Source organism: Melopsittacus undulatus, chromosome 3, assembly GCF_012275295.1.
Source record: "Melopsittacus undulatus isolate bMelUnd1 chromosome 3, bMelUnd1.mat.Z, whole genome shotgun sequence".
In the NCBI taxonomy this organism is placed as follows: domain Eukaryota; kingdom Metazoa; phylum Chordata; class Aves; order Psittaciformes; family Psittaculidae; genus Melopsittacus; species Melopsittacus undulatus.
The window spans coordinates 55,628,928-55,701,016 of NC_047529.1; the positions used below are offsets into that span (position 1 = coordinate 55,628,928).

Genomic DNA, 72,089 nt, shown 5'->3' on the forward strand with positions numbered 1-72,089 from the left:
TTTCAAATACAGCTTCATAGATGAGCTCATAAATTACCTCTTTTAAGAAAGGGATGTATTCCTAGCAACTTAGAGCCAGATTTATCCACAGAACTATTGTATGCATAAGCAAATGCTACAGTGAAGTTTAACCTCACATAATCTATTTTTTTCAATAATAAATACTCTAAGGAAATGTGAACTGGAGTCACACTAGTGCTCACCATCTGAACTAAAGACCAATTTTTCAGTCTTCAGAATAACAGCTAAACCCTCAGCTACATCTCCAGCAAGCTTTACTAACATCAAATTGAAAAGGTACAGAAAAACTAAGGGCTTTCTTTTGGTTGTTGTGGTTTTGGTTTGTGTTATTTTGTTGTTTTTTAAAGGTTTTTTTGCTTCTCAGTGCCTGCAGCCAAAATATTTAACCATCAATACTAATTGTAAATAAAGAAAAAATAGGTTCACCTCCACACTGTGGAGGTGTCTAGAGTTAATCCAGCATACCTACAGAAAAGCGTGTTCATCCACCATTGTTCCTAATAGCAAAGCCTGTATTGCCTTTAGACCCTTAGGTGTTTTAAGTAAACTTGCAACTCATGGAAAGACCAGAGCCTGGATCCCTTTCTTGCCAGACAACTATAGCCACCTTAAAATAGACCTAGCTAGGTCTAATCCTGGAACTATGTGCTATAATCCTCATTATATACAGATTTGTATGCAGAAGGTCTGAAACCACAGCTTTGCTCCTTGACGGAAAGGTTAACTGACCTTTGGAACAGACAATTTGATTTTCTGGGGTGGCTGCACCTTTTCCAGAAAAACTATAAGACCTTTAATTTTTTTTCCAGATCACTCAGGATGTTTATATAAATGAACATATGGTGGTTAACATATTTAGAGACATTAATGAATAAATGCTGCATGTCCACAGATAAAAATGAGATTCAGATAAGAGTGATTAAAAGAGTTCAAAAGAGCAGAATTTCTCTGTGTAAGCTGTGGCAGTATTGTGGACCCATCAACAAAAGCTGTTTAACGCTTAGGAAATAATTCTGGGGCTCTTCAGTACAAAGAGATGCACTCATTTTTTCAAACCATGTATAAATAATCTCTATCATAGAAACACACCCATTATAGCTATTACCTCCTGTAGTTTCCATACTCACATCTTGAGATTAAAAAAAAAAAAACTACAAACAAACCCCAAACCTATTGTCACTTCACAAATCAGCTTTTAGCCCTCACACATATTAAGTAGTACCTTACTCCACAAATACTCCCATTTGAGTCAATGGGACAAAATGCTGAGTAAGGTTCTTTTTCTAATTTAACAATTGCTTTGCAAATTTATCCAAAATTACATACTCCATGTGCCTGGGGTACAGACTTGAATAAAGAAGAGAGGGAGTCTCACTTCCTTAAACAAAAAAGATACACCAAAATCATAATGCACAAAAATCATAATGCATCATTCACTGACATCTGTAAGAAGTTCTTTGAAAATGTTGTGGTCAGTCTGCATTTGGAGTAGCTACAAAATATTAGTTTGATGTGCTAATAACAAACAAGTATTATGTTAGAGAAATAATGCAACACAGCAATTTATACTGGTTTTACTCCAAAACATAACCTATATACCTTATTTAAAGTGATAATTTTTAGCTAATGTGATACATTTGAAATGTATTCGATACAAAATGCCTTGCATTTTTCAATTTCACAAAATACCTCATCTGATTTAGAAAAAGAAGAATAAAAAAAAGAAGATTATATCCTTCAAGGATACTAAATGAAAATTTGAATTAAATAAATATGTAATGGAAAAAAGTAAGCTTTATACCATATTGCAAGTACATGTAATATGAGCTGCAGTGATATTATATGCTATAATTAAGATTGTAAACTTGCCTTTCTGGAGCATGTAGCATGTGGAGTCTATGCTTACAATATTCAACACTTTCATCAATTGAAAAGAAAGTCCTGGCTACTTGAAGGAGCAGGATGGCAAATTGGCTGGCAAAAGGCATCTACCTCCAGCAGACCATACTGAAATGCTAAGGAGTGTTAGTTGCTGGAACCCCATGAGGGAAACGAGCTTTTGCTTGCAGCACATGTCTGCATGTACAGACCACTCTAGAGATATATTCCATTTATTACAGTGTATTTTGCTGCACTTGTCATTGTAGTGGACTAGAACTATTGAAAATGGGACAAATAGCTACAGTTTGGGAAGCTTTAGTTTGGCATCACAGTAAATCAAAATGGGGGATTTTTATTGCATAGCAAGCTGGCCTTTTTCCTGGGTGAAATCGTAGAGTGCAAGCGTCTTTTATTGTGCCTGTTTGTTTTATAAGTCTTCTATTTTTCAGAAGTGACTGTCAGACTGCAAATACAACAGTGCCAAAGCTGATTTCCTGACTACCTGTAGCCATTAGACCACAGCCAGGGAACTGCAGGCAGTCTGCAGGACTCTATTGCCTTGATAACAAGAGTTCTTGGTGATCCCAAGAAACTTGGTGCTGACAAAGTTCTGTTCATCCAAATGGTTTAGGAAACTCTCCTGTAATATAAAATTATTTTGATACTTAGACTTATTTTTATGTGTACTAGCAGGGATATGATACCATGTACCTCTACTCTAATTCACTTTGCAAATTGCATTTTAATACTGTACAATGAGACTCCAAATACAAGTTTATTCATATTTTTCATAGGAATATGTGAAATAAATATGTATCCAGAATTAGATTTATCAAAAATACTTTCTCATTCCTATGCTTTAGGAATATATACAATCATTGAGCTGAAAGAAGTCCATTTTGGTCCATTCCTCTGAGTTAGCAGTTGTCAATGTTTTTCTTCCCCTCAATTATTTGCCTTGTTTTTATCTTAAAACAAACAAACAAATGAAAATCTCTAGCGGCTTCTTTTTATGACCTTTGTTATTCATTTGGCAGCTAGTCAAATAAATTTCTTGCCAAATCATTTTGTTCTCATTTTGCCTTGGCTAACATTCAATGCCCTGTCTCTCATTGCTGCCGCTATTTCAAATAGTTTTAGACCATTATTTATCTCTACTCTTTGCAGAGCTTGGTGCACACTAGTGACATTCCCCCTTACTCTTTTCCCTTACAAAGATGACAGACCAAGTTTATTTAAAGTTTTTATTAGATCTTTCAGTCTCTTTATCTTTTGCTGAGCTCTGCTCCACCTTTTCTATTATGAGGTTTAGATAATAAAGACCAGACTATGTTGCTCTTCCTTGTGTTCAATGTACATTTCACCAGGAGTGATCACACTGCAGTCAACAAAGATTGCCTATGGAGTAAGGTACTACTCAATTCAAGATTCACAATCTGCCTTGGAGTGATCAGGATTATACACAATATCCCAAGTTAAGAGAGGTAATTTCCTCTGCTTTCAAGTACATCTCTACTTACGTGGCTTATAATGTTATTATTTAGCTTTTGCTTCTGATTAGTTTTATTTGAAAATAGATATTTTTAACCTGCCTGTAGCATGCTGGTTTATATTTAGTCCCACTGGTGACTCAGTCCCATATGTCAAGCTTCTTAATGTTATAAATGAAGGTAGATTTAGTGTTAATCTCATTTTAGTAACCACCTTCAGTTCGCTTACTTCCACAGTGGTATAACAGGAATAGTGGTCCTGCTCTCATTGCAGTTAACTTAGAGACTTCATATAAATGTCATACAAAGGACAGGTCTACCAATTGTTCCTTCAAATGCACTGGTTTACTTTTTTTTTTCTTTAGCATATGTTTTTTATTTATTCTTCTCCAACCAATTAGTGTTTCTTTGTTCATAAGATTATTAAAAATCGCAAAAAGTTTCTATGCCTCTTTTGATGTCTTCTGTAACTTTATGGCAGGCCCTGATAATATCAGCATTCTTAATCTGATTGAATTTCTTGGAACCTTGATTTCTCTCAGTATTTTTTTTAATGTACATATGACTGATTTTTACGTCCCTAACATGTTCTGATATTCATTAATTTTCTGCTGCAAGCAAAAAAATAATGCATATCTCTTTTTTGAAGTCATACCTATTACTTTACTGTTTGTCAGACAGAGTAGTTACAATTTTCTATACTTTCTTAATTTACGCCAAAACTTTATCAGAAGTAGGACAAACCACCAGATATTGTTATTCTTGCCTCTCATATTTTACATTTATGCAATTGCATTTGTATTTTACAGCAAAAAATCTATGATTCTATTGATTTTTTTCTGTGTTTCAAATTAATTAATTATTCAGACACTTGGAACCACTTTTCCTTGGTTTTTTACTTATAACTAAATGGCATATATAACCATAAGATTAAATGTATGCATCTTGGACCACTCCTAATTCCAGCCTATTCTCCTTGTTATCCTGACAATTTTCTTCCATTTCACTCCACTGTCCACCTTGGTGGACAATCTCCATCTCTACATCAATACAACCAAGCCCTATGCATTTCTCAAAACTACACTGAGAAAGGTGCTCTTTCTTTTAAACACAGTAGAAGTGAATATTTGTTTGTACTAATCATAAGGATACTGCTCATCTGACTCCATTCAACTGAAGCATATGTAAATAGCTATGCATGTGAGTACACAAGGAAATAACGATTCAAGGAGTTCTCTCTTCTTTCCCCCTTTTTGATTTTGCATTGGTTAACCTTGGATACTTTATACCATGGAGCAGCATAACACACTTGGCTGCTAGGGAATAAACAGATCACCAGAAGTACACATGCTGCTGTGCATTTCAAAGGAACACATTCCAACTTTCTGTGTAAAAAGAGTGCATAGCAGTTTTGTTGGCTGGGGCCTGTGAAACACAGGCAGTTCCGAAGGTCTGCATTTGGCAGCATTTCCAAACAACCACCTCTTACACAGTGTGCATGAATTGCTCTGCTAGCCTGCCCCAAGAAATCCCTGTCTAGACCTCCTCCATCCTTCTCATCTTGCATGGCACCAACTTTGAGTTTAGCTCCATTCACTCTAGCCCTGCACGCCAACACATTTTTCTTTTCCAAAAGTAATGTGTGTTAACTAACTTATCCCCCCAGACCTTAGGTTATTCTTTCTAGTGCACTGTGGTATATCAAATGCTGGTAACGACAAGGGCATGAAAACATATAATATCTTCCAATTGGATCTCAAAGGTTATTTTGTAAAACACAAAAACTTTTAGAAAAAGTGTCAGCTTCCATTGGTTATTATAACAGATGTTCCCTTGTGTCCTTGTGCTGGATCTTGCTGCATCCTTAAGTGAGAAGTCACATCAAAATGTGATCCATTACAGCCTAGTGAATAGTTTCTAATGGTTTCAGCGTCATACAGATGCTCCAGGGCATATCCAGTTAATGTGTAAGCATGCTTATCAAAGTACTGCCTATGGGAGCTGTAATAATTTGGAGAGGCTGATGGATGGTCCCCTGGAGTTTGATGAGGGGACATGTCTGAATGCAGGTAGTCTTTAGATAGTACCAAACTAGATTTTGAAATTCGGTCAGAACTGGGGCTGCTTATCCTAGACAGAGTCGTGGGGCTGTTGTCATAGTCATTTTCATGTGGGCTCATAATCTTCCCATCTCGCTGCTGGATGTGTTCACAGGGGGGAGTGTTAGCGACCGTCGGGATGCGGCAGACATCTGCTGCCAATTGCTGCTGAGGGTAGTTTGCAAAACATATAGTATGCTTCTTCCCTGTGCCATTAATGGAGACCAATGGATCAGGGGTTGTTTTCCGCAGCTGTAGTCTGTTTTCTTCCTCTTTAATCATTTGCTGGGTGGCTCTTATTAGCGTTTCAATTTTGCTGGGCTCATGTGGACTGCTCTGATATTGCTCAGTACGGTATCGGTCACCTGATTCACTGGCAGAGCCAGGATCAGGTGAGCTGACAACACTATCCTCATCCCAGTGTCCTCTCCCTAGGAAAGAGAGAAAGAAGACAAGCATTGAGGTTGAAGGAGCAGGCAATCTTGAAGAATAAGTACTATGAGCTTTCTTTTCTAGACAGAAAACCAAGACAGAGGCACATGACTCATAACAAAGTCACCAAAAATTACTATGGTGGACCCACTGCTTTCAGTGACAAACTCTAGTAATCTGTGTCACCACACAGAAGAAGTAACACAACCGAAAACATACAAAGAGATCTAAGCACCTCAACACAAACATCCAGTCCTACCTGAGTCAATTCAGTGCAACCAAGCATTTGACACCAACTCTACAGGACCTCTCTATAATCTGGAGCAGCTAGAGGCCAGGCAGGGTACCTAGGGCATGTCAACATGCCCTCAACACTAATCACAGAATCACAGAATCCCGAGGGTTGGAAGGGACCTCAAAAGATCATCTATTCCAACCCCCCTGCAAGAGCAGGGTAACCTACAGTACATCACACAAGAACTTGTCCAGGCGGGCCTTGAATATCTCCAGCGTAAGAGACTCCACAACCCCCCTGGGCAACCTGTTCCAGTGCTCTGTCACTCTTACAGTAAAGTTCTTCCTGATATTAACGTGGAACCTCCTATGCTCCAGTTTACACCCATTGCCCCTTGTCCTACCACTGGATATCACTGAAAAAAGCCTAGCTCCATCATCCTGACACCCACCCTTTACATATTTGTAAACACTGATGAGGTCACCCCTCAGTCTCCTCCAAGCTAAAGAGACCCAGCTCCCTCAGCCTCTCCTCATAAGGGAGGTGTTCCACTCCCTTAATCATCTTTGTGGCTCTGCGCTGGACTCTTTCAAGCAATTCCCTGTCCTCCTTGAACTGAGGGGCCCAGAACTGGATGCAATATTCCAGATGCGGCCTCACCAAGGCAAAGTAGAGGGGGAGGAGAACCTCTCTTGCCCTACTAACCACAGCCTTTCTAATGCACCCTAGGATGCCATTTGCCTTCTTGGCCACAAGGGCACATTGCTGGTTCATGGTCACCCTCCCATCCACCAGGACCCACAGGTCCCTTTCCCCTCGACTCCTTTCCAGCAGGTCAACCCCCAACCTGTACTGGTACATGGGGTTGTTCTTCCCCAGATGCAAGACTCTACACTTTCCCTTGTTGAATTTCATCAAGTTTCTCCCTGCCCAACTCTCCAGCCTGTCCAGGTCTCGCTGGTGTGTCAGCCTTCTGGTGTGTCAGCCACTCCTCCCAGTTTAGTGTCATCAGCGAACTTGCTGAGGGTACACTCAGTTCCCTCATCCAGGTCGTTGATGAAAATATTAAACAGCACTGGTCCCAGCACCGACCCCTGAGGGACTCCACTAGTCACAGACCTCCAGCTAGATTCTGCGCCATTGACCACAATTCTCTGCCTTCTTCCTTTCAACCAGTTCTTGATCCACCTCACTACCTGATCATCAAGCCCACACTTCCTTAGCTTATCTATAAGGATGCTGTGGGATAGAGTATCTAATGCCTTACTGAAATCAAGAAAAACCACATCTACCACTTTACCATCATCCCTCCACCTAGTTACTTCCTCATAGAAGGCTGTAAGGTTGGTCAAACATGACTTCTCCCTGGTAAAACCATGTTGGCTGTTCTTAATGACCCCCTCATCTTTGATATGTTCCTGACCCCTTGCTGCCTCTTTGCATTAATAAAGTGTGAGTGAATTCGGACCAAGGTAAACACAAGAATCTCAAGGAATTACAAATCTACATCATTCCAACATGTCTACTAAGGCCTTTCCAGAAGCTGAGACATAGAGAATTTGCAGAACAGTTTGCAGTTATGCAGTGACTTTACACAGGTTACACAATAATAAATAAACACAAGTAATGAAACAGTTCTTGTATAGAAGCACAAGAACCCACAGCTGTTAGACAGAGTTATTATAAAAATGTGATATCATGTCCCAACTCAAATATTTGCCATATAAAACTGTTCAAATGGGAAAATATAACTATATTCTTACCTCTTTTAAAAATATAAGGCCCATAGACACATTAGAGAAGGTGTTCAGCTTGCATGTAGCTGAAAGGACAGAATCAGACCTGCCAATCCTCACTAGGAAGAAGCTGAGTGACACTCAAACCTGAGCAGTCAACTAAGGCCACATTACAATAAAGGGTTTGATGAAGGATTTGCTGAGACATGTGCCTGCAGAAGACTTGCAGAGTCTTGCACAAATTACTTAACCATGCCTTTGCCTCAGCACATACAAAATCTTCTTTTGGGAGGAGGCCCTTTGGGTTGGTTGACAGGACGCCTCAGAGGAGTCCATTTTCAGACCAGCACAAGTATTTCCCCCTGCTCTGTGTTGGGTCAAGGCATACAGATCTGTTTGGGTGGCAGATCACTACTGCTGTGTTGCAGAGTTCATAACAAAAACCAGTGATGGGCTCGTATAATAAACATATCCTGCCATTTGTCAGTGGATGTATTGCACTGTGGAGTTTCTCATGAGCATAAATTTATCCTTCACATCTTCTTAAGATCTGGACCCAAAATGGCAGGGCATGGAGGTGGAAGGGAGCTCCAGCCACCAGACCACATAGTATGTCCAGTACAATGGGGAGCTGCTCAGCCACAGCTCTAAACCCAGTGATCAGTTTGTCTCACTGCACAGACCACATATGCAGTGTCCCAGATTTCCTGAGTATGACCAGAAACACATGGGCTTGTACACAGCATCCAAGGCCTGCCATACTGGTCAGCTAATTGTAAGGTGACTCTGATCCAGAACTACCATAACATACATTGAAAGACAGAAAAGGAAGAAAATATTTTCTGCCCAATGAAACTACCCTGACAGCAATGTTCATACAGTATTGTCAAAAAGTTTCATTTGTGAAAGGCCAAGGTTAGAAACCGCATAAATCTAAATGAAGATGGCACATTTACAAGGCAAGTTGAGATGGACTTCACAACCAAGACCAACTGGTCAGGTTTTACCCCCAAAGCTACATGCAAATGCTTAAGAAAATAACTGGAGCACCTGGAATTACAGCAAAAAAAATAAACAAACTAAAATCAAGTTATATTATCCATTTGCATTGATGATCCTTGATAAAGATATGGAATAAATATTTAACATTTTTGTGTTTGCACCTCGCTATGGTATTTCTATGTCACCATATTTCTATTCTCAGCAAGAATTATGTGTAAAATTTGCCAGAAAATTCATCATACTTCACTCAATTTTCTTTTTTTCAGAAGAAATATCTAGAAAAACATAAGTATGACAAAAGTACAGAACAGACACAAGGAAGGAGGTGTCTTCTCAAAGAAAAAGTGGAGGATAGCCCTCATCAGCAAAATTTAGGGCTCCTTTTCATTCCTCATTTTTCCTCTGACTGTATTTTTTTAGAACTTGCTAATTAAACATTTTTTCTGATATCAACATAATTTTCCTCATACCGGAGTAAAATAGTACTGTTCTTTTTCCTTTCCAAAGCCTTACTCTGCAAGCCGATGCTAATGGTTTGCAATAGCATAATTAGCTTTTATGAATTCTTTAGATACAAACTATATTTTTATATATTACCTTAGTAAACTTTTATGTTTTTATAAATGATGCATCTATCCTTACAACCTTGAACTCTGACTTTTGGGTCCATTGCATTCTTTGAACTCTCAGTCTACCTTTTAATCCCTAGGTCCTATAGATTTTCCAAACCCAAGATCAGCCCTTCACTGTGATATGTTTTATTAGCTTCAGCCTCTGAAGATGTGCCAATGCACTGTTTGCAATCTGCCAGACACCAAGCAAGGCATTAGGCTTAGTGTTGAAAAGATGGAAAGACTCAAACTGGATAAAAGTCATAGCTGAGATTAATGCCTAAAATCAAAAGAAAATATTAATTTAAATTGTCAATTTTAAATATAAACAAATAGCAAATCATAGTGAATCAAGTAATAACCAGTGCAGAGAGATAAGTCATTTGGATAATAATTTCTCCAAAGGCTGTAAAGATTTTTTTTAATATATCGCTTGGATTTACCTCTGATTTTTTGCTAGATAGAGATTCCAACCAAAGTAGTTTGATCTTATATCAAACAAAAAACACATTTCTATCAAGTGTATCATTTTGCTTACATTTTTAAGATCATCCTTGAAATCTCACCAGTCAGATATTTCCACCTGAATTTCACACATTAAAAAATATACCACAAAATTCTATTTTGGTGCATATAAGCCAGACTGTTAAACTCAACTTGAATTTTAAGTATTCCTCATCTCTGTATGTGCAATCTCTGAGACAGGGACATAAATCAAGATTCTCTCTTATTTTCTCTCCCACACAAACAGCTTCATGTTTATGTCACATTGCTTTGTCTGAAATGGTCCCACTCCTGAAAATCCTTGTTATCTCTTACCATGAATCCTGTGCACTGATGTTATGTGGGGCATACTGTTTTCATATGCTTCTCTGCTCTCAGGGGATGACTTAGTCAGAGGCAATGCCGAACGAGAACCCCACCAGCTCTCCCTTCCTGACTGCGGTGTGCCAAGGAAATACCGGCCAGCTTCACATCTGCCTCCTTCACAGGCCTGATTATGGAAATGTCTGTCATCAGTCAGCCGGGAGTGGTCAAGTGCAAAACCATAGCAGAGAGCACTGCGGTCTGAGTACTGTCTGTAGGCACAGGAGACATCATGGTGCTGGGAGCTCGGTCTGTCGGTGGGCTCCAGTAGCTGGGGAGAAGCTGTGTCAGTCAGGGGGCTCCCACCCCACTGGCTCTCATGGTCGGACTCAGATCTCTCAGTGTGAAATCCAGAATACTGCAAAACAGGAGAAGCAGCAGAGAAGATATGCCTGGGTGAAATCTGCAAGTAACTGCACTGAAAAGACAGAGTATGTCTGTGATAGTGTGTTTTTTGTGAGCGTACCCACATGTCTGCACCTTCTGATTGGACTCCTAGTCCTTTCCTGTACAACACTCTATAATGAGCTCACAGATTACAGGACAGACCTCATGAAAGTCTAAACCATTCCATGCCAACCCTTAATAGCCACCTCCTTTACGATGTGTAATATTAGACCCAGCAACATCAATGTTGCAATTCAATATTTTTTTAATATGTCCAGGTTTTTCTCATTGCTTTGAAAGCTAGGGCTTATTCTCAGCAATGGTTCTCCAATGGAGTTCTCCCAAGAAAGGGACTGAAGTAACATCACTCCTGGAGCACTCTCACATTCAAATTGAAACTGAATGTATTTCAAGCTCTTTTTCTAAAGGTTCCCTCTCTTTTCCTCATGTTTAGTTTGTTGTTGAATTTTTTATTATTTTTTTTTTCTTACCTGGAGTGGTATCTTTGAACTTCTTTCCTCCTATTAGTAGCAAAAAGAAAGCCTCCTGTAGACCTTGAGACTCCTACCAACACTACTATGGAGTAAAGCTCTGAAGTGACGGCACATGGGGAGGAAGCTAAAAATCACAGCTCTATTGGAATGTGGGAGCAAGGAAAATCTGAAACTATTTGCCTGAAAAAATAACTGCTAGCCAAAGCAGGCAGAGCAGGTATTTGACACATTCGCTTAAGCAGAGCCCTCCCAACACAGAAGCGGCAACTAACAAGCAGTTGGAAAATCAGACAGAATAGGAGCATGGGCATTTGTTTAAAGAGAAGGAAGGGTTAAGTTAAATGTCCCATGATTTCTAGGTATTCATAATGAATGTTTCAAACTTTCAAATACTTTGGGAAAAAAAAATAAAAGGGAATGCTTATTAAACCTCCTAGGATTTAGCTGTCTCATTTTTAAATCTTTTTGTTTATTGGAACTGCTGAACTTCATGGAACATCTTTAAATCAATTTCATCCATGATTATGGATTGGGATGAGACTAAAGCTGTACATGTTCATCACTCCAGTACAGCACACTCATGTCACAAATCAATCTCTTACAACATGAAACCTTGGAATTCTCCCATTCCATCACTCACCTTCCAGATGCCTGCCCACTCTGCCTTTTCTTCTAATAGGCATTAGGCCTCTCTCTTGAGAACATAAGCTTACCTTCCTTTTCATTAGATTGAGTTAATATGAAACTCCTCATTATCAGCCAGGATCAAGGTTTTATGCACTTACCAATCGAAAGTACTGACCAGATGTTTAACTCACAGAAATTTAAACCATCTGCACAGCATCAGCAGCAGTTTTTACATTTAATTAGGTATTTCTTCAGTATTTCAGTTTATATTTGTGAATACTGTTTGTTAATACAATAGGTTATTTAAAGGAAAGAAAGAAAGGGTCATGGCTTTGAGGAGCTCGATTAGATTTTGTTATTAGCTGCCAGAAAAATACCTGTAGGCAAAAGCCTATCAGTAGATATGGAGAAGATCAGCAAGTTAGCATAGCATATTCATTGCAAGGGTTTAGAAATGAGAGGATAAACCTGATTTTGCATGGAGTTAAGAGTTACAGAACCACAAAAGAGTTCTTTTAAATGGCAGTAATTTGGCATACTTTAACTAGGAATTTTATTCAACCATCACACTTACATGTAAACAACTGAAACATCTGACTCTTCTATTACTCTTTCAGTTCTAATGTCTTCAAAATGCTTAGTCACAAAAATACTTTTGCAACTACTGACTGACTTACTGTCAACTTTTTGTCAAAAATATATAGATGATGTTTCCAACAAAAAAAATACATTTTTTACAAGATTTTGGCTATTAAAGTAGTTAAAGTGTAAATTCACAAAATTAAAACTAATTTTGTTCCTGTTCTTAATTTTAGGATTTCTTTTAGTGCCTTTTAAATTTTACTTTTATAAACTAGCTTTTTTAACTTTTAAAGTTAAGCTTAAAAATAAGCATAAATATAAAAAAAGTTCATTTTTTTTATTAAAACCAAAATTCATAGTATGCACTTCTGTCATGAAGTACATGAAGTTCATGAACAGTACAAGGAAAATTAATTTCTAATAATATTATAATGGAATTTATTTTATTGGGCAATTAATGATGATAATAAATGTCAGAACTGGAAATTCTTAATTTCCTTTAGCTCTAATAGATATTCTTGTATCCTCTGTTTCTAAGGACCATCCAGCGCACAGCATAACTTTTCTTGCAGGGAATTTCTCTGTGTAACTGAAAATTTGCTCTTCTTTTTTTTTTTTTGTTTTTAATTTTGAGCCTAACCACAAAGGATTCAATTGCACAGCCCTTTGTGCACTTTTCTGAAAGGGACATCATTTCAAAGGGTACATGTTCAGTACGTCAGAAATGCACCATGTAATGTCATATAACCATGTAGTCAAGACCAACAATACTTCATGCATATTCTTTGTACTTGATGTAAATGATGATTATTTGAGATCTGACCCATAACAGCTGCTAGGCCACAGACTGACTTAAATCAATCCAATTAATTGCTTCTGGCCCATATTTTCTACCAAGGCCTGTTATGACTGCTTACTGTTAAGGTACAACATAATCAGACATAGGCCAAAAATACGTCTAATTCCCTTTAAAGCTATCACATCTCTATTTGGCATCATTATGCTGCCTCTACTGCTGCCTACCACTGCCTCTTCTGGGAATCTGATGTTGACAGGTGGAGACTCCAAATACGGGTATGTGTGACATGTTGATGAGTAGAGAAATTAAAGGATGATCAAAGATACTGCTTTACTGAAATGGGAGCGGAAACACTATCTCTCAAGTCAGAATTAGGCTTCCATATGTCAAGCGATGAAAGATCACAGAAAATGGAATTAGATTTAGTGGAAATTATGGCAAATTAAAATTAGTTGGTTGGGTTTTTTTCGATCCATATCTTGCCTCACCAGAAATGCTCTCCTTCCTGCTAGTTTTGGGTTCTGACTCCTCTCAGGCAGAATTTATTATTTTTGGGTTCTTGACAGCACACAGAAGTTAAATATGATAAAGAACTTCAGACAGGCAAAACGTGAAATCCCTCCAGGTGATTTCTGAATTGTCTTCTGGCATAAATAACAACAATAAATAAAGTAAATGGTCCCCCAGCTGTTTTCTGGAAATTGAATTGCCACCTCCAGATACAAGAAATGTCTTTCAGAGCACTAATCCAGCGTACCACTGCAGTGAGAACACACAAGTAGGATTAGCACTGACATAGGAAGGGGCTATAAGCCATCCCTGATGCTACTTCCACATAAAGAAAAACTTCAGGAGGGCTGAACAGACAAGCAAATAGGAAAATATAAATTCCATGTCAGAGAAAAGCTTTTTTTATGAGAGCCTATGGAAGTGTATAAGGCCAGTAGACAATATTTTGTGGGTGATTTTCTTTTCCCTGACCTTCCATTCCTACAGGTGTCTCACTGGTCTGAGCACTGATTCTGTCATACATTGCAACGTCAGCCTGCTCCACACACCGTTCCAGATGTTCGAACAATGGAAGTTATAGATTTCTAATTTTCAGGCAGCCTACTCAGGTTTTTATCATCATAAACATTAAATATATAGTGAAACCCTCTCAGAGTCCTCTTTTCCATGAAAAACTTTCACTATATCAGCATTAGCAGCTTTCCTCTTGATTTGTGTCTTAACCATGAGAAAAAACATCTCAGATGCAGGCTGCATTCTACCAAGAACATATGCATGCTTTTAAATCACTTTTATCTTACTTTTTCCTAATGTAATCCTGAAATGTAAAATATGTTCTTTTTATATTCACTGTTATAGGCAGAACAGATGGTGAAAAGCTTAGATTAAAGTAATACAGCATGTCCATTAAAATAACCCCTACTGCTGGTGACTCTTCACCAGATCAGGAGTTATGTTTACTATAAAAAGAGAGGTTTGTTTTGTTTTTTAATACACTGGAAGATGTCAAAGCTTTAGGCTAAAGGAAGAAATGAAAACAAAACAAAAGTTAAGGCTTACAAATTCAGTCTGATTTTTTCTTTAACCCACTGGTTTATATGCTCAAATAGAGGTGGTTTGCAGAATTAATCCAGATTATCTGTTTATAGGAGTTATAAAATCAATTTACCTCCAAAATCAGGTGTATTTACATACACCTACTAGAGAAAGCTTTTACTTCCAAAAGCCTCCATTCAACAGCTCTTAGGTAACGTCATTACTTGTATATGTGACTTCATTTAACATATGTATAATCTTTATCCAATAACTAAAACAAGATATGAAGCAATAAATGTGTATCCATATCTGACCATAAAGTATTTTCATTAGAGGCAGGCAACAGATAGTTTTGAATATTTTCTTTAAACAATCATCATTAATGGGAGATTAAACTCCAAAGCAGTTGTTCAGATGATCACAATTAAAATGTTTTTTCCAATCTTGCTGCTATTTCCTGTGTACAGAATAAATGAGGTCCAGGGCTAGCTTTTGGAAACACAAAAGAAATGAGGTGCAGGGCTAGATATTAGGAGCTCCTCACAATGATTACTATTATGGGGAAAGACTACAGGCATCTTTTAACCAACTCACAATTTCCTCTCTAAATCTCTATCAAGTCTTCATCTCTCCTGGTTTTTCACTTCCTCTTTCCGCTCTCCACCTCTAGTAGGACAGGGATAGAAGGTCACTGTTAATAGTGTCTGGGCAAATCCTACAGTTGTGTCATGAATTTTAGGTTGCTCTTCTCTCTGCTTGCCTTTCCCCAGTCTGAAACTGGTTTCACAGAATCCATTAGCCCACTGTACTAACGGTGTTAATCAGATGCTGATCAATGTCTCTAATTTAATGAAGTCAATTTTTTGCTTAAAGAGTCAAGGGCCATATTGCACTATGTCTGCCTCTGCATAAGACTTGAGGAAAAACAGAAACATTAACACTATCTTAGGTGACCAAACCATCCATCTTTTACCCTAGCAGTAAATATTCTGCTGAAATTTTTAATATAATTTTCAATCAGATCATATGTTAAGTTGCTCTCCTAGGGGCACACACTGGCAAAGCAGAGGATTCTAAGTTATCACCCAACTAGGCATATGACCCCCTTTTCTCTTCAAAATGAAACAAAGTAGGTGACAAGGATAAGCAGACATTGCTGAGCAAGAAAAATAAAGAAAAAAAGAAGGAAAGAAAAAAGAAAAAAAAAGAAAAAAGAAGGAATGAAAGTACGTACATTTAAAATCTCCTAGGTGCCCTTAATTTTAAGGAACATTTTGCCCATTGACATTATTTTACTAATAAGCTTCCTGCTTCCTTCCCTTACCAAAACCCAGACTGCTGGGTAAGCCAAAACCTGTGGCCTCAGTTTTCAGCTGTGGCTTTTTAGTCACATGCTCATTCTCCACAACTGACTGGCAGATTACATGGGCTGGAGACTGAGGGACACAGGCCATAGCACCTGCTGCATGTTCTTCATAAGAGCTTTTCTTACTCTTTCAACAGCTTATTCAGTGGTAGGAACAGATGAGAGGGATGCGAAGCCAAGCTGCCAGTGTTGCTTGTGGTGATATGCTACAATGAATGGTATGACTATTTTTCAAGATACTGGCAACTATCACACTGCTTCTTTTTGGATGGTGAAATCTGTGACTTTACCACCAGACAGCTAGCAATGAAAATGAAACTGGAACTAAACATCCTGAGCTTTCAGACCACAATCCCTGATAAAACAACTGTCTCAACACTGCACTGTCAGCTCAGGATTTTTTCTGGTGGCAGAGAGGACAAGGAGATACTGATGAAAGTCACACTTTCAGAAACCAGATCAATGTGGGAGGATAACAGGTCTTCAGTTGGGATTGTCCTGTTAGCAAATGACTTCTGAAAGAATTGAATAAGGAGAGATGAAGGACAATTTCAGTAAATCAAAGATAGTCATCTTAAAAATCTAATTTAGAGTTAACTGTACATATCTCTCCCAATTCTTTAAAGCAGTTTTATTACAATTGTTTAGTGTAGTACGTTCAAAAGAAAGGGTCTTCTTCAACAAACCACAGAATTGCATATAAGCAAATGAATAATCAACAACAGCCATAACAACCTCTGGGAAAATTATATACCTCAAATTAAGAATCTCAGTTTATATCTAGGAGTTCATTTAAATATACCCTGTGCCAAAGGAAGATGTCATATAACTGAAATTCTTACCCTTGGTACTTTTGAGGGTAAAAAGAGAGAAAACAAGGAAGTTAGGTAGACACACTGTACACCCTCAGGGGTCAGTTTGGAAAACATTGTACCTGCAGAGAAACTGTAGTCATCAAGGTCATTATCAGTTAAATATTGACCTAGACTCTTTATTTTTAAAAAGTACATAGCTCTTTGACGTGACATCATGAATGCATACGTTTATATTTACTGTGTGCTGGCATAAGGGCAGTAAGACTGGCATCATTAGTAAACAATGGTTATTTCAACAAACAGGCTTATTTGAGCAAAAAAGTTGTCAATGTAAGTATGCAAGCGCTGTAGCACTGTCTGCAGAAATCATTTGTGCATATGCATTAGTTTAAGCTCCAGTTTACAGATCCAATCGAGTCTGGTCCATTCTCCAAGCAGGGATGTATTCCTTACACAGAAAAGGAAATCTGAGAAATTAAAGTCTACTGACACCAGTGGCTACCTCCTAGCGTTTTCACCCTTTCAAGGCTTTGTACGTAGGAAAGCTTTCTTGTTCCAGCTCAGTAAGTTAGCATGTTACTTTCCCTTCTCAAAACTCACCCCTTCTGACAAAGATTTCTACACGCAACTGCTGTCAAACATCTGGCAGCTTTCTAGAATGGCTGGAATTATTAAAGAGTGAGTAAGTAAAAGCAAGATTTCTCAAATGGCAAAACTCAAAATCCTCGCAAAACAAGTATTTCAAAACCAGCGTTTTCACGTCCTTCTGTCCGCTCCTCATTAACTCTAAGACTTGTGCTTATTGTTTTTGATGATGATTTACTATGCATGCTGAAACATGAATGTTTCCAGCTTTTTTGAAACAGTTTAAAGAAACATATTTCTGTCTCAAGATCTTATAACCTTTGGTTCCCTACTCCCTTTGAGTAACAGGTTCTGTGTGCCATTATAATTACTGAGGTAAAATAGCAGTCAAAATCAAGATATTCAAAAAGATTCAATTTTGTTTTTCAAAGACAACTACCTGTGGGTATGGTGATGTCCTTGATTTTGACTTTGTGCTCGAGAGGCGAGATTTGCTTCCCTTTCTATTATCCGTTATGGTTGGAGTTGAATTTGCATATGAGAATGCCGGCTTGGTAGCAGTGACCTGATCCAGGGAGAGCTGTAGTCCTTTATATTCAGTATCCCTATATAAAAGGCAAAAGTGAAAAATAAATTCACTTCATATCTTAATGGGAAACATTCCTTCCTTCTTAGTGGGATGTGGAAACAAAAGATATTTTTAAGGAAAAAGAATAAAACCATCCTGAGCAAGTCAGTACATCTTCCTGATAACTTTAAGTAGTATAGCTTACTAAACAATAGCACTATTTTTGTACTGAAAATATGACTGCTCTTTGCATCCAACTGTTATCATCCTGATCTACTTTCTTCAGTAATAAAAAACATTGGAATGGAAAAGTCTGAGATTTGTATTACAGTTCTGCATTGGTCAGATAGCTAAGCAATAAATAGGATACACTTTCCTCAAAACTCTTTTAACTGGGCAACTAAAAACTTACCGTGTGTGTGCTCATGCATTTGTGGGGCGCACATAACATCCTACATAGATTACTAAATAAACCAAACAAATTGGTTTTTATTAAAACACTTTGTCTTTAAAGTTGCAATTTTTGGTGTTTACAAGATTCCAGGAAATTGGTGTAAATTTTTTAACTTTTCCTCTTCTATGAGTCTTGTGAGTGTTTATTCCTGTGTTTGAAGTTTCTTGCACCATTTTACCACCCACAGGAAACATCTAAATAAATACAAGTTTTGTGATTTCAAGTCTGTTCCCAACTCACTAAATAGTAGAGGTTTTCTATGGGGAGCTAGATATAACAGCAGTTTGTGAAGGTCAGTATTAGTTTCTTTAAATTTTATTATGAATACATGAAAGTAAGGAAAACTGGTATTACTCACAATGTCTTACTAAGCATAACGAGGGCATATGCATTGGACTGCACTCCTCTGTACACATCTGCCTGTCTGCTGATACCCAGAGGAGTAAGAAATGAGCTCTCCAGCTTTCATGTAGTCATACGGAACCTATTTTGACAATGATTTATTAAAAGAGAGCGAAGCAAAAGTTTCTTCCTGACCTACCTACCTGGAAGAAAAGATGAAGGATTCATGGTTTCTCTCTTCCTTTGTGTTAATTAGCAAAGAAATAAGAGAACAAGAGAAGAATAATGCTTCTCTTATGCAGTCAAGGAGGCAACATATTCATTCACGCATTATCCCATGCTACATCTAAGCCTTCACTTATCCTTAATGAATTATATTAATAATAAATTGTTCATCCAGCTCTAAAGACAATGTCTTGCTCTATAACCACACATATACTGACGTAAGCCATGACAGTATAACATTCTTCAGAAAGAAACTGCACCACAACCTGAGCCTATCACAGCTTAGCAGACCAAAACACTTTCAGATAAAAGTCAGGGGCAGAAGGATAAACTTGATAAATCACTGAAATAAGTGAAATAGGATGGATCTTTGAACAGCTACAGATAAACCTGCAGAACAAAAAATGAATTCATGCCAGTTCTACACTATTTTTTTTCATCTGATTTGGCAATGCATATGCATCCATGTACACATACTGTGTGAAAACAAATCACTGGCATTATAACTGTGCTGTCTACACTGTTTCCAGTCCACGGCAGACAGAGATTGGCCAAGTATAGTTGATGTTTGGTAATGCAAAATTACTTCTTAATGAGAAAATTTCTTAAAATTTTGGCTTTAATACATATAGGCTTCTGTTATAATATTTGCATTTCAAATACCCTGCCTGTGGTGAAAGAACCTGTATCTAGGGATTTGAATATAGAGATCTGTATATCATTTGCCAGTTAAGGCTCATCTGTATTTTGAAGGCATTAATCTTTTCTGTGGTTGCCTTCAGAATTTCCATCCAGACACCTTCACCTTACATGCAAAGCATCTGTCTCCATGTCGTGGTTTAAGCCCAGCCAGTAACTCAGAACCACATAGTCACTTGCTCACTCCCCGCTTTTTTCCTCCCCCTGCTCCCAGAGTGATGGGGAGGAGAATCAAAAGAATGTAACTCCCACAAGGTGAGATAAGACAGTTCAGTAACTAAGGTATAACACAAAACCACTACTGCTACCACCAATAATGATAAGGGAAATAACAAGGGAAGAGAATACAACCGCTCACCACCCGCTGACAGATACCCACCCTGACCCGAGCAGTGCTCTAGCCCTTCTGGGTTACTGCTCCCAGTTTATATATTGCACATGACGCGCTGTGGTATGGAATACCCCCTTTGGCTAATTTGAGTCAGGTGTCCTGTCTCTTTTTCCTCCCAACTTCCCCTCCTCCCTGGCAAAGCGTGAGACTGAGAAAGTCCTTGGTCACAATGAACACTGCTGAGCAACAACTAAAAACATCAGTGTTATCAGCGTTGTTCTCAGACTAAAAGTGAAAAACACAGCACTGCACCAGCTACTAAGAAGGAGAAAAATGACTGCTACTGCTGAACCCAGGACACTCCATGATTGAGTCCTACCAAATTATGTTGTACAAATCATCAGAACCAAAGGATGTCAATTAATCTTTAACTACTATCATCAGCATGAGATATTATCAATAGTCTTGAAAAAACTATCAGTATCATCCTGATAAACACAGTCCCTCTGACTATTTGATTATATGAAAAAGAAGGTTCATGTGGTCTCCATGTTAGATGCAGAAAATGTGTCTCCAGAAATGAAAATTAATCAAAACTAAGTAGATAAGCTGTTCAAAGTCTTAGGCATTTTACTGGATAACTCAGATCTGCACCCATGCCATTGCTTTTCCGCCTCTGGTGTATGACACCCTATAACAGTCTGCTGCTTTCTCGTGTCAGTGGAAGAGTTTCCAAAAATTGTACAAAACACCACTCCAGTATTCAGACCACAAACTGTCACTCTAACACTACTTGCCTGCTGCTATGATCTGTGTAAAGGCCAAGCATTCCCATCATAGAGATTACACTGTACAATGTTTCTATGTTGTGTGAATCTAAAAAAAACAGGGGAGCTAGGCTGCCCAAAACCTTGCATGCCATTGTATGTTATTCTTCTAAGTCCTTGGTATCATTAGGATGAGAAGTCACCCTTCCACACACATTAGAATAAACACCCCAAGCTTTTATTTGCAGCCAATTGCTTAGACAGTAACATCATTAAACAAAGAATAAGAAAATAACTATTTGTAATTCTTGCTACTGAATGCCAAGTTTCCCCACAGGAGAAAAAAATAAAATAAAATACAACTGCACTATCTTTAAAGATGAAACACCTGGACTCTTTTGCATCACTGAGGCATAATTCAGTACCATCTTAACCTTATCGTAGCACAGCTATGCTTCAGAAGAGCCAAGACAGACACCAGAACACCAAAAGTAACAGGCCAAGATAAATACCAGAAGCTTATTTTAAAAAAAAAGGGGGGTGGGCAAAGAAAACACTGAGGAATCACTGTGGTCTCAGTGTCAGATGCGTAAGATGTTCCACCAAGAAATTAAAACTTTTGAGTAAATCCATATGCACTGTGAAATAAAGTACTAGAGGAACCAGGGCTCCTAGTGGTACACAAACTACAGATGGAAATTCTGACAACTTCCTGGAGGAATTTATAAAACTTCCTCAAACCACAGAACTGTAATCTCCAGATTCCTGTTCTTGGACACCTGATCCTTCATTATATGGTCCCAGCAATGCAGTAGTATTGCATCTTGTGTTTTAGACATCATTCAAAAAAAGGTGGTGGGTACAAGCTTCTTCCTCCAAGGTCCTCACCTGCAGGGTACCACAGGGATCCATACAATCTACATCCATCTACATGGGACTGCTGAGAGAGAGAGTGATATGGCATGTGTTCAATTGCTAACAGTATGTTGCTGACAATCTACTATTTATCTCATTTTCTGATGCAACTATCATCACTATAAAACATCAGAATAACTACAGGAAATTAGCTCTTAAATGAAGAACAGATGGATCAAACTGAATCCAGACAAGACCAAAGTGATGCTTCTTTGCAAAGGGAAACACATTGAAGACCTCCACCTTTTCATGATAGGAAACAGCCTATCAACCCTCTACAGTTGGGTTGAAATTCTAGGTCCTCTTTGACTCTTAAAAAAACTTGGATGCATATGCTTTTGGCAGCATATGCTTCCAAAAACTTTTTATTTCTCCTCTGGCTTGTTCCTCCCCACATATGAAAATCTGACTGGTATGGTCAATGTATCAGGCACCTACAGACTGGATTACCATGCCTCATTGTAAGCAAAAAGAAATCAGAAGACAAAGCATAAAATTCTCTTGCTACAACATGCTGCTTCAAATTTTCTTCTCAGATCTAACTCCCAAAAGCATTTCCCCTCAGTGCCATATCTCTGGATCTTCTAATGCCCATTATAAAGCTTGAGCCTAATTTTGAAAGCACTTATTGGTGTACTAGAGCTAGCATAATGAAAAACAAAGGATCAATGTCTGTACCAACTGCACTTCCCTACAACAAAACACCTGAAATTTGAGTATAAGGCGTTCTTTACAAAAGGGACCTAGATATAGAAAGCAGCATAGATGGAGAAGGACAAAGCCTGAAAGAGAATAACATTTGGAAGAAGAAGCCAACCTGTTTGCACATGGTTTGGATGCCAGCTGGATCTGCAGCACTTGTGTGGAGAGTTCCCCCAATTCAGCTTTAGAAGACACTTTCTGCATACTGCCACTGAGAATATGTACAGTATGAAATCGTGACAACCACCTGTCTAATGAAAGTCTGAGGAACATATAATGACTTATTAGCAGATAGACCCAAAAGAACAGTAAGGGAGCACTGCAAAACCTGAATCCTCAGTAAACAACAGAGCTTGCACAGACGTGGCAGCTGAGTGTATGGATATAACTCACCATGCAACAGAGAAAAATTAGAGGCTGTTTATATGGCCTTTTTGAAGGAAAAAAGATGGGGAAAGGGTGAGTCAGCATTGCTATAAATAATGTTGGGAAGACTGGAAATAGTGACAGAGCCAATGACACAGGATGGCCTAACTACAGAAAAAACAGGCTTTTTTGTAGTTAAGTTTTTTAAGGTAACAGGGTGAAGTTTGGGACTACTTTGACCAAAACCTAAAAACTAAAGTGAAACTAGACATTAACATTGGAGAACTAAAGGCATAAAGATTTTTGAATACACTGTTTCCCTCCTTAAGGAAGTTGTTGCTTATGGAGCAGAAGAGAAATTAAGCCCTGAAAAAAGTTTTCAAATAGAAAAAGCAGCTAAACAGGATGCATCTAGAGGAAGGAGCATAATAATGGCATCCATTAGTAAAGACTGAATAACCAGATTAAACCAAAAGAACTTAAGGACAACCAGACTGAAGAACAAAGATCTTACGTAGCTACAGTCATAAGCAGCATAACCTTTAAAACAAGAAGAAACCCATCAAAAAAATAAGAAAAAATGCTTATCCCATGGAAAACTCTGCAAAAGCCATGAGAAAGAGCATCTTTTATGTTAATGCCACAACATGCCAGAAAGGAAGAATAAGCTATACATGCAGTGACTGAGAATACACAGATAACCAACAAAGAGACAGGTATTTGCAGTGTCTTTAATTCCGTCAAAAGACATTAAATTTAGATACCTTAAAGAAGATTCACAGAAATTCAGTTTTCATAGATGGAGTTATGGCATAGAACTAGAAATGTGTTGCTGTTCATTCTCTCCAGCAGCAGTCAAAATTATTAGTATACAACTGGAAACAGGTCTTACTCCTAGGTATCTTTCAACTGACAGTCTGAACAATATGCCTATACCACCCAAGGAGACCATTCATTGTGGTTTTTGCAACCGGATTTGTCTATCCCACATTGGCCTTTTTAGTCATTAGCGTGCTTGTAGTAAGCGTGGGTAAAACCCTTCCCAAATCTTCATTCATGAAGTCAAGCCATGAGGATGATGATTATCATAATGTCACTGGAAATCACATCAAGTGAAGACTAAAAAGACATCATATGACCACCTAAACCTGATAAACATTGTAACCCATGTCATTCCTTACACATATTTAAGTAATTAATGAAGTACAACCTGAAAGTAAAAACATTAGATGAACTTAATGTGGCAGGTTCCTACATCATGGGTACAATCATTTGTATGACTGAGGCAAAGTGGAAAGCATTGCTCATGTAAAAGAAAGCAAGGTGTAATTTTACTTGGTTGCCCTATTATTTCTATTGAACACATAATACATGTTCAACATTTCCTCTAGTTTTACATTAAAAACCTATGAATAGGCTCATATGCACTCTGCATTTCTTTTCATTAAAAATAAGAAAAATTATATTTGACAGATATTCTGCCAATCTAACAAAGCACAGGATAGAAATTGTGAAATTAAACTAAAGGTGTAATATCATTAATGTTCAGTCTTTTTGCTGAGTTGTTGGAATTCAGTTCTAATCAGTCATGAAGGTAGTAAAAGGCGGGCACTTCCTCATGCATGTCTGACCACAATACTTTAATGTATCATTCTTCTTTTAAACAATGCCTGCAACTTTCAGCATTTCCACACTCCAGCTCATGCAATGCTAACAGAATGCCATTCAGCACATGAGTGAAAAGAGAGCAGGTTCTGGCTGTTTGTCATCTTCATAGCTTTCTAAATCAACAGATGGTACAACAAAACAGGCAATTTCCTCATCTGCTGTGTCCTCTGTTCATGTACAATGTGTCTCAGAAAGGTTTACAATGGCCTCAGTCTGCTCATGAGACTTGTCAGGAGAAGCAAATGCAATCCCTTTAGCATCTTCCAGAACCAATGAAAATAAGGAGGTTTCACTTAGCTCATACAAGAAGCCAAATTTCAGGACAAAGTCCGAAAAAAGCTGTTGAACCTCTCTGTTCATTATGTAACTACATTGACATTCAGTTGTGTGACCTCAGAGATATTCCCTGCCACAGTTTCCCCATTAGTTATTGGGCTGATGTTAGTAATCCTCCTTTCTGAAACTTCTCAAGTGAAGAGTCCCATATAGGCCTGTTCTACTGCTCACCAAAGTAATTGGAAAGATCCTCCAGAAATCTTTCAAACAGTTCTCATCAGTACACTTAATGGTTAAGCAAAGCGTCTCCTTGCAGAAGTATGAGATCTGTATATTGGATCCCTTTATTAAGTTTCAGGCACTCATTTATATCCATAAATAGCATAAGCAGTGGTAGCTGTTTACATCTTGTTGAGTCAAAGTTTACAACCTCTCCAGACATGAGATTCATATACATGATATCATGTTTCTGTATTAGCTTTTAAAGGCAGAGCAATACAAACCAGAAAGTTTAATTAAATTATTTGATACATTCAGGAAAATTGAAGCACAAAGTTACCTGTATGGATCGTTTAACACAAATATCTGAGGATATCCCCTAGACAACTACTATCAGAAATTTTATATTCCCTGTTTGACTTCTCATCTCAGAATGCAGTCATTTAACTGTCAGTTGGAGTTAAATAAAACATCCTGGCCTCTGGATAATCATGGTGTGGCAGAGGCTTCAGCAGTCTGAAAGTACAGTTTGTCATTCTCAACCACATGTCTAGCTACCTCTGGCTCCAAAAAGAGCCTTTTGTACACTGTATTTGCCTTTATTTACTAGATGAAAGTATGTGCCAAGGATTTATATTGTTTGTGGATAAAATGCTGAAGATATCCTAGACTAACTATATATAAATATGATTTACCATTTTTAGTTACAGATAGCACTGAAAAAATGTTTTAAATAAACAAAATATGATGACCCAAGTTTAATTCTGTAATATTTATTTGTACGGGGAGTGCTTTCTGTCAAATGAGAGGTGCCTGGGAGCACAATCGGCTAAAAGTCATGTTTGATGTATATTTAGTGCTTGCCAAATTAAATGGAGAAATATATTTGACAGGAATTTATAAACGTTTGCATATGTTAGAATATGCCTCATAATGAGAAATTTGGCTTAGAGAAACATAACCTGCAAGTCTGCTTTTTTTTCCCAATGGCCACCAAAAAATTATGAATACTGTATCTGAAGGCATGTTAAACCTTGCAAAACTCCTTGACTCACATTCATACTGTCAGCCTTTATCAAGTTATTGTGGTGACTTCTTTGTAATCCATTGGAGTTTTCCTTTATTTTAAATTCACCTGCACATTCAGAATAATACTTCTGAATAAACCAAAGGCCTGTTAAATGAGAGTTTTAAAAGCCTCTTTTTTTTTCTTCCAACTACTCCCTTTCAACCACTCCATAAAAAACAATTTCTCCTCAGTGCATCAGCATGTACACAACACTCTTTTAGGAATTAATGTCATACAAACATAAGTTCTCACATATCCATGTAATACAGTTTCCACTTTGCAGAAAGCCAGCCTGACAACAGTGAAACATACTGCTGTTAGAGAGGTAGGTTTTCCCTTCTCAGATTTCTTAAGATTCCTATGGGTTAAAAAATATATCTTTAATACCAGTGACTCTTTTAAGATACTGACCTAGTAGCCAAGTGATCTCAATTCGATTCCAAACCCTCCTACAGATACTGATGCCACAGTGAACAAATCATGTATCATGATATTTCAGCAAGCACTTGGCACTTGCCTGAGCTTACACTCAAGTCAGCGAATGAGACTTTTAGTTTATGTAGGGTCAAACCTACAGACACCACTGATCACTTATGAGAATCCCTACCTTAACTTTGCTGAACATTAGCTCTGAAAGGGAGGATAATAATGTGCTCTTGTAGGAAACACTTCTATGACACATTGCTGCGTCGCCTATTAAACTTTTTGTTGGAAGGAACAATCTCTCACTATTAATGCACTATACCTAATGTTACTAAGCTAATTCTCAGCTGCAATCCCTGAATGCACACCTACTACAGAAAACAAAAAAAATACATTTTCTGAGACCACTACTCGCATCACTATTGATGCAAAACATGTTTTTATTATTTCAGCATCATTATGTATTCAACACAAAGGCTTTCAACTATGTCCTATACTATTTATCCTTGATTAAACCTCTTCTAGATAGTTAATCATTAATGATTTCTTTACAGCTGCTGTGCAAACAATTCATTCATGCCTACAACATATCAAATTTCACAGATGTGTTCTTTAATTGGATTCATTTATTTCTAATCTAGTTATGCCCTCACTACTGTAATGCTTGACTAAATATACATTAAACTCATTTATTTAAACTGCTAAAATAAATTTGAAATATATTCTATGAATAAAAATACTTAATTGAATACATGTAATACCACTGTTATTGCGTACCTGAGAAGAATTTACTTGAAATAGCACATTAGAGAGCTATATGATATCCATGGACAAAAGGATTTGAGAGAATGCTGGTGATTTTTTGGCAGAGATTATAAATTAACAGGCTTTTACATCCTAAGTGCTTTCGTAGCATATTAAGGTATGTAATAAGTAGAATCAAAAGTTGATACTCATGATTTTCATGAAGGATGTTGGGTGTTTTAAATTTAAAATCCAGGCACTTTTTTAGAGCTAAGAGCCTCATGGCAAGGAAAAGGGCTAAAACAGCCAAGATACTGTCAAGATTTCACTATTCTATCTTTGTAGGTAACAGTAACTGAAAAGTTGGTACAAAATTGAATGAAAGTACTGTTTCTGGGTGTTCAGAAGCCACAAAAGACACTTATGTAGTTATGGACTCCAAGTTATTTTATCTCCTCTATGGGGTTTAAGTATGGACTTTACATTTTTGTTTCAGACTTTTCTTTCTAAAACTAGTAGTCTCAAACTCCATATTGGTGAAGAATCCTGTAATTTATACGTTTCACCACTTCACTGAGAAGTTTCACCAAGAAAGATGCATCACATTGCAGAGAAGTATATAAGAAAATGCACATCATTGCATAATTATGCAGTAAATACAGATTATAAAAATGAGAATTCAACTTCATGCCATACACAAATTCCCTTGTACTAACACTCCAAGTATTGTATATTCTGACCATCCCATCTGAAAACCTGAAAGAAACTCAGAGTGACACAGAAAGGGAGATGGCCTTAGAACAGCTTCTGTATATGGAACAATTAAGGAGATTCCTCAGGCTAATAAAAGAGTTGTCTGGGAGAACAAGGTCTGTAAATTATGAGCGTCATGGAGAAACTTAATAGGAAGCAGTTTTTTCCTTTTTCTTCTAATGCAAAAAGTGAGCTGTGAAAGGAATGAAAAAGTGGTATTTTCACAGCACAAGGAGGCTTTTTTAACATATTCACTTGAGCTGGGCAAAAGCTCATATGCTTTCAAAAAATAAGCAGATTAACTCGTGGGAAAAAAACTCCACAAAACATTGATAACTAATACAGTCAAAGATCTCACCTCTTTCTAGGAAGACGTTTGAACTTCTTGAAGACTGTGACAAAGTGCTGGGGAGGACTTACTGCATGCTTGTCCTATTTTTAAACTCTTTCCAAAGTATTTGCCATAGTCACTATCAGTATGTGTCTGATCTTGTATAGCTGTTCTTATGTTACACTGTATGCCTCAGTACTTAAGCAATTGTATACTTCATCTCCTTCGAAACTGGGCAGTAAAGAGTGGTTCTAACAACCTTCTATTATTTATTTTAATAATTTTACCGTAAAAATTAATTTACTGATATTTAGGAATTTATCAACTCCTCTATATTCCCCACAAACCCTTTGTTGTGCCAAGCTTCCTAGCATCCTAAGGTGAACACTTAAAAAAATTAGTTAACTTTTCTGCAATGGCTTTCTGGATAAGCTTCTGTGATCTGCGAGTATTTATTTGAGAGAAACAATGTATTTAAAAAAGGCTTACTGTTCATTCTGTTTGCTCATCCTTAGGAAATTTCTTATCTGCATGCCTCATAACACACTTGCCTGTCTTTCTAACCTGCTTTTCCTGATCAGCTGCCCTGCATAGTGAAGAAGCCTGTTGAACCCAAAAGGATTCATGAGCTCCATCTGGTGAGAAGGTCCTGTTTACAGCAGACCACTTTAGAATCATAGAATCACAGAACAGTCAAGGTTGGAAAGGACATTAACATCTAGTTCCAAATCCCCTGCCATGGGCAGGGACACCTCACACTAAACCATGTCACCCAAGACTCCATCCAACCTGGCCTGGAACACCACCAGGGATGGAACACCAACTTCCTTGGGCAACCCATTCCAGTGCCTCACCACCCAACAGTAAAGAACTTTCTTCTTATATACAATCTAAACTTCCCCTGTTTAAGTTTGAACCCATTACCCCTTGTCCTATCACTAACATCCCTAAGGAAGAGTTCCTCCTCCACATCCTTATAGGCCCCCTTCAGATACTGAAAGGCTGCTATGAGGTCTCCATGCAGCCTTCTCTTCTCCAGGTTGAACAGCCCCAACTTTCTCAGCCTGTCTTCATACAGGAGGTGCTCCAGCCCCCTGATCATCCTCGTGGCCCTCCTCTGGACTTGTTCTAACAGTTCCATGTCCTTTTTATGTTGAGAACACCAGAACTGCACACAGTACTCCAAGTGAGGTCTCACAAGAGCAGAGTAGAGGGGCAGGATCACCTCCTTCGACCTGCTGGTCACATTCCTTTTGGTGCAGCCCAGGATCCAGTTGGCTTTCTGGGCTGCGAGAGCACACTGATGCTGGCTCATGTTCATTTTCTCATTGACCAGCACCCCAAAGTCCTTCTCCTTAAAGCTGCTCTGAATCTCTTCTCTGCCCAACCTGTAGCTGTGCCTGGGATTGCTCCCACCCAGGTGTAGGACTTTGCACTTCACGTGGTTAAACTTCATGAGGTTGGCATCATCCCACCTTACAAGCATGTCAAGGTCTCTCTGGATGGCATTCCTTCCCTCCAGCGTATCAACCAAACCACACAGCTTGGTGTCATCGGCAAACTTGCTGAAGGCGCACTCAATCCCACTGCCCATGTCACCAACAAAGATGTTGAACAAGACCAGTCCCAACACCGATCCCTGAGGGATACCTCTCATTACTGAATTCCATACTCTGTGTGTGGCCATCCAGAGTTCTTTATCCACCGAGTGGTCCACCTATCAAACTAATGTGTCTCCAATTTAGAGACAAGGATGATGTGTGGGACAGTGTCAAACTCTTTGCACAAGTCCAGGTAGATGACATCAACTGCTGTGCCACTGTCCTTCAGTTCCATAGCCCCATCATAGAAGGCCACAGATTGGTCAGGCAGGATTTCACATTACCGAAGCTATGCCGTCTGTCACCAAGCACCTTATTGTTTTTCATATGCCTTAGCATGCCTTTCAGGAGAATCTGCTCCAAGATTTTGCCAGGCACAGAGGTGAGACTGGTCTGTAATTCCCTGGGTCATCCATTTTCCCCTTCTTGAAAATGGGGGTTATATTTCCCTTTTTCCAGTTGTTGGGAACTTCACCTGACTGCCATGATTTTTCAAGTATTTTCTCTTTCATCAGATTAGTTCTTTATTGTCATGAGACTTTCACCATCCTCAGAAGAAACAAAACTTTTCAGCAATGAAAGTCCTTCAAATTCACTTGTCCAGAGTTCTTCAGCTTTGACAAAAGCTGGCAAAGGGACAGCATTTTGCTCCTGAAGACCGTTGTGTGCCATTATCTGCCCACAAAGCAAGTAACTGTCATAGGATGCTTGATAAATACTTTTTAACTGAACCTTGTTCTTTTTGAATCTTAGAGGCAGTAAGGGGAGGAAGCCAGGCAAGGACTTGCAAGTGGGTTTTGGCATTCAAGGAGAGTGGCTTTTTGGTCTCCTTATTTTTTTTAATTTTTTTTTTTTACAAATGAGTATACCTGTTTTCTCCTTTCCTTAGTTGTACCTGAGATAGATTGTGCTTTAGTTCCTTCCCACCCACAGCCAAACACCTACTTCATTCAAATCCTGCTCACATCACTTGTCACTTGAGTCTAAGGCTCTGTTCATATTGAATTTAGCCTTGGCTTCCACCTTTGATAAGACATACAATGTATAAATTGTTCGTGTCAGTAAAACAGGAGACAAGTAGCAAGAAAAGCCAATGTCATGAGGCTATAAGATAACACACAATATTCAGTTTTATACTTCCCTGGTAATCACTGATTCTACCTACTCAAAGTATACCTTATATATGGTTAGATTTGTTAAGTGGGTCCATTAAATATTGAAAGTGATACAAGATAATCTACTTGACTACCTTGATCCTCTAGGCCACGCAGTAAGTTAAGACACCATACATTGCATAACTACTGCTGACCCTACGCTTTCTATCAAATTCAGTAAAAAGATACTTTTCTAATGTTAGTTAATTCTTTCTGACAATATTCCTAATCAGAACTTATAATTAACAAACAGTTCCATAAATGCATGTTCATGTAAAATTCAAGCTTATGAAACTGAAGAATAAGCATCCAGTGTGTTGAATGGCTGTAGGTAGTAAATTTTTGCTAGGCATATCTAAAATTTCTCAACAAATAAATAAAACTTATTTAATAAGACACAGTGATATCTAGCTACACTTTCTTTATACATTTAAATATATCATATGACTAGTACCTTTGCCCTCTAGGCCCTTGCTTTTACTAGGGCAGGCAGGGATCTTTCATGACTTTAGCCACTCTGTTGTCACTGTTTGACATGCACATTTACCCAGGGTTTCTGAATGTCTAGAATTGTCTCCAACCAGGCTGCTCTGTTTTCCCATATAGGTGACCATAACAAACATGGAGATCAACTCCACTGTCAGCCTGCAACAGTCCTCAGACCAACACTACAGCTAATTTGCTGCTGAAGTAACTGAAAATTTGATTTGTTTTGTGTCATAAGCCTAGAATATCATAATGTATGAGATTTACTGTGCTTGCAGTGACCAATTTTGCAGCACATACACAGCAACTCCAGAATATCACACCTCAGTGTGCATCTTCTCTCCTACTGCTTTCTTGAACTCACTATATCAAACTGGAAGGCCTAATTGCATAACCCATGTTAAGTTACAGAGTTGTAGTCACACAGACACACGGTTTCCTTTGGACTCAAGCCATGTTCCCACCCCCACTGATGGTTTTCACCAGCTAGAAAACACTGAGGAGGCTGATCATCTTTTAGAAGATGACATATTTTCTTTAACTCTCCTACTAGCAACTTAGAATCAACAGAATTATTTTGGGGCACAAGTTGCAGCAGCTCGGCTGTGAGTGGGAGGATGCTATCAAGCTATTTATCCCCAGATCCAGCCTTTATTTGAGCAAACACTCTACTGGGATATGCCTCATGAAGCAGTCATGAGTGATTATTATTTTGTTCTGTGTGCAAAACAGTCTTTGGAAGCAGCAAGAGAAAAATAGCTTGCAACACCTTTGGGTGGATTTCTGTTAACCAAGGCCTAAGAGAGTTTTCTGTAGCAATAGCCCAGGCTACCAGGCTGCCAGACTTGACACAGAGATGATCAAAGCCACAGGCTACTTGGGAACAGGCTGGCTTCAGGGCAGATCATTCATGTTTGCTTCCTAACTCACAACAGAAATGTGAGAAAGCTGAATATTGAATGGGTTTAAGGATCTTCCCTCAAGATTGCATCAAATTATGCACACAATGCTAGGGATGCAGCCAAACTTTATCTAGCCAAGCGTCTGAGTTTCCATATTCAGCAGATAATAGCCCCAAAGGTTTATACATAGTGCTTTGTAGCTGAAAAACTACGGCTGTTCTTTATTAGGTCCCAAATCAATACAGTATCAAAAGTGTCCTTCAAGTCACCTCTATTTGGCAAAGCCAAGGAATATTCTTAATTTTTAACAGGGTGCTTAAGGGTTTGTTTGGGTTTTTTTTATTTCAAAACTGAATTCGCTAGGACATAATCATGTATTGGAAGTTACATTTAAGCACTTTTAGAGCCTGCCATGTGCTCAAGTGCTTTAGTAAATCAGGGCTTCTGCAATTTAATTGCACTAAGTGGACGATAACAAAAGGCAACAACAGGAATAAATTGTCTAACGGTGCTAAAGATCATGTGATTGACTCCAGATTTCAGCCATCCTCAGCCTTCAGAAGGGTTGAATGCTATATCCTTGTTCACACAGAGTGATGCCTGCCTCCATAAATAGTGTCATCAAAGTGAAAGGGGCTGCCTCTGAAGTAACCTACTGAGTATGAACATGTGTGCTGGAGCCTGGCCCACGCTGTAAAGTACAAAAGAGAGGTGAGGGAAGGAGAATTAGATTTTAAACAGATACTTGCCACTGTTGAATGGACAAAGGAGATTTATTTGTTAACACTTAATTTAGGCCATGTGGAAATGCCACATTTGTGTGTGTACGAATAAAAACTAGTAAGAACATCATACTGTAGAGGGAAGTGCTTACTTCAGAAGCAGTTTAGTAACTTGTCACACCTGTTGTATCTCATGATAATTACAGTGAAACAACATTGGAATCACAGCACTACTGAGATGCAGCACAAAGGAACAAAAGCAAATATGCAACCGATTAAGGAAACAGAAGCAGAGCTAGTAAAATTGTAAACCTGCTTAAGGAACACACTGTTGCTGTTATGAGTAGGAGCTGGTTCTGCGTCCAGTTTTGTGCAGAGTATTGAAAGGGTGACAGCGGAGAGGAATACTTTGGTAGCTGTTTAACTGTTTGTCCTGCCTCTTCTACACAGCCACTAACATAATCCATAAATGACAGAGAAATCTGTAGTAAAACTAGCAGATGCTCTTCCAAATGCCTAGCTTGTCTTCAGCTTTCTGAACTGTCACAGAGCAGTGATCATAACTCTAAACTCCTATGGTCTTTCTAGCTCTGCTGTGCAGGAGGACCACAGGGGCTGATCCCCAAAGGGACTGAAGCATCCAGCTGCTGTAGTGGTGTTCACAAGTCTCATTCATGCCATTCAGAGTGCAGAAGGGCGAAGTAAGGATAAAGTGTGAACAGCCTTCCTAGCAGGAACAGCTGTGCTACAGTGTACAGCCCAAATGCTTCGATATAGTGAAATCTGTGGTAATTTACCTTAAACTGTGGCATTTTGGGAGTAAGAGTCCCTGGAGCTGGCGCTGTGGCCTTTCATCAGTGGAGCAAGGCAAACACTTGGAGGTAGTAATTGCTTCAGCCGTTGCCCCTGCTGAATGTGTCTCAATCCCAGACAACCATTTTACAAGATCTGTAACTTTTGGGAAGAGGGAGTTTTCAAACGCCTGTAACAGCCAGCATATTGAATGGAAAAAGGATGAAGTGGAAGGCATTTGAAGTCATTTTTCTTCCTTGGAATAGAGACACCTATTAGAAATCTTGAATTTCATGCTGTGTGAGACTATCAGTATGCACACCTTCAAACTAATGATTGCTTTTGGTTTCGGGTTTGTATCTTTTTCTCCTGTAGATCTGAGCTGCAGTCCTTTAATACTTACTCTAGCAAATAAAACTTTCTTCATATGAGCAGCAACTGTAGACTCCAGTCCACAGTTTGTGCTTTAGCCATTACAGTCACCTGGTTTAAATACAAGCATAGAAATTTGGAGTGAATTAAACAAATGGTAGCTAAGAAAGCCCCTACATGAACAAAGAAGTACTGCAGAAACGTATTGTGGACACCTGGAAAAACCTGTCTCCTATTTGCAAGAAATATATAAACAATGTTCCAGGGAGACAAGTCTGTAATAAAAACTAATGGTGAACAAACAGAATACTGCAGTGAGTAGTTCAGGAGGAATCCTTTTATACTTTTTTCTTTGAGGCATATGCTTCCCAAGCATTTTAATTTATTAAAACAATTCCTATATATATTTTCATTGCTGATTAAGTCACATGAAATATGCTTTCTAGTCTTAGGAAAAGAGCAATGCAAATTGCACAGATAAATTGGAACCCAGTTCTGTGCACAATTAAGCAAGTGGCAAAATTCCCATTAATACAGAGACCTATAGAGAAAAAACAGCAGGTAGAATTTAATTGTACTGTTTACAACTACTTAATCAAAAATACATTATCCAGTTTAAATCTCTAAGACTTACCTTGGGTATAAAGTTAGGTGGCTAAGCTTATTCATACAACTAGATCCACTCATAATATGAGACCAAGATTATTTCTGCAAGTAATAACTTTCCCAGTGTATTCACTATCCTACACACTCCATCACACACTTGAGAGGTACAAGAGACCATATACCTACATGTGACTGAGGAGAGGATTCTGGCAATTCCAAATAGGTCAATTTGAGAGAAACACTTTAGAAAAATAGGCCTGTAGGTGTGGAAATATAGTTTGTGGTTTCTCCATTGACTCTGACTTGATGTCCCAGAGACAGGCCAAAGTGAGAATTTCTATGAAAAGCTATGAAAATATTTCATTGTAACTATCCAAAAATACGGGGAGAGCTTTTTTTCCACCTGGACAGATTTCCCTAAAGTCCACTTAATACACCAGGGAAGACTGTCTTTAAGGGTCTGAGACTTCATACGCAATGAAACCACATTGCTTATACAGTCATTTTAAATCTGGTCATACACAAGTTATATAAATAGTAATAATAATTTAAAGATTAAGTGTACAGATACAATTAACAGTTAATTTATTCTAAATTTCATTTATCACATCATTAAGTAAAACATTTGTCAATATGGCAGTTATTTGAAATAATCTTTCAAATTGCACTCAATTTGTGCTTCTAATCAGTCAGTTACATAATGCAATGTGAAGAGGTAACTGGAACTGCATCATATACATACTGTGTCATCAGAACAGAGATTAGTTACAATTAGGTAACTAATCCCTGTTATCCAGGTACATTACCACTATTGCTATTCTTTGAAATGCTAAAGGACAAGGAAATATATATAGAAAATCTTTCTTAGCTTTCTCTGGGGACAAATTATTGCAATATTTGCTCATGTTCAAGAAGTCAAAGGATTTGCACTGTGCATTATCCATTTGTTTAAAGGGAGGTTGTTTGCAATCTAAATATAAACTTCAGCAGTTGCATTCTCTATCAATTGACTCATACTTGAGTCCCCCTCTGTGATAAACATGGACAGCTAATAATCAATGATAATGTAACTGTGTGTACAGAACAAATAAGAAAGGAAACAAATATTCTTTGTCTGTACTCATATATGCCAAGCAGAATACAAAGAAGATCAAATATGTGTGCTTTACAGCTGCAGTCCTTAAAGGTCATTTATATTAATTTTTGACACACTGCTATTACACAAAAAATAACCTTTGCTCATGTTGTTCAAATGCCCTTGCCACCATACCTATTTAGTTCGATATATGAAGTTATTACCAACACTTGTACCCAAGCCTAGAATTCACTTGCTCAAAAGCTGGGATTTTTAGAAAATGGAAATTACTATTTATTTTTTTTAAACTGGAGGTGAAGGGGGGTGGGGGTCCTTTCTACATAAACCCTTTCTCATTCTATTTTTGCCATTGATATCACCCAGGGAAGCTGTGATGCTGCAATTTAAGAGATGCTCATTCCTTCTGCTCAGTCTGCACCATAACTGACCCTCCAGGCCAGTTTGGCACTTGCATCTTTCATTGTCTGCTCCTTTACAAAACATCAGGTTCCTCTCAATAGTGAGAAAAAGCTCCTCAGCCCCCAAGCAAACAAAACCAAAAAAACTCATGGGGCTTTCTCTGAGCAAAAAAGTACTGTGTGAGGGGACCAGGGACTCAGCAGGTCAAAACCCTGTCCCATATCTTCCAAGGTCTTTGCTATTTTTAGCAGAAGAGGCCAACATTTCCTGTTTTCAAAGGAATCTTTGGCAGCAGGCTTTACCACCTCTCAAGCTTCACCCTACAATCCTGAGCACTTGTTTGCACCTCTTTTGCTTTCTCCTCAACTTCCATAACCCAAAATTGATGCGCAAAGGTTTGCCATACTCTTTCTTGAGCATCTTTGTCCTCCCCAGGTTTACACTGGGATGAAGCAGGCAAACTCAGGCCTCTGTCATGAGCTGCATCTGCTCCAGGTGCTGAGCGAAAAAATGGAGGGGACCCACAGTACACACATGTATCTCAGCTGTTCGTAGTTTACTGGAATAATCCAGTGTCATCCTTAAAGAACTGCAGCAGCTATAGGAGTTATACAGAATAAAGTATATTTAACATCTGCAAATTTCAAGTGCTACAAGGCCTTTATTCAGCCCTCCTGGAGTGGCATCTACCTCATACCAGAGGAAAACAGCAAGTCCCCATAACCTCTCATTTTCCCCTGTATTTTCACCACCTAACTTCCACATTTGAGTGCTAACTCTGAATAGGTCATTAAGACAATTAATGAAGTTCAGCATCCCCACACCTGACTCTCCCACCTTCCCCAGCAGCTCTTCTCTGCCCCAGACAATCCACCTCTGAAACTGGTAGCTTCTCACTTTTTTAAAAGTTAGCCCTTTCTCTGCTTAGAGCCCCCAGCACACGGCATGACCTGTTCTCATTCATTTTACAAATGACAGGCTAGAACAATAATGACAACAGGAATGAGAACAATATAATAGACTCAACCCAGGGCAGTGACTTCAGCAGGAGCAGAAACAAGGAGGACTCTATTTCTTTTTCTGCAACACTCTAATGAAGAGCCGGTAAGGCTTGATGAGATGCCAAGGACCTGAGTGTCCCAAAACTCGACATGAATACAGTGGTGGTCCCTGCATTGCAGCCCACCGCAGCATATGACCGTTGCTGCTGCCAGTGATGGACCTCTCAGCGCTTAGTATCCTCATGTTTAGCCAGCCTGGCTCCCTCCCTGCTCTCCTGCCGTTCTCCTCACTCGAGGCAATTACTCGAAGAGCGCAAGGGGAGCCTTACACCGAGATGTAATGAAGGCGTGCCGCAGTGTAACTATATTCTCCAGAGGAAATCTTGAAAGAACAACTACAGTCCTACGTGTCTGCCTGGCTAAAACCACGTTTAAATTAACCTGCTTCTTAAAATCCATACATATGCACCAAAATACAAAGATGTTGCCTCCAGCGAAAAATCCACCGAGACGGAGGAATCGAGCTGCTGTGCCGTTCTGACAGGAGGGGGCGAGACACAGACCCCCACCCCCCCTAAGCCCAGCTCCCAGGCTGCTGGGATTAAATCCTGCCGGGGTTTGGAGCGCGGCGCACCTGAGCTATGCATGGCTGCGTGGGGAGAATGGGTCACTGGCAGCCACCCCGGCTGGGGTGTCGCGGTGATGGCCGCGAACTGGTGCTCGGGCAGGGACGGGGTAGGGCCATACAGGGTGCCACTGTCCCGCTGCTGGAAAACAGCTTCGGAGGGATTGTCTGTCCGGCCCTATGGGCTCCCTGCCTGCTGTGGCGGGCCGTGGTGGTCACCCCTGCCAGCCGGGGACAGACTGAGCCGGATCCCCGACCGACTTTAAGCAGATCCGATGGGATGTTTCGTTTCCACTCGGGTCATTTGAGGTAGGGATTCGTGATTGATGTTAATGCTTTGGGGATTAAAGGAGAGGGAAACTACCGATAATCTCAGGTGCTCATAGAAAAGCAGGTAGCTTTTCTTGTGCAAAACCCCTCTACCGTGCTAGTTGCCTTTGGGTTCCTTGTTTCCTATACAGACTTCTGGCTTTGCCGATTCCCGTTCATCTAAGACAAGTGCTTTGGGCTTCACTGAGTAGTATAAACAGAGAAAAATAGAGAGGGGCTGGTACAGGGGAAATGGACATACAGCTGAAGCAGAGGTAATGATTCCTCTCCCCTGCCCATATGCATCCTTGCTGGATGAATGCTGGAGTGTTACGATGCCGCCCCCAGCATCCTTTTTCAAAGTGAATAAAAGGTATTTTCTTTAAAGGGAAAATTTCTGCTTACTCCCTACACCAGAGTGCTGATAAAAATGTATGCTTTCTTATGCAGGCGCAATAACCTCTGCCCACCCATCTGAGAGCACGATGCCTCTACGAACCTAAGTGTTTACATCCGAGCAATGCAGGCCCCTTCCCACCCCACCAGCTGCGCCTGCACACATACTCAGAGCCGCGTCACCTCAGTCTGGGAAGCACGTCCTAAACTGGGCTTCCAAATCACTCGCCACCTGCACAGGCATGAAACCCGCCACGGTAAAATCTTGATGCTGCCATCCTGCAGTTTTAGGGGAGATGGGGGTTGCGCCTCACAGACATTTCCCACATCTGCATTTGCCCCCAGACTTAAAAACAGCGGAGCAGAGGAATACTCAGCCCCGAGGACCAACAAAGCACCGCCGCCCTGACTAGCCCTACGATCCCAAGAAAGCATCAGTGCTGCCGCCCTCAGCTACTGCCGAGTCATGAGGAAACACCAACAGTCCCGGTGATAAATACTTCCAAACAGTCCGAACGAACTTCCCTCCTTCACTGGGCCCCTGAATTTCAGCTAAAGCACACCCTAGCAATCCCCCAATAGAAGAACACAAGGAGATGCGCTGGGATACACGCTATCTCAGCAGTCACTCTCATTAAAAAAAAATAATAATAATAAATTATATTTTATTTTATGTTTTTAAAAGTTTAACTGACCTTTCTGGTCACCAACTTTCTTTGTGGTTCGCTAAAAGGATCGCTCTCCAAGAACAAAAAAGAAATCTCGGAGCTTTGATAGAGACTCTGGATGAAATTAGGAACTTCAAACCCCAGATTTTTGAAAAGAAAAACAGATGTCCTGTTTGTTGAGTATAAATAACTCCGTCCGTGGAAAACTGTTTTTTCTTTTTTCTTTCTTTCTTTTTTTTTTTTTTACGCTGCATTAAACTTTATTTAATGCTGGGTGCATTTAAACTGTAAGAAAAAAAATAAAGGGAGGCGGGAAGGCAGCAAAATATGTGGGTGAAAAACCTCTAAATCTTTCCCCCCTCTCGAAAGAAACAGACAGATGGGAAACCCTTCATGTAGATGAAAGTGCTCAATGTGTTTCCTAGCAGACCTGGTCAGTGCTGCAGCCAGGGGCTCAGCAGCCGTGACAGGGGAACGGAGAGAGGGGGGCGGTGGCGGCGACTGCCGGGACCGGGCACAGACAGGTGCCCGGCTCTCGGCTCCGTTTGGCCTCTCTCTGCTCCGCGCACCTTGTAGCGACCCGCAGGCTGACTTACGTGAGGACGTAGTTGACGCTGACGATGCAGTGCGGGCGGGAGGAGCGGCTGTTGTGCACGATAGTGGCGTAGCTCTGCACCCACACCCAGCCGCCGTGCTTGGCCAAGAAGCGGTAGTACTTGGTGGTCACTTGCCCTTTCACCAGCACTGCGGGGACAAAGCAGGCAGAGCCTCAGCTCCTCTGTTTTCATCGGCCCTGGGAAGGGGGTACAGACACACCCCAGACCCAGACCCTCCTGGGCGACCAGACGGGATGGGAATCCCCTTAGCATCACATGGGGAAGCGGCGTGGACCGAGCTCTCCATGAGCAACAGTGGTGGAGACCCCCTGGCAGGGCTGATCTTGGTCCCTGTAGGCCGGGCCATTCGTAATCAGAGGCTGATCGGGGAGACTGGTGGGGCACTGTGAGCACACCGGGGGGGTGGGGTGTATGTGAATGCCTTCCACCACCCCCCAACACAGACATCTCATCATCGAGATTTAATTCTATAAATCTAGCTTTGGGTTTTATCTCTTCTCGTTACTTTCTCTGCAAGGAAACTTACCGGAAATTAATACCTTTTTATTCATCTATCCATGTATTAATGTCATCATTATATCAAAATATAATAAAGAACAGCTCTCCCCATCGGGCTCACTACAGCAGTCAAAATTAGATGCGCAGATAAGATATGTGAGATTCGGTGGAAGTGGAAAAAAAGTATTTGAATTCCACTGGCATGGCTTTTTGGAGCAAGAAAAAAGGGTTTTTCCTAACAGGAATTTGAAGGGAACAGAGAGCCTAAGGTTTGTGCAGGAGACTTCTTGTTCTATAACCGGGAGCTGAGGAGGGAAAAACAGCCTTTCATTGCCTATCCCCTTCATCTCCCTCCTGCTTCCAGCTCGGTGCTCAATCTCTAACGATTTGTTTCATTAAAACCTGTTGCCGATTTTGCTTATCTTCCCCTTCAGGAAGCTGGCTTTTCCCTTTCCGACCTAGAGGTAAATCCTAGCAAGCCCAAAGTCCATCTGCAGAGGGAGAGGGGGAAGGGCAGATTGTCTACAAGATCATCATCTCCTTACACAAGTGATGTGCGCAGCGCAGGTGGAAGGTGTCACAGCCATGGACGTGGTGGTAAAGGGTCTTCTCTATCAAGTCCTGGGGCTCGTAACCCGTTAGCTCAGCTACCCTGCAAGAGACACAGGCAGCACATAACACCAAAGAGTGAATGACGATAGCAGCGGGTGAGAGGACATGAGAGGAGACCTGGGGAAGAGAAAGGGAGGGGATAGGGGAATGGACTTGGAAATAACCCCAGCTCTACCTGGAATCTAAGAATATGAGCTTCATGTCTAGGCTGGCCCGAAACATGAACATATTGCTATGGAGCTTGATCTCCGTCACGGCGCTGGGCGGTAGCGAGTGGCCCACGGCAACCAAGCCAACGTTTTGGTAGCAGCCATCGAAGGGGGACATGTCCAGGCTGTACTGGCGGATCTTCAGGTACCCACTGCAGTGAATGACCTGCCGGAGACATAGGAAGGCTCGGGAGCTGCCTGGCAGGGCAGGAGGGGCTGTGACAGGAGTCCCCTGTCGCCCACTCCCTCCTCCCCCTCCTCGGGGGGGACCGGGACGGATCTCCCCGTCACCCCTATTGGTGCCAGTGCCGCTCCTGGTGCCCTGGAGCCACTGCCCCTGCCACCTCTCCAGCAAAGCGGCACTGTCTGTGGGCTTTCTTCTGTTCTGTTTGGGTTAGGTTTGGGTTTTTTTCCATACGAAATTTCAGCACTGATCTAAGGTCCATTAAAGTCAATGGGGTTTTTTTTGTTTTTTTTTTTTTTTTCCACTGACTTAAGTGGTTTTTGGATCACCTCCTAACTACGCTTTTATTGTTATTCTAAAAATGAAAGACGCGGAAGTGCCAAGCCAGTTACAACTTTGTAATGAAGAGTGTATGCGTGTGAGAGAAAGAGTTTACATGTGTGCTTATGTCACATGTGCAAGATATGTTTGTTATATAGATCGAGCACACATGATCTTTAGCCAGGATGTATCTTTGGACGTAGATTTAGGTATGTCTCCTAAATGTATCCTTGCAGATTACTGCTGTGTATTTCTATCCTTACTCCTCTATTATTAGAATGTTTATTCACAGAATAAGCTCAACAGGTGTTCTGCGGCACGACACAGGACAGCATCTCTGTGGTCTGTAGGTACCCACCACTCTTTGACGCCTTACAGCTGACACGACAGAAGGGAGAAAGTGGGAGAGCAGGGGCTGTTCTCGCCCAGGAGCCCTGAGCAGACCCACCCGGATAAACCCCATAACCTGGAGAGCTGGCCCTGAAGCTGACGAGTTACCCAGTAAAGAGATAAATTAACCCAGCACTCCCTTCGCAGACACCTCGAGACCGTCAGTGGTTGTGCGAGGTTCAGTAAAAAATGCAAAATAAAACAACAACAAAATCAAGACCCAGGGGGAGCTCGGGTTTGTGGTTTGAGTTCTTTAACCTGGAACTCTCAGAGAAATTCTGGCTCTGAACCACATGAAAGAGCACCGGGCTGGGACAGCCCCACGGGCAAAGGGCTCGCCCCACGCCTGTCCCTGTTTCCACCGACCTCCCCAAGTGCTCGGCGCTGCGGGAGCAGGGGGCCAGGAAGGCTTGGGGGGAAGCTCCTGGCCGTGGACACGCACCTTGTAGCCCCCGCAGGTCAATCCCGCGTTCCTCTTGGCCAGGACGCACTTCATCCTCAGGAAAAAGGACCTCTCGATCTCGTACTCTGGGAAGGGGGGGAAGGCAGAGGCGGGGTGAGATGCGGGCTTTTCCTCGGCCGCGCAGGCCACGCGGAGCGGAGGGTTGGGTACTTTACCCTGCACAAAGTGCGAGTGGTAAGGCTGGTGGGCCGTGAGCACAGCTGTCATCTCGTCGTGGTCGGCCGGGTGGATGTACTCATAAATGCTATTGCCAGTCAGCTCTACCTGTGAGAGAGGAGGAAAAGAGAAAGGGGTTCATTGCCGGCACTGACCATGCTTCCCGCATGCACCTCCCCTGGCAGCAGGCAGGGAGGCAGGCAGGGGGCTAGGGCTCTTCCCCCCCCCACCCCCGCCCCGTACCTGCGACAAGCCCAGGTGCACGGAGGCTGTCTCCGAGATGTACATGATCTTGCCATCCGGAGCCACGACAAATATAAAACCGTCCAACGTCTGCAGAATAGGGTTGGGTGATGGGAAGTATAAATATATCAACAGATTGACCCGCCCACGAAGACAGACAAATCCATGAAGTACCTGTCCCTCTGATTTGTTTTAGCAAATAAGCATCTCTTTTCAGGCTGTGATGATTCAAAACGTCGGAAGGAAATTGGCAAGTCCTGGCCAGGTTTCTCTCTAAAACTCCTGGAGTCCTGAGATACAACCCACTTCTCAGAGAGGACGAGCTCAAAAGTAATGAAGGGTGCCTGGGAAACATCTAAGAACAGGTCCCAGCTACACGATAATTGATACGTCAGTCCCAGAAATCCTGAATACTTCTATCCCATTTCAAATGTCACTGGAGGTTTAGCGCTTTGGTGTTTGCTAAGGAGACTTTAAGAGAGAGAGTAGGATACAAAATTCTTCACAGTGTAAATAAGGGAAGAAACAGTGTATCAGGCACGTTCAGAGGCTATAGATGGGACACGGGGGTGTGCCGAGGGCAGAATAGGCCCACAAAAGGCCACACAACCCTGCCAAAAATGCGTGGTGATGGTCACTTCTCATATTTCTTAGTATATCAGATGGCAGCAAGTTTTCAGATGTGTTCTACCTGGTTTGTGCATATGCTCATTTCTGTGCTGGCTGAGCCCTTCTGTCCAGGTCAGCCTCCCCCAGCCTGTCTCTAGAGCCTCTCCCTGTCTCTACACCACTTTGTCAGCACATTGTCGGGAATTGTCACCTTGTTAATCTTGTGGGGAAAAGTCATCATGCTCCTGTATCCTGGCACACCTGAACGCACTGGGAATCCCCCACTACAGACCCTGTGTGGAACGCTGCTGAGGGCAAAGGATCCGGAGGAATCAAACCACAGCCCCACTAAAAGAAAGGTACGACATTCAGATTGTCCGCCTCCAGTGTCGTCCCCCTTTCCCTTCTGCCTTCTATTAAACACCTGAACAGTTAAAAATTAGTCAAGGTGGCAATTAAAACTCAGAAGAGGGAATGATTTCTTTAACCATTAATACCGCATGGCTGCTGTTTCCAGACCAGTACCTGCAAAAGATGGGATCCCAGTTCCCGTCCAACATTATCAAGTGGGCTGGTTCGGCTGGAGTGGCCCCAGGCTTCTCCAAGTCCTGTTTATTTAAGACACACACAAAAAAAGGTAAGGTGAGGAAATTAAAAATTGCCTACTGTTTGTCAGCTAGAAAGGAACTTCCCTCCCCCCAAATTTTTGCTTGTATTCCCCCTAAAACATGCACACATGTAATTTTTGAAAACCTAGATATCATTCTGTTGCACAGAGAAGACTCTTGCGTGGCTTTTTTTTTTTAAGACCTAACTCTCTTGAGAGAAAAATACCAAAATGGCTATTTTGAGCTAACGGTGACGTTCATTCCCGAGACCTTAGTGGAACAACGTGCCAGATAAAAAGGCTTTTAGTGCAGTCTTCGGCTGCTGGGAACAGCCTCCCTGCACTTCAGGGGAAGAGCTTTCCTCCTGGACCCGTCACCGATCCTGGACAACACTGAGGACTATTTAAAATGAAAGAGAAGTGTGCGGAGGGAAGACATCCGAGGCAAGGATGCTGTTAATGTGGCACGACGGTGTCTGGGAAGGGAAAACTCTCGATCCCTGGCAGGACAGCCATAGGGACCGGTCTTGCGGCACCCGGGGAGACCGCGGGGGGAGGAATCACTGCAGCAGGTAGAGCTCAGCCGCAACCTGTCTGGTAATTAGCCAGCAGGTTATGGATGGACGGGCTAAGGATGGGCTGAGACCCCCTGCTCGCCAGACATCACTCTCCAGTTTGGTTTGTAACCTCCCGCCTCTTTCTCTCTTCGACGCCACTGTCCTCTCACCTGGAAGATTTGTAATACATATTTGGGGAGGGAGAGAGGAGACTCATTCAGCTCTCCCCAAGCCCTGTGTTAAACGCTTTTCTTTTTAGTCATCCTCACTCAAGCCCAAGAAAAACAAACTATCTGCCGCTGAGCCGAGCGCAGTTTCACGGTTGCGGTAAGGCACTTCGAGGAGGGCCATGCAAAGTCACTGTCCTCCTCCCTCCTGCCCCACGTAGCCGGGACTCTGGGATTCACCTTCCTCCCTCCATCCCTCTCCCCGCTGAGCTGGTCTCTCTGCAGGAAAGGATGATTTGCCTTCAAAAAGCCTCCTCCAGAAATTAATCTCTTCGGACTTGTCTAATGTTTCAGACGCCACTCATTTTTTCTTATGCAAAATGAGGAGGAATAAAAGCCAGATGGAAATGACTCCACCGGAGTAAAACTACTTATGGGCGATGCATTTTCACAATGCTATCGCTGAAATAGTTCAAACGATGCAGTTAAAACCTTTCACGCTTATGTCACGAATTAAGGTTCAGTCTGACAAACACAGACACTAAACTAAAGAAAAAAAAAAGGGAAAAACATACAAATCGTGATTGATGGCTGGGGTGGGGATCACCAGGGGGAGGCGAGAGCCCAGCCGGCAGGGTCTCCCTCCTGCTGGGCGGGCTCGCGGAAGGCAAGACCCCGTTTTCCGGCTATTTCTGGGTAAACAGGCAAGGCAACGAGAGCAGGCAGCCGCTGGCATCCCTCGCTATTGACCGACTTCACCTCAGGGTTTGCCGATTTCAACAAAGCTAACGATTTCCCCGGCACTGTCGGAGAGGGGCAGCCTTCCCCGCCGCAGGAGCCATGCGCCCCTCTCCTCTCACTTTTCCTTCTCTTCTCCCTTTTTTGTCCACCTCTTCACGCCAACTTGTTTCTTCACTGCTCCTACACTCCCCTCCTTCCTCCTTAACTTCACAGCCCTATAAAGGCAGGGTCACCTCTCCGGCCTGGCCCTCCTCCCGCAATACCAGCGTGTAGCAGGGTGCCAGCCCAAACCAGGCTCCTTCCCAGTCATTCCTTAACGCCAATTAACAGGGACCCGGCGACTTCTTCCTGTGTTCCGGGGCTTTACTCCTCCCTGCACCCTCCGGCTCTGGCGGACCCTCACTGGGGGGACGTCCGCTGGCACCTGCACCATCCCATTCCCAGGAGTGTCATAAATCAACAAGGAACTGGCAAATCTTTCACAGCTTTCAGGGAAGGAGAGAAAAACCCACTGTGCATTTGGGGCCAGGTCGGCCTGTTAGAGCAGAAGTGACCAAGGATGCTCTTTGCCACGTTCCCCCACTTGGATAGAGGTTTGAATGGCAGTTTTCTGTATTCGGGACTAAATCTGCGCTCCCCGCCTATGATTTAAGTTGCTTATTAATCAAAGTTTACGGTTCTAATTATTCTTCTTCTAAAAGGGAAAATAACTCGAGCCCGGCGGGTTAATGAACAGCTCCAGGGCAGCAAAGGCTAACTCCTCCGCCCCGGGAAGGCGGTTCTTCACGGGACGCTGAACTCCTAGCTATGCTTCAGGTGGAAACCCGGCTGTGTCTATTAATGGTTTATAATTAAACATTTTCGTTTGTCTACCCTAACCGGCTTCTTGAAACCCTATCACATGAGCCGATTATTTACTTTCCAGATGTTTCAGAACTTTCAAGTCGGAGACTATTCCTATAACTTGCCAAGCCCAGCCTCTCTCATATCGACGGGCTTTCTTGATGCCCTTTAAATACCGGTTTTAAAGATTGTATGAGAAAACCTCTCCATTAATATTCCCTTTGATTTTTGTCCCCCACCTATTCGCTTTAACATCCAATTTCCTTTTATCGAGAGGGCAAACTGTAATTTCTTGCACTTGACCTACCGCAGAAAATTCTACAAATCCTTTGATTGTCTATTTAAAACAAAACAAGGAAATCAGCTCTCCCTTTTGCTTCAGGATTATGCTTGGAAACAAGATCTAAAGATTCTCTTGTAATTTGGAGAGCCAACAGCATAATAGGTTTGGAACAGAAACAAGCAGCTTTGTGAGGGGAAGGATAACTAAATCGTTTTTAGGCAAAGGATTTTCCCAGCTAAAGTGGCCGAAGACAAAGCAAAACATAATTTATTTTGGAAGATTTCCAAGATATTCCACATTAACCTTAGCAGATAAAATTTGCTTTCTTCCCAGCGTCCCCTCCCCCACCAGGGTCTGGTTTATCATATTTACATAAGTAGCCTTAGAAGGGATATGTCTATTATGGATCTAAGGAGCTGGGTGAGCTCACATTTCATTTGGAAACAGAGGCGAAGTTTTACTGTTGCTTAATACTTGATGCATTGTAGAACCATTTACATTTAAATACCCCCGACCCACGGATTACCTCGATGGACTGGTTGCATGGGTTTTGTAATTTCCTGAAAATGAGATTTCGATTTATAAAACAAGAAACCAATTAGTAACCAAATGAGGCGAAGTAGATCCACTAAAATTGACCTAATCCCACAGGCACCATTTAGGCCAGTTCTTGGCGAATGAATGATGAGCAACCGCCTAGCATAAGCTTAAGGCATCATCCAGCTGTGTTATTCAAGCAGCAAAAATAAATGGATCGAGCTTTTCTTTCGGAATGGATTTAATACTCTTGACAAAATATAGATTATAGGCTCCTACCTAACAATCTCCTCGACTCGAGGATTTGATTTTTTTTTTTCCTAAGAAGGTAAAGAATTTGTGTCGTAAGAAAGTGTGCACTGTCGTGGAAGAAAATAAGGAAAAACAAACAAACAAACAAACAAAAAACCAACCAAAACAACGGGTGGGGGGCAGGGGGCAATTTTTACCCAGGCCCTTGGTTAGTTTGCAAAGAGCAGCCTGGTTCCATAACAGCGTGCGCCGAGACTGCCTGGATCCTGCTCGGAGCGACCGTGCTGACTCAGCCTTTCTCTAAGCATTTCCCAATAGAAACCACTCCTCTTTCCACATCAAAAAGCATCTCCATTGGTTTCACGGGATAGCTGCACCGGCGGGTCCATGAGAAATGCCTTCACCCCGGCAGCTTGCCCCCCAGCAGGGCTCCCTGCGCTCGACGACGTTGACCCTCGTTGCCTGTCCTTCCCCCTCATCCTTTGATTGATGCGAGCCTTAGTGCCGGCAGCCAATGAAGGGGTTGGGTGGATATCATCCCTACCCAGTGGCGATATTGTCGCAAGAAGTTCCTCTGTCCCACAGAAGGGGAAAGAAGAGATTCCTCAATCATTCCTAATTTGATCTAAGGAAAGACAGAGGAAGGCAGCCGCAGCGAAATGATACTCCAGGAGGCTAGGGCAGCTCCTTGGCCCCGGCTGATCTCCGCGTTGCTTGTCCCTCTGTGAGCATCTGCAGCGCAGAACCCACCCCGACCCCCTCCTTTGTCTGACAATAGTAAAGGCGGGTGGGAGGTTGGTGGGGGGAGTGTGGGGTGACCAGAAGATGCGAGCCCTTATCTACCTTGTAGTGATTTGCTGGCTTTCAAAAGCGGCTACTGCGATTTCCCCAGCGGACTATCCGTCACGAAATCTCAGCACAATCCGGATTCAGAGGAGTGAAAACAACGGCAGAATGGGTGATTAGACGTCCCTGTTTGAAAATCCCGTACTGCAGAGCCCCGCCTGAGCCCCAGAACAGCTTCTCTGGGGGACAGGCTTTGAGGGACCGGGGACTCTCCCAGGAACGTGTCCCTGCACTCTGCCTGGCAGCACGGCCCACAGAGGCCCACGGGCATGGGTGGCGCGGGTAACAGGCCCACGGAAGCCGTGGACTCCGGCTAGCTGCTGGCTTGGGCACAGAGCCCCGTGGGCAGAGAGTTTCCCCCCGTTTCTGTAGATGGGAAGCAGGAGAGGCGCAAGGGGGTCGCACGGAGACAGCCCGCGAGGAGCGAAACCAGAGCAGCAGCCCGAACTTTTCCTAAGCCATGTCCAAGAAGCTCTGGGAGCTTTCTAAAACCCCCTCTCCGGGCAGCTCGCCGCCTCCCGGGGGCCGCGACTCGGCGACGTCTCCGCTTGCTTTTGTTTCGCTGCGTTTGTTTTGCCCTTTTAACAGCCGCACTCTGCTTGTTAAAACTGGAGGAGAAGCAGCCCGCCCGCCAGCCCCTCCGGGGATGCTGACCCCGCGGAGGACGAGGGGTGCAGGACCCCGGGCACTTTAACCCACGGCTCGCCCCTTCCTCTCTACACCGGGGCTGCCGGGCCCCTCTCCCCTCCTGGCTCCGCACGCCGGCTTCCCGCAACCTGCTCGGTGAAGCTGCTCGTAAAGCTTTAGACAACACCAAGGGCATTCCGCCTCGGTGTGCAGCACCCTTCCCAAATTCCCACCGCCCCTTACTGCTGCCTTGGATCCCTCTCTGAGGCTGCTTCAGGGAGAAGCTGGGCATTGCCGGTTGTTTGGGGAGAGGAAGGCAGGACAGCTCGGTCCCCATCCCTATCACGGCGGTCATCTTTGCTCGCTGCCCTCTCTAGAAAATGACAACAGTGCCGGGAGCTGCAGGGACGGAAGCTGGATGTTCCAGAAAAGGCAACTGGATGTCGTATTGAAGAATTAGATTGATTCGATTAACCATTTAATTAAATAGCCCACCACCAGCTCTCCGATTTGCCATCGCCCAGCGCCCGACAAGGCTGATTTCTCAGTTAATTTAACAGGCAGTAGTTAATGATAATTCAAAAGCTCAGCCAAATGAGGCTTCTGTGAAGGAGTGGGTCGCCGTCGGAGGGTTCAGATGAAATGGAATAAGCTATGTTAAAAAAAAAAATGCTGCTCACTTCCAACTGCCTGCGGATGTCATTAGCGAGGTTTTGTAAAGATTTATTATATCGGTAAATCACACGTGCTCATTTGAAGCAGAGATAAGTTAGCATCCCGCTTTCTTTAGAAAAATACTAATGAGAAAGAGGAAAAGTCCTGTTGACTAAACAAACAACCCTATTGAGAGAACGGTAGTGGAAATAATGCCGAGACGGATACACTCTATACAGAAATACCAGCATTTTGGCACACACGGGGTAAGGAAATCGCGCTCTGAAACGCAAACGGAACCATGCCCAAATTGGAGAGGGGGGAGGAATCGGGGAAATTTTCGAGCTCCAACTACTTACTCGCTTCTACAGACAATGCATATTCAAATAGCCCTTATTCCGAAGAAATTGGCAAGGGAATGGATTTCACCGCTGCATTTGCTAACACAGACAATTTATATGCAAGTTGAACGATACCCTCCAACATTAAAAAGGCCGTTTGTTACTAAGAAGGGAGAGGATGTTTCTAAAGAAAATACGATTTTTTTTTCCCCACCCATATCACTTTGTGTTCTTTCTAACACCTAAATATGATTTGGGGTTGTTTTGCTTTTTTTTTTTTTTTTTTTTTCAACCACCATGAGAGCGGTTTAGTTCTGCACTTCACGTTTTCAGTTCACATCAAACCTGGAATTAAACAGAGGCAGCGTGGCGAGTAAACTGCAGCCTAAATGAGAAAAACTTCTGTAAGAAAATAAACACTGAAACCCAATGCTCAATCATTTCCCTGAGCAGTAAGAAAAACAGCATTAAATCACCTATCCACGTGGGAAACGGATTTTTTTTTCCTTTCCTTTTTTTTTTTTCGCTACTGCTCTTTTCCCCCTTTAAAATAGAGCAAGGTTAAGGGTTTCAATATTTAAATGTTAACCATCCTGATTCGGCGAAAGTTTATGTAAACGGAGCCTCTCCTTTTGTCTAGAAAATCAAACGCCTCTTCCCGCTGAAAGGATCCATCCCCAAAGGATGGAGAAGGCAAACCCTCCTTTTTCCTCCCTGTTCGCCTAAGGAGAATGACACCCTTACAATATGCTTCACTAAAATAGAAAAAGGAAAGCCCAACCAACACAAAAATGTTATTGAGAAACGTAGGGTGTTTTGGGGTTTTTTACTTTTTTTTTTTTTTCAAGAAAAATCTCCATTCACTTTGGGATCCTGGAGAGGGTCAGTGAAGGATTACCCCACTAGTGATAGTGACCGGACCTCTTTTGAAGGAAAGCTTGTTAGTCTTTCGAAACCCCAGAGATATTTTCAGATTTTTTTTAGGGTATGTTACTCGCCATTAAGAGTTTAATGTTAAATTGCAATTTTAGGATTTTTTAATAAACGTTAAGTCACGAATAAATTTATTAGGAAATTCTGCTTTAAAAAGGAAAAAAAAAAGCAAACAACAAAACCAAGCAAACCAACCAAACAAAAAGCCAAAAAAAACCACCAAAACTTCTTCCTTACTTACTGTCCTCAGCAATTTAGCAGACCGTCAGCCTTTCCAAAAGCGGCCTTATCACCCAGAACTACTGTATGTTTCACAGGGTTTCTCCTCCTGAGACGCAAGGGTTTTAGCACTGAAATGATACAAAGCTACCTCAGCCGCTGATCACTTCACGCCCTTGACAGTTTTAATCGGCTGGAGAACTAGTAAAGTGAAATCAGCAATAGAGAGAGGACAAAGCGAGCGTTTTAATAGCTCGTGAGAATTACACCACCATTTCCAGAGAGAGCTTCCTGGAAAAACGCCGCTCGGTTTAGCAAGTTTAAATAGTGACACTAGTTTGTGTTTAGATTTCTGGGGGTGAGACAGAAACCTCACCGTGATTCTTCTGCACGATGCTTCTGGCATTTTACCCCCAGAAAACCCTCTTTTCCAAAAAGAACCCGAAATCTCCCCACCTTCTCTCTCTCTCGGAACCTTACAGATACATGACTACGCCGACAACTGTCGTCCGACGCTGCCGCCTCTTCCCCAGTCCCGCTTGTAAGCGGCGGTGAGGAGCGCGCCTTTGCCTGTACGTGGTTATTTACAACCAGCCCCTGTGTAATCACTCTCCGGGCAGATGGGAATTCGCTTTTGTACGGGGAAGAGAGGGAGTAAATTACGGTGGAATTGCATCTAGCTCCTAAGGAGACCACGCTTCGCTGTCCCGACTCCTCCACGACCTCTTTAACTGTATAACACGGCGTTTTGCCGGGCTCCCAAACCTCCTGCTGCCCATCTCCAGCCATTTGGCCAACTCATCCGCTCTGTCCTGATGCTCGTATTGCTTTCCTCCCCAGGGAAAAACAAGCAAACGTCTCCCCCTCCATTACATTCATCCGACGTCCCTCTCCTGCCTTCTACTTTCATAAAGGCTTTTCCTTTCGGTGCCACTACCTGTCCTCCCTTCCTAGCAAAGCACTGACTTATTTTGCTGGCTTGTGGCACCGGGAGACCAGGACATCGCCCCCCTCCGCCGCCTCTCTTCCTCTCGTTCTTTATCCCTCCCCTGCAGCCGAAAGAGCGGAAACGGCCGGTGCAAAAGCACAACGGCACCGGGAGCCCGAGAAGCCGCTCTTGCTCATTCCCGAAGCCCCTGCCGACCCCCGAGGTCTCGGGAAAAACAATCGTCCTAGTGCCCTGCATGAGCAGAAACCAGCGAGAGTCAGAAAACCCACGGGGCCGCGGAGCGCTCTCCGCTTCCTCAGAAGTACGCGGAAGGGCGAAGGAGCCCGCCCGGCTCCGCGCCACTCCGCGTTCCAACTCTCGGACCTTTGTGCCCCACCCCCTGCGTAGGGATGCACGGCTCCGAGGGGAAAAGGGGGGACGCGGCTGCAGTCCCGCGTGGATCTGTCGCCTGCCCGCCCGGCGCAGGGCCTGCAGCGGCGTGGCGAGCCCTTCCGTGCCTGCTCGCTGACTTTCTTTTGAATTTGCCTTTTTGAGTTTGCCTTTGACGAGGCTGCGTAGGCTCCGCCGTTCCCTCTGTCTCCGCTCTCAACATCTGCTGCGGCCGGGAGCGGCGCCGGCCCTGGCGCACTTGGCTACAGGGTCCCCAGGGCATTCAAACATCCTGCGCTGCCACCGAGGGACGGGGAGCAGCTATTCTGCTCTTCCCCTGATTACTCGCAGCCTACAAGCAACACCATATGCTTCTTCTGATCAAACAACCCGCTACACAGGCACCAGTAATTGACGAGACCTGTTCGAAATCACGCAGAAAGGTAGCCTACTGAGACCGCCGGAGCTGACAAATCACTGCTAATAATCCTTTTAGGAACATCACGGGCATCAGAGCTTGCAATAGCTTTATTTTTATAAAGTATGCGCTGACAGTATAAAGGACAACTCGGTCTCCTTTGAAGCCGAGGGCTGTCCCGCATAATGATCCTCACGTGGTAGCAGATCACATCGGAAAGTAGCTTGATAGAGGCTTTAATTATCACTATTTTTAAAAGGTTTCATTGTCCCCTTCTTTGGTTCTTAGTCACTAGTTTGAAGAAACTATTGCAAGATGCACTCGGCTGGAAATTACTGCTGTGGACTTAAGGTGTAAACTTTCATACCTAACGGTGTCTGGGGCGGGAACCTCTCCCAGCTGAATCATTGCCTCGTCGTATGTTTACTTTTAAAAAGCAGAATTAGGACCCGTAGCTCAAAGGCTTATTCAGGTTAAAACCACTACCAAAACCCAAAAGAAACCCACCACCATCACTGCGTCTCCCCCTCCCTCACGCACGCAAAAACCAAACCAAAATCAGGCCGTATACCCAGTCCTGATTTACAAAACTTTGTAGACAGGCCGACTGACTCGAGGTACAACTGCGGAAAACAGAGGGGCATATGTACATTACGTTGTTTCTTACATGCACACATTTCACAACAAAAGATCCAGCACATTTTGTTATTAGGTAGGGAAAAAAGCTCTTAATTTTTCTTTCACGCAGACTCTGTTATCTAAATGAAAGATTGGTGAAGTACTTTTGATTCCTTCCCCTCCCCAATTCCACATCTTTTAAAAGCAATAGAGCAAGAACACAGGAGAACTTTAGTCCTACTCTCAACTTTCTGTGCTGTTTATTTCCTTTAGCAGCCGATCTAGAAGACCCAAGACAGTCCCTTTAGAATCCTAACTCTACTTAGAAGCAAGACATAGGTTAGGACGGCGAAATCTGCTTTTGCTGGACAAGTGGGACATCGCCGCGGCCGTGAAAACCAACGGGAAATTTGCTATTTGCTGCTGCCCAACTGTCGATGAGAATCCGGCCCAGGCTCAGGAGCTGGGCTGGCAGCTTGTGCGTGTGTGTGTGTGGGGGGATATATACAAATCCAAAACGGCTGTTAATCAACCTCGGAAATTTTTAACGCCCTCAGACTGCCCTCTGATCCTCAGAGCGAGACACATCACATTCACGATGCGAATCGGTGTGCCTGGCTTATTTATTTAGGCTTTGTGTGTGTGTGTGTGAGCACGGCTGTACCTGTAAACCGCACCTTTGCTCCACAATTGAACTAAGGCTTTACGACTTTGCATAGACTTATGTAAATATTTACCCATATATTAACTCCCCCCTACAGTATGGCTATAAATAGGGGGAATCATCCCCTCTTCCGCCATGCACGTGCTCTGAGGGGAGCGCACATCTTACAGGGGGACTGGGGGAAAAGAAACCCCCTGTTTGCTTTAGCACAACAGGCAGCAGAGCGCAGGGCCTTCAAGTGTTGACCAAAGCACCCTCAGTCCTCAGCCATACCTGTCACAAGAACTGAAGGGAAAGTATTTACGACAGAGAAAAGTGACAGCGGAGAGCACCCTGCCTCCAAGCACAACACCCCATGCCATTTACTTTTTTTTTTGTTTTAAATAAAAGTGACAAGAGACACCTGGATCGGAATGGAAACAGAGACGAACAGATATTCTCACCTACCTTCTGGAAAAACCACCCTCATTTTTAAGTAGCTGGTGGTGAGCCTGATTATGGATGCTTTGTCCAGCTGAGAGGTGATAGCAGAGGGCAGGGGTAGTAACTTAGCCAGTTCATAAAATTCACTGTTTTCTTTCTCCCGTCTAGTCCGGGCAGCATTTTTGGACTTCTCTTTCATCGTGTTTTTTTCCCCCCTTCCTTCCTACAATTTAAGCTCCAGAGATTCATCCAAAGGTGGAAAGGAAACTCAGCTGCAATTCATGTCTCCGGAGCATCAGGTTCTAAGCGCGGCCATTGATCTGGGAAACCGCTTGGTTGCGTAAAATGCAAACAAGTATCGAAGACTAGAGAGATGTTCTTAAAACGAAAAAACACAATATTCTCTGGAAAGCAGAGTCAAACGGATAAGGAAGGCGTTTATCCAATGTAGTTCAGAGACTCCAAGCAACTGCAGGGAAAAAAAAAAAAAGCTAGAAGCTTGCGGCACCAGGCAGCAACCAAACGAGGTTTTTCTGGCCCTTTTTCCTACTCATGGCGGGCAGCATAGCTCCTCGGAAGAGACTCATCATAATCCCGTTTCTTCCCGTGGTCCGCTGTCAATCCGAGGCCCGAAACGGCGGGCCGGGGGCAGCCTCCCGGGGCCTCTGTGAAGACAACAGCAGTCCTGGGGTGAGAGAGCCGGCGCGCAATGCCGCCGCGGGACCGCGAGAAATAATCAAGAACGGGCCTCCGGCGGGTGTAGTATTTTCTCCCACCAGAAGGGAAAGAAAAGAAGAAGAAGAAAGAAAAAAAAAGAGGATATGTTCCTGCCACCCAGCGCGCCCGCCGAGGAGCCTGCCCCGTGCTCCCCTCCCACAGCCTTCTCACTCCCCGGCCCAGGTGCGCACTTCGTGGCCAGAAAGCAGTCACGGCAGAAAACAGCTCCCAGCTCACGGTTACCGGCCAGTTTCGGTGCTGGCGGGGTCGCGCCAGCCCCTCCGCTCTCCTTCGGGCTGGCACCGCTGCCGCGGCCAGATCTCCCCTGCTGCCATCCCCAGTATTTTTTCCTTCTTTTTTGTTTTCTCTTTTTTTTTCTGGCTTAAGTTTTCGCCTCGTCTCGGTTGCCCTCCTCATGTCCCGGCTTGGGGGGAGGGTGTCTTACCCCAGCTGCACCCCAGCCAGGGGACACATGCTCTGCCGAGCCCCGTCTCGAGGTGGAATCCACCCAAACATCACATTTTCCCAACCAAATCATGATTTTTTTTTTTCTTCTTTTTCCACCGGGGGATAGCGATCTCCAGCCCAGACCCGCACGTCTCTGCGGCTCCTTGCCGAAGCTGACGGCTTGTGGTGGGCTGGCTGTGATCTTCTTTGTACCTACCTTAAGTCCCTGAGCCCGGCAGCCTGCAGAGAGCTCTCCCGGGGTGAGGAGCCCAACTCTTTAATTGGCTCATTAATGGCACGGGGAAAAAAGTTTGCGCCTGTCACTGCTCCTCACACCGATGGGCAGACAGACATTGCCGCCTCCCCAGCCCCTTTATCGGCTCCCAGGCTCTCCCTCTCACATAACGGGGGGGGGTGGGGTGGAGGGTGGATAGGGTGGAGTGGGGTGGGGGGGCGAGGTTGGTATTAATGAAGAATCCCTAATTTGCGGCTGAGAAATGCCTAATAACTTCTTGATGGCTAAAAGCCTTTTAACACAACTTCAATTCTCTCCCAGCCCCCCCTGTCGCCCCCCCGGGCCGGACCCACTCACGGACCCACCTCGCTTCCCATTGGTCGCTGCCACCCCGCGCCCGGCGTCCTACTGGTGGAGGGGGCCGTGACGTCACCGAGTCCCGGGCACACCTCCTCCCTTCTCTCTCCGCGTCCGCCCTCTGACCTGGCGGCGCCGCGGGAAGGGGGGATGGTGGGCTCAGAGCGGGGACGCGCACGGAGGGACCCCCCACCCGTGCTGCGTTCACCATCTCCGCCCTTCCCCCCCCGGCGTTGTATTGGGGTTTAGGGCTTTAGGGTGTTAGGTGGGGAGGAGGGGGGGGTGGCTATGGTGATCCAGGAGCCGCTCCGTTCTCCCCTCTGGGCACCGGAAAGGAGCGGCCAAGGTTCGTCGAGACTGTGGGTTGTGAGGATGGGCAATTCCCTATCCCAAAATCGTGCTTGGGAGAAATAAGGTGCAGCCAGATTCCCTGTGTGTGTGTATGTCTCCCCCACCTCCACCTTTTAACGGGGTACGGTTCATTCTATGGCACAAAGAGAACCGAGTGGCGGAGGAGCAGGAGGAGGAGGATTGAGAAAGGTTTAAACAAGCCTTGATAAAAGCTGGAAAAACAAAAACAGTAACGAATTATCCCACAAACAGACCAAATAAAGAGCTAAAAGAAAAACCCCACCCAACCCAATCCTACCTCAGGAGATAGAGGCACTTTAAAACTGTCCGCAAAGTGGATGTAGAGCATGGGGGTTCTTTCTTTCCTAGGGAGCAGGACTATCCCTCATCTCTCTAGTCTCCTGGAAAATAAAAATCCCCAAACCCACAAAAATACTCAGACGCGGCTCCTTCAACTGTTGGGTCTAAGAAGAGTAGATAGAGCAGAAAGTGAGCGCCTGGGGCGGGGAGAGGAGGAGAAGGGTTGTGAGACTTTCCTAAAACCATAAGGGACGCTCCAAAGCCTGAACTAATTGCCAAACCAGCAGATGCGAGATTTCGGCTAAAACAATTTAAAATGAGATTGCATTGGCAAGGCAACCCTTCGAATATTTCGAGGAAGAAGAAACGGTCTTGGTTTCCGAAAGATCAAAAACGTCAACAAAAAACCCAGCCTTTGAAGCACCCCCCCATTCTTCTCACCCCACGGAGGGGCTGCAGCTCCAGGCTTCAAGTGCCGACCGCCTGTTCACTGCTTATCACCTTAAATCTCCCTTCGGTTAAAAGCTTTCCCTGTGTTCATTTGGGTAAATAAAGGGAGGACGGGAGGAGAGGCATTCAAACAACTCCTCTGGGTGTCCGGGCGTCTGTCTACAAGCAGCGGAGAAATGTATCCACGTAGTCTCAAATGTTCTTTTGATTGTCTTGTTTACCGAAGCGACCCGTTGTTACACAAACACGCACGCAAGTCATTTAGTGAAGGTATGGATTTAAAAGAAAAAGAAGGAAAATAAAAGCCTCCTAACCCCAGTCATGTTGTGAGGGTGCTATTGGGAGAGTGATACTAATATTCCAAAATCTTTTCTGGGCATTGCTCCAATCAGGTGTAAAGAGGATTTTAGGCGAGAAGAAAAAAACTCCGTCTTTCTTCTGGTTTTCATTTGAGGTAATTCTCTCGCTAAAAGGCATTGACATATGGGCAACAACTGGACTAACACTGTCAGGTAGCTCACAAGTTATTTGTCAACATGAGCCGCAGAGAATGTCTTTTATAACACCCTTGCTTTGGGGAAAAATAAATAAACCAGTAGGATGCACTTCTGCTAATTTATACCAGGGAGCATCCACCTTACCCGGCCCTTGCGGCCCCAGCGAGGAGAGCAGCTCACCGAGGAGCCGCTTTCCCCGTGTCCCAGGACCTGGTTTCTTCTCCGCAGCGCAGCCCGATGGGTGCCAGTGGCCGCCCCGTGTTCCCCCGTGGCCGGAGCCCAGTCACTGGGGTTCCTCTGTGGATTTTTAATGTATAGATGCTAGGGTAGGTACAGTAGACGATGTGTGCGAAAAGCAAACGTTCAACTTTCGAGGTTACACTGCCGCGTCTGAGCGCTAAAGGCGCTGGGCAGCGCTAGGGACGCTTCCCAGCAGCCTGCGAGAGGCAGATCCCGAAGAACGGGAGAATTCGGCCGTTTCAGAGGCGTTAGACTTGGTTTCTTTCTTCAAAACATGCGACATCTGACAGCGAAGATGAGAGCTAGCACTGTCCTGTTCTAGGTACGCAGAGCAAGGCAGCCCACAGAAGCCAACTTGCTGGTCTTCGTAGCGTCCAAGAGCCCCATGTCACCCGCGGAGGCTCGGCGGGGCGCCCGGTGGAGCCCGTCGGTCCTAGAGGGGAGGACAGGATGCCGTTTTATAAATAAAGTGGATGCACCACCATGCATCGGGTGACCGTACTGCGGTTACTCCGAGGAGTAACCCCGCCGTCGGAGCGGACACCTGCGGGCTGGGGGTCCAGCCCCGGGGGACACGGGGAGAGCACCGCGGCTCCCCGCCCCGTGTGTGTCCCTGTCATCACTCCGCGAAGCAGGGACCGGAGCTGCCGAGAGGGGGGCAGCGGTGTCCTGCCGGTGCCCCGCTGTCGGCAAGTGGAGCCGGACATCAAGGGGAAGTGGGGAGGAGGCGAGAGAGACCCTCTGGCCGCCTGAAGGGCAGGGATCACTGCGCTCAGTCTAGGTGCATTCTTTCACGGGCAAGAATACTCTGGAAAACAGATATTAGGAAATTGAGCAGGTACCACAGCGCAATGTGACTTAAACAGACGCATACTAAACCGGGATAGCTCAAGAAAGGCTGCGTGAAAACAAAGCGTTTCAGGCAGGTTTCCAACGAGGTGTATAGAAAACTTGGTGTAGCCAGGCGCAATATGCAGAGTATATTGCGGCTTGCGTGAATGTGTGAGTGTGTGCGGGGAGTGGGGGAGGGGAGTGAGCTGTACAAATCAAAGCAGAGGGAAAAAAAATAAAACCACCAAAACCCTCCTGCTGGGTCATTTCCCTATAGGACAACTCTGATCCAGCTTCTTCTCCATCACATTCTGGCGTACTCTGACATACTTACGAATTTGGGTGCGTCTACTAATTCCTGCTCCCACCCCTCCCCCCCCAAAAAAAAAGTAACAATTTCTTATGTAAAGAGAAAAATCTTGTTACGCATAACCCATCGCTCATACACCGCTTTCTTCATAGTGCTTGCAAAAGGTGACTATAATCGAACTAACCATGCGGGTCGCTCTCACGATTGTTTACAAGCCCCCATCGCGTGTTCGCCACAGCCAGACGTTGACATGCCAATCCTCACCCCTCTCGCTCCGTACCGGCGAGAAGGCGTCGGGGCCTCTGCCGCACCCGCACTACTTGGGGGGAGTCCGGATGTGACTGCGCCGCCGTTACCGGCCCTGCCCGGCCCCAGGGTGCTGCATCCACCCGTGCCCAAGAGACCAGCAACCTCAGAGCCAGGCGCCACTTGAGTATCTTGGTGAATCGGCGTACCAGGAAATTTTCACCCGTGCCCTCATCAAGACTTTACTGACACACACGGCAAACGCCCTTAGAGACCATTCAGAAGCAATTAATAGGTTTTAACTGATGTAAATCTTAACCCCCAAGATTCGAGCCGTGCTCTAGGTGCTTTACTCCTGCTCGTTTGCTAATATCATTAGGACGTTCAGGGGAGCAGGGCACCGAGAAAGCCGGTTCTCTGACAAAACGCAGGAAACACTTGGCAGACCTCGCTTGGACAGCAGCCCTTTGACACAGGCAGATTCGAACGCATCTCTTACAAATAATTATAGCAACACTGCAAAATTATAGTGCTCCACTACTAGCACGATTCTAAGCTATTTTTGGTGACTCAAAACAGCTTTTGGCGACATATCTATTTTTTTTAAGCAATGCTTTGGGGGGCTGGGGGGCCGTGGGGGAGGGGGAGTACCTCTCTTGACCATACACACCTTTCAGTTTTATTGGTTTTGGCATGAATGTAACGAGATGATTTATATTCATTTTTTTTTTCCAGTGGAGTCAAAGGTCAGTACCTTTTAGCCCTTACCTTATTGAACACACTCTCGCTAATGATCGGAAGTTAAGCTATCTTACTGTTACGTGGAGGAGCGAATGAAAACACGAACTATAAAGAAAAATGTTTTATAAAAACTCTGCTTTGTGATCAGTAACAACTACCCCCAGACACATCTTTTTTGCTTTCTGCATTTCCAAAGGAGCCTGGTATGCTGAACATCCGAAATGAGCTGAAACAACCTTGGTAAAGGAAGGATACGGGACTGGAAACGAACTCTGAAGAAACTGCAGACTTTAAGTAGTGTTTCCTCTCCTCCCTGTGTTCTCAGACACATCGCTTAGCTGTTGTACTCCTTCCTGCTGCACTAACGTTCCTTCTTTCCCTCCTGCCGGCGCACGGTGCCAGCGGCCCAGGCGGTGTCGGTGCTTCGCTCTTTCCGCCCCTCACCGACGGGGACTTCCCCTTACCCGACGGCCTGTCCGGGGTGGGGAGGTGCCTCCGAGACCAAGACCCGCCGCGGGGCCCTCGCTGCCCCCGGTGGAGCCTTCCTCGCCCTCCCTAAGCAGCGCGAAACCACCCCCAGGGGGACGAGCTCCCCCGATTTCGGCTCCGAGAGGCCCCTCTGCCCTTCAGGTAGCCGCGGCGCTGCTCCTCTCCCTCCCCCGTGGCGCATAGGTGGGGGGCCGCTAACCCCCCGCCGAGCCCCCGGCGCACTTCGGGGGAGGTTTCTCAGCGGCCGAGGGCTTTGTTCGGCCGCGGTGTTTCCGCCGGGCTCTCCGGTGACTCGGCAGCGGCCCGAAGCCAGCAGCCCCACGCCGCCTCCCGGCCCAGCCCTCCCCGCTATGCGCCCGACGCCAACGGCCGCTGGACCCACAGCGCTACACGCGCCGCGACAGCCCCCGACACGAGCGCGCCTGTGCGTGCCAGAGCGCCCCGCCCCGTCTCGGCAGCGCCCCGCACAGGCGGACGCGGGCAGGCACACACCGCACCGCGCTGCGCTGCGCTGGCTCGACACGGTCCTGCTGTCCCAATTAGCATCCCCTCACCTGCAGCGCAGCCCGGGGGCCTAACGAGGGCAGGACGCGAGCAGACAGTGCTAGCCCCTCCCCTTCTCCTTATATCTCCGCCCCCCTAATTTTGTACGTTCATCTGCATGGGGTCGGGCCTGCCTTCCCCAACGCGAGGGGATTTGAGGGGGAAATGTCCCTTTTATGTTATTTTGCCCACTTATAAGCTTGCTAGTTTGGATTTTGCCCTCCCTTGTTGGGGTTTTGCTCCAGTATAGGGTCTGGGGGAAAACCTCAGATACAGTGTGAGATCCACACTTATGTATGCCACTGGAGCCAAAGCTGTGCTAGGCTTCCTCCAATCCCTATCACTGAAATCTCCTTTCCCAAAACCTGGCTTTCATTAGCAAAGAAGTTATTTCATTAGTCAGGGGAAAATCTGTCATCAGAAGCCTGTTTGAATTTCAGCACCCCAAAGAATAATGCTTAAAATAGTGGGATCCGTTCCACGGTCTGTTCTTACTATCAACCTGATAATTAACAGGTCACAAATAGGCTTGTATCACTGCTTTGTTTCAGTGACGGAAGGCAGCTTAACCCCCCTCGAGGACACACTTTGCTTCAAAATAACACATGCAGTTTGAGATGAAATCGATAGCAAGAGGAACCACCCCCCTCTGCTGCTCTGAAACTCTGCCTTCAGCCTCCCATCACCTCAGAGAATAGGCTTAATCAGACCAGAAAGGAGGGATGTAGGGTGTGAGGTTTTCTGGTGGCTTCAGAACTGGTGCCCATTGCACTTGGTGTGTATCACAATCATCAGGATGCTTACAGTTTTGTTGTAAGGCAAGATGGGAAGTGTACCCTGCGTGGGATTTAATAGGAGCTTGAGTTGTTTTAGTCTCACACCTGTTTGTGGCTAAGTCTAATTACGTTCAGGAGCACTGCATGCTAAGCTGGGAGTCTGACCCTCTGTCACTTAACAGTTTCTCAATTACTTGGGCACTCTGCAAGCGCGTCTCTACTCTCCTCTGCATTCCCCATGAGGCGAATAGATTCCTTATTGCAACTGCAGTATGAATGGAGTTTGTAGCCATTTTCTTTAGAAACGATGTGGAGAAGATGATGTCTCTGAGGAAAACACTGTGGGATGAATTGCTTAAGGTGGAAGGGGGCACAGGGAAACAGCACCAGATTTGTAAACTGGAATCTGGTTTTAACCTACTTCAAACTGTGTTGAGTCTGCTGCACAGGGGTAGGGGTGTGTTTCCAAGGACTGGTATATGCCTGAGACTAATACTTTTTTTGTTATTTAAGTTTTGCCTCACTGTTGAAATATTTTGTCTGAACCCTGAATTCTGGCTCTTGTTCACTGATGGTGGGACTCTGTTTAGACAATGCAATGGCTGGGTGTAACCAGCTGAAATTAGAGCCTGTTAAAAGAACAGCTTCCCCACATTGCCTCTCCTGAGAAGTGTCCACTATTTGCACCCAGATGGAGGAATCTCCAGGGCTTGCTCACTCTGTGTGGTTCCTGTCAGATTTATTTGGCAGATGAACAAGGAGTTATTATTTATTTGGTCTGGCAGTAGCTTGGTGATGCTAATGCCACATTTTTGAAATGTAACAAATCCTAAGGTTATTCGGGAGTCTGGTTTAAATTTTGGCTTCAGCACAAAATGCTCCTGGTGCATGGCTTCACCCAACCACTTGTCAGAGCAGCTGTACTGGCGAGATAGGAGAAGACTCTGGGTGTCAGATCCCTGAGTGCACTAATACACCTTAGTTGCCCTGACTGGCCTCACCTGGCAGCAATGCTTACACCTTCCCTCAGAGCTTGCCCACAGGGGTTCCTGGCTCTGGCAGCACTGCTATGATGCCTGTACCTCACTAAGGACCTTGTTGATCTGGACCCTGACCCATGCATGGACTGACTTCTCAGCTTGAGCTTGCATCTGCCTTGCTGCTATGGACTTTCCTGATGACCTGTGCTCTGGCCTGAGCCTGACTTATCCCTGTACCAACCCAGATCTCCTTGCTCAGGTAGTATGGGTTGGGCCCTGGTTAGTGAGGCCCTTGCCCTAATGGCCTGGCTGTCATGCTTGGCTGGTGGCTCCTTGTCCTCTTTCCACAGCTCAGCCCTCATTGTTTACTAATGCTGGGCTGCTTCTATTCATTGGAGGGCTTCAGTGACAGTTCTGTTTTCCCTCCAGGGCAAAGGAGTCAGTCTGTAGCCTGCTTGTCCATGCCGTTTGGATTTTCCAAGGGTAGTGCCTGTTCCAGAAGATGTTGCTCTCTGGGGAGCTTCCTGAGAGTTACCACAGACCTTTCGGTGGGTGCCAAGGTCTACCTGCAGTTCTGGGACCTTGGAAAACACAGGGCTGAAGGGAGAAGGGTCTTGCATGGCACTGAGCTTCCTCTTCCTGGCAGAAACAAAACTTTTGAGTTGGAGAGATGTAAATAAGGGTCAGAAGTCTGGTGAAATAATGGACTCACCTAAGCTTGGGTGTAGTTCAACTGCTAAAGGGAGGGAGAGGAATGGATTAGAAAGATTCAGACTCCCTGCATCCAAAGCTTTCTTGCTGCTTCTCCATATAGGAGGGTTACGCAGGAAGCTGACTGCCTTGGAGGGCTGGGGGACTCTGCAGGGGCGCAAGAATCTATCTGCCCAGCTCATTTTACAAGGCTGAACCATTCAATATAAGCTCTTGGAGGCAAAAGCTGTATTTATCTCCATACAATGTTGATCACAGTAGGATCCTATTTCTGTTTAGGGCTTCCAGATGCAATTCTAGTCGATGTCTATTATAAATAATAATATTAATAATAAGTATTAAAATGCCAAGCTGCAAATCACTGACATAGTTTTCTAATATTGCTGGTTACTTTCCAGTATTGTCCTCCTGTCTTACTGCAGCACATTGTATACAAAAGAATTGAAACCTAATAATCAGCAAGTCAAGAGTTTGAAGGCATGATTGCATTTTTCCTCTGAAATCCATCTACTGAAGCTGACATCACAACAAGTAAGTTCATTGGTCTAATGAACCCAGTATCCAGCATGCACACACTGCTTTGTGTACCAGGATGTTAAGAATTAGGCTGGTAAAGGGGCTGCTGTGGCATAGAATAAATAGTGTGAAATGGTAAAAGCTAAGCATTATGGGAGATAAACGTAGCAAAAATGTAAATAGTAGACATAATATGATGTTTATTTTCACTTACTGGAAGACAGCTGAAAGGAAGACTTCAGTTATAATTTGTTTTTTCTGCTTTACTGCATCTATAAAAAGGCTACAATGATTTAGTTCTTCTGACTGCAGTAATGTAGCTTTACATTTGAACAGAAATATGGCTTTAAATTTAGATTTTAATTTCATGTCTGACTGCAGACATAGTAGAAACTTTACCCTAAAATAACATTTCTTCTATAGCCAGCTCCTTTTGTGCTACTGGAGCAAATAATAATGAGAAAGTATTCCAGCAGGAGGAGCTGGTTTAGAAGCAAATGGATTCCATGGCAACTCCTGACTCTACATGACACCTAATAACTAGCATTTATGCTGGAAATTGTCTGTGTTATCTTGTACCCCAGATCTGATCTTCTTATAGGGTTTTCCCCTCATTTTGAAGCAAAACTCCATGGGGTGGTGGTGTTTTTGTTGTTTGTTTTGGTTATTTTTCATAGAAATCCAAGAATTAGCATGAAGTGGAATGAGTTTGTCTCCCTTAGATGTGTGCTTAGGTCAAATGAATGTAATTATTTTTTTTTTTTTTTAGTTATTTCAGAAATAAAATATTTGCTGAGAAAGATATTGATCTGTCAAGGGAAGGGTGTACAAGATCAGGACACTGGAACTGCGTATGTTTTAGCATCATGAGATATCCGTATTCAACAGTTTGAAACATAATGCAAGGGGATCCAACTGACTCAGACCAGTATCTTGGTTCTCACAGTGCTGAATGCACCAGGGGAATCTCGTCATGGGCAGCTGGAGAATAACCCAGTCCTATGAGGGTCTGCAGTCAGTCAACCAGTTTGACTGATTTATGATCTCAAGAATGTGGTTTTATATCATTCTGTGCCATGATCCAGTCTCATGCACATGTGGGGCCTGACAACTGTTGTTGTTTGAGTGTGGAATATAGGAACTTGCTATTTTATACCTAAATTGAAAGGAATCTGTTCTCAAACTGTCATGTGGTAGGCAACCTTTGCCTAGGACAGTTTCAGTAATACTTTATGACTAAGAGAATGTTAGCTGAAATTAACCCTGGAGATGAAGTTTTCTATAGACATTCCATGGCCTGACTGGTTTCTCAGTCAGCTGTTTAACTGATTGCTTGAGGGCCTCAGATGGTAGAAGAGCATAGCCTAGGGTTAGAAAAAAGTATGTATCTTGTGTGGTCAAATGAAGGCTGATTCAGATTTGTGCTGCTTATCCCTCTTCAGTATGGGTGAAGGAATGAAGAAAGTATGTCTGAAACATGCTCCACCCCTGGTTTTGTGATTGATTGGCCACGGACAATCACAGATTTTGTATTCTGTGCAATCACAGATGGTATTCTAATGTATAAGTGAGGGGTGGCCAACAGGAGAAAGATGGAAGGCTCTGTGGTAGTCTAATCTTATTGCTAGTTGTTACTGATAGCATATGTATTTACATATTGATACCTCTTGAAGATGCCTAGTACCATCTAACTTTTTGCCCAGGGGAAGGAGTGTTTTTTCCTCTTTCTGTCCATATGAACAAGATAGACTTAATTACCAATTGTTGAAAACATGGAGAAGTCTGCAGCAAATACACTAAATGGATGGGTAGAAAAGGGAGAGCCTGATCTGCCACAAACAGATTTGTGACTAGCACTTGGGATCAAAACCAAACTGCTCTAAGGGTTATAGCAGATCACATAACAAAGGTGATGGGGGAGGAGTGGGGGGAAAGGTGAGGTCACAATCAGGGTTTGGAACACAGTTCAAAGATAAAGGTGTAGAAATGTAAAAGGCAATGGAAAATACAGAAAGCCCAGAGAAAAGTGCTCTGGGTAGCAGCAGCAGTAGTAAGAAAATAATCTTTTAACTTGTTTAGGTGTATATTTATTTTTGTCCACAAGACAAAAGAAGGTATAGCACAGAAAAGAGAAAGAAGGGTAAAATAAAATAGAAACAATACTAAGCAGATTGGGAAATTGAAATGGATATGAGGGCTGAAATGGAAGAGTGGAAGTAATTATGGGGAAAGAAGAATTGGGAAAACAGGAAATTACTAGATTTATTCCTGTATCTTACTTTATTTTTATTTTTTATAGCCTGAAGTTTTGTGGTTTGGAGCAAAGATGGCAGAACAATGTTGTATTGGTGTTCTGAGCTGGACAGGGAAAGGATAAGTGGCAGATAAGAGGATGAAATAATGAATATGGACAGAGTGTGTGTGGTGTTTTTTTTTTTTTTAATTATCATCTCTTTTTAATTGCAGGAAAATAAAGGGGTTTAAGTAAAGAAATGGAGCAGTGAAAGCTATTTTTAAAGCAGATTATCTTCAGCTATGCATAAACCAAACACATAGACAGGGATCTAATTCCTGTCAGTAATTTCTGTGCTCTCCCAAGAGATCAAAGCAACATTTCTCTTCTGAACATCAGTTTTGGTGGGTTCCTTCAGTAGTAGTAGCAACAGTAACTGCTAACTTCAGTGGTTTGTTATGTTCATGTCAATAACATGAACGTGTTACTAATTACTAATAACTGGTAACATGTTCATGTTACTATAATATTTATGTCTATGATTATACATATATATGTGAATCTGTTTATTCTTTCTTCCCTGAGAAATTTTGACATAACTGACTATATTAATGTCACATGTTATACTTCCAAATGTAAGGATATGGACCTTTTTTATTTTTTTTAACCTGAAATACTTATTTTTAACATTGATTTGGTATGATGTAACATGAGGGCTACAAGCAAAGTTGTGTAAAATGGGAGGAAGATCATACATAGTTTATAAAATGAAGAGTATGCACTTCTCTAGGGGTATAGCTAAGTAAGGATTTTTAAATACCAAGACTCTCACCTCTGAATGCACCCAGAGTGGAATTCAAGGTGTGAGGTTCTGAAATTTCCCTACTTGGTGAATATGGAAAAATTTGGTATCTCAAATGAGACTGCACAGCTGTATTTGAAGAGGGAAGCCTGGAACAATGATGGAACACAGAAATGTAACTTATATTTGATACCTTGGCTAAGACTACAGGAGAGGTGTTTGTCTGGTTAGGATATGTTAACTTGAAACCTCCCCCTGAAAATGGAGGCTCGCTGTCTCAGAATGAGAAAGAAGACTTGTGCTTTCTTATTTAAAAATTAGCTGCATTATACTATCTATAAATGTCTATATATGTCTATCTACATTATCTATTCTACTATCTGTATCTACTCCCATATAAAATTCCCTCCTTGAGTTCTTTCTTCCCTTTTCTGACCATGATTTCCCATAATGTGCCTATTGGAGAGCATTCTTTTGTGGAAGGTGTGCCATCATGGCAGAATAATTTGGTGTAATGAAAGCAGATTGTATAATAAAAACAAACATGTCTGTTGCCTCACAGCAGCCCTGTCTGCATGAGACAAAGCTCTGTTCCTCCTTGGAGACGGGATTCTTATCCTGTTTTTCTCATTAGGGATATTTTTTTCATCTAATTTCATCTGATTAGCAATTTTTCATGGTCATGAGTTCTTAGTCTGTTCCTGTAAAGTCAATGGTTCCTAAGAATTAAATAACTTTAGGACATTACCTACCCATCCAAGTAAAGAAAATACAATTTATCCCTGAATTAGAAATGTATGAAATCTGCAGCTGTTAATCTTTGAGTCCTAGGTCTGAGTGAAGGATTAGATAATACTAATGCTACTGTCTATTCACCAAATCCTTTGAAAGTAATAGCAGAAACTAAATTTGATCTGCTAATAATATATGTTGGGAATGTATTTCATCCTCTGGTCTCTGAAGCAAAAGGGCAATGCATCAACAGAAAACAAACTTTAGCATAATTTTCATCACTTAATGTTGGGATATCTTTCCAGGTTCTGTTCTTTTCCTTAGCAACACCTATATTTCCCAAAAGATTTTCATTGATTTGATTAAATTAATCCAGCTGTTTTCCCAGAATTTCTGACAAATAGGTAGGTACTACATGGTTTTAAATGGAAGAAACAAAGTGAGATTCTTGTCAGTATCCTTTTGGTGAGGTTTTTCCTTTTATTACCTCATGTTTACAAAGAGCAGAATATTCTATCAATCCATCTAGATAATTTATTTCTAAAAATACCCATAAACCCAAACAACCCTGTTTCTTAAAGTTTTGGTTCCTTAAGTTCAGCATTCCTTGAGGACCCTGATCCTGGAAAATTTTGGACAAGGTTCAGTTTAGCTGAGGTGCACTTAAGTTTGGAATGGACATTTAGGATCCTGTTCCCAAAACAGTGCTTCAGAGCATCTCTCTTGGCACACACTCTTGCTGGTGAAGGAAGCTGAATTGTGACCTGAAGGGCTGACATACTCGTCCCCTGCTGTAGGATGGGTAAGGCAGAGGAATGCATGTAAACTTTCCCATCCTCTGCTTGAGCTTGGGTGCTGCTGCCGACATACCCAACAGCTGGTACCTGACTGAGCATGTCCTACAAACCAGGTAGAAAATTAACCAAATGCTTAGTGTCAGTCTCTTTCAGAGTGGTCCTGGTCTTGGAGTATAGGGTAAGACTGATACAGACATTTTGGTTTCAGCAACAAAAGGGAAGAGCTGTTGTTGCACATTCTATTACAGTTTTCCATGGAGGTCCAGATCAGATCTGTGTACCAATGATGCACAGCAATCTGCTTTTCTGTCCTCAGAAAACTTAACAGCAACCCCCCCCCCCCCCCCCAGCTTTCCACGCATCAGGAAAATAAAAATCATTACCCTGTGACCTTGCAAAAGTATGAGCATGCTTTATTCAGCTTGCATAACCCAAATGTAATTTTTCCTACTGTTAAGCACCTACAAAGTTTGAATGACATTGCTTTATGTCTCATCGCTTTACCAGGAGACTGGTAGCACTTATTGGCTCTATTGGATTGAACTAAATGAATTCATTAAGTTAATTTCTTTTACCATTACAAGTAATTTAATTCATAATTTAGTTGTTTTAAAAACATAGTTTTAGATTTAGCAGTCTTTTACCTGATATTCACTTTTGACAAAATGACAACAAATTTGTGTATTAATTTAAAATTGCATGATCTGTATAGTTGAGAGCTTAGATTGTTTGATGCCTAGTGTGAAGCTGGGGGGAGTGGCTGATACACCTGAAGGCTTCACTGCCATTCAACAGGACATTGATAGGCTGGAGAATTGGTCACAGAGAAAACTTATGAGGTTCAATAAGGGCAAGTGTAGGGTACTGCAACTGGGCCAAGTACTAGTAAGGCTGGGGGCTGACTTACTGGAGAGCAGTTCAGCTGAGGAGGACCTGGGAGCACTGGGAGATGCTAAGTTGAATATGAGCTGGCAGTGTGCCCTCATGGCCAGGAGGGCCAATAACATACTGAGGTGCATCAGGAGAAGCGTGGCCAGCAGGTTGTGGGAAGTGATCCACCCCCTCTATTTGACCCTAGTGAGGCTACATCTGACATACTGTGTCCAGTGCTGGGCTCCTCAGTTGAAGAAAAACAAGGAACTACCTGAGAGGGTCCAGGAGAGGGCCACAAAGATGATCTGGGGTCTGGAGCACCTGTCTTATGAGGAGAGATTGCAGGAGCTGGGCCTGTTTAGTCTGCAGAAGACTGAGAGGGGATCTCATTAATGTGTACAAATCACAGAATCACAGAATCCCGAGGGTTGGAAGGGACCTCAAAAGATCATCTAGTCCAACCCCCCTGCAAGAGCAGGGTAACCTAGAATACATCACACAGGAACTTGTTCAGGTGGGCCTTGAATATCTCCAATGTAGGAAACTCCACAACCCCCCTGGGCAACCTGTTCCAGTGCTCTGTCACTCTTACAGTAAAGAAGTTTTCCTGATGTTCACATGGAACCTCCTGTGCTTCAGTTTACACCCATTGCCCCTTGTCCTACCACCGGATATCACTGAAAAAGCCTATCTCCATCATCCTGACACCCACCCTTTACATATTGGTAAACACTGATGAGGTCACCCCTCAGTCTCCTCCAAGCTAAAGAGACCCAGCTCCCTCAGCCTCTCCTCATAAGGGAGGTGTTCCACTCCTTTAATTATCTTTGTGGCTCTGCGCTGGACTCTTTCAAGCAATTCTCTGTCCTTCTTGAACTGAGGGGCCCAGAACTGGATGCAATATTCCAGATGCGGCCTCACCAAGGCAGAGTAGAGGGGGAGGAGAGCCTCTCTTACCCTACTAACCGCACCCTTTCTAATGCACCCTAGGATGCCATTTGCCTTCTTGGCCACAAGGGCACATTGCTGGCTCATGGTCATCCTCCTATCCACCAGGACCCCCAGGTCCCTTTCCCCTTCACTACTTTCCAGCAGGTCAACCCCCAACCTGTACTGGTACATGGGGTTGTTCTTCCCCAGATGCAAGACTCTACACTTGCTCTTGTTGAATTTCATCGAGTTTCTCCCTGCCCAATTCTCCAGCCTGTCCAGGTCTTGCTGAAGGGCAGCACAGCCTTCTGGTGTGTCAGCCACTCCTCCCAGTTTAGTGTCATCAGCGAACTTGCTGAGGGTACACTCAGTTCCCTCATCCAGGTCGTTGATGAAAATATTAAACAGCACTGGTCCCAGCACCGACCCCTGAGGGACTCCACTAGTCACAGACCTCCAGCTAGATTCTGTGCCATTGACCACAACTCTCTGCCTTCTTCCTTTCAACCAGTTCTTGATCCACCTCACTACCTGGTCGTCAAGCCCACACTTTCTTAGCTTATCTATGAGAATGCTGTGGGAGACAGTATCAAATGCCTTACTGAAATAAAGAAAAACCACATCTACTGCTCTACCATCATCCCTCCACCTAGTTACTTCCTCATAGAAGGCTATAAGGTTGGTCAAACATGACTTCCTCTTCATAAAACCATGTTGGCTGTTCTTAATAACCCCCTCATCCTTGATATGCCTAGAGATGGAGTCAAGAATAAGTTGTTCCATCACCTTTCCAGGGACAGAGGTAAGGCTGACCAGTGTATAATTACCCGGGTCCTCCTTCTTGCCTTTCTTATAGACTGGTGTGACATTTGCCATCTTCCAATCCTCAGGCACCTCTCCCGTTTCCCACGATTTACCAAAGATTATGGAGAGTGGCCTAGCAATGACCTCCACCAGCTCCCTCAGCACCTTTGGGTGCATTCCATCCGGACCCATTGATTTATAGATGTCCAGGTTGCATAGCTGATCCCTAACCCAATCCTCATCTACCAATCCTCCTTTGTCCTGACTCCTTCTGGG

At 43.2% G+C, this 72,089-nt stretch overlaps 1 protein-coding gene across 1 annotated transcript; it reads right to left on the bottom strand.

The window, feature by feature from the left end:
• Positions 1–5,191: 5,191 nt before the first annotated feature.
• On the bottom strand, positions 5,192–55,104 carry SIM1 (SIM bHLH transcription factor 1). The gene is made up of 11 exons (XM_005145090.2): positions 54,930–55,104; positions 44,383–44,465; positions 43,249–43,338; positions 43,005–43,113; positions 42,829–42,914; positions 41,458–41,657; positions 41,216–41,322; positions 40,152–40,299; positions 18,014–18,179; positions 10,327–10,732; positions 5,192–5,922 (listed from the first exon to the last, which is right to left on the bottom strand). Exons 1-11 carry the CDS (start codon positions 55,102–55,104, stop codon positions 5,192–5,194), a joined length of 2,301 nt encoding a protein of 766 aa, XP_005145147.2.
• Between the last annotated feature and the right edge of the window lie 16,985 nt (positions 55,105–72,089).

What these genes read in the sequence shown, in the direction of transcription:
- SIM1 (XM_005145090.2), bottom strand. Translation starts at nt 55,104, where the DNA reads ATGAAAGAGAAGTCCAAAAATGCTGCCCGGACTAGACGGGAGAAAGAA. An exon ending in CCACTCGCACTTTGTGCAGG is followed by an intron (nt 42,915 to 43,004) that starts GTAAAGTACCCA and finishes CCCCCTTCCCAG; the next exon opens with AGTACGAGATCGAGAGGTCC. An exon ending in CTCATATTCTTAGATTCCAG is followed by an intron (nt 41,323 to 41,457) that starts GTAGAGCTGGGG and finishes TGTCTCTTGCAG; the next exon opens with GGTAGCTGAGCTAACGGGTT.